Here is a 72,089-nt window from a genome sequence, read left to right as displayed (position 1 = left end):
GAAGTTTTTGTTTTAAGTGGACACATCCACACTCTCAATATTGAGAAACAAATGTTAGTATGTATCTTATCATTATTATACTTTTAAATTTATAATAAGAGTAAATTACACTTTTGGCCCGATGACTATTAGGGTGTTGTTAATTTCAGTCCATGAGTTTCAAAAGTGTCAATTTGGTACCGTAATTATTCAATTTTTCTCAATTTTAGTCCCTCCGGCCAAATTGCCTGCAAAAAATTGGTCGGAAAATGTTAATGGGTTAAATAATGAGGCCAATTTTGTCTTTTCACCCCTTCTTCTCCTCCTTCCCCGCCGAAACGTTCTCTGGACGCTGATGCAAACCACCGCCTCCTCCACCATCCAGAAGTTTTCAGATTCCGACGAGTCAACAACAGTATGCGCATTATGGCTGAGAGGAAGTTATAGAAGCTTGGCCCTTTTTTCGCAATACAGAACCGCCTCGTTTACTCTGAAGCTCCATCCTACCAACGAAAACGGCATTGGATCCACCGCATCCCGCTCGTCTAGCTCTGTTTTCTCAGTAATTAGATCGTTTCTTCCTGCCCGTCGTCGACTCTGCCTCGATCTAGTAAAAAACCTCTATTTTCCCTGTGGGTAATCTCTATCGATCTCTCCATTTTATTTTTATTTATTGATTTTCTTTTAATAGTTGAGTTATATTTTAATCATTTTTTTCTTAAATTGGAAAGCATTTAGGTTTTTAATATGATGATAATTATTGGCTGCTTATATGGTATATGAAGTTCTCGACAGTGGAGGAGGCGGTGGTCTGCATCAGCGTCTGGAGAACGTTTCCGCGGGGAAGAAGGAGAAGAGAATATGAAAAGACAAAATTGCCCTCATTATTTAACCCATTAATATTTTTCGGTCATTTTTTTTTCAGTAATTTGGCCGGAGGGACTAAAGTTGAGAAAAATTGAATAGTTATGGTACCAAATTGACATTTTTGAAACTCATGAACTGAAATTAACAACACCCTAATAGTCATTGGACCAAAAGTGTAATTTTCTCTTATAATAATTATAAAATGAATTTCATTATTAAAAGTTTTCAATAAGTATAAATTTAGCTTCGTGTTTTCCCCCTTGTTTTTCAGGCAAAGACTAAATATGTGGAAAAACCATAAATATGGAGAATCTTCCGTTTACCTAACTTTAAGTAGGTTTGGAGGAAGTCAATAATATAGGTTTATTTTTTTCCATTGTAAAATGACAATTTTAATTTATCAAAAAGTTCATAGTCACTATTTAAAAGTATACTTAATTATTAAGTAAAATTTGTCTTGTAATTCTAATTGATAAAAAAATACAATAAAATAATTAACTTAAATTGTTAATACTTGTCTGTCTCAAACCAAGAATATTAATAAGCATCTTGGTAATCAATTATCAAGACTATTAATAATCCACTAAGTCGATTGTAAAATGATAACTTGGTAAGTGTGCTCAATGGAGAGCAAAATTGTCACGTGCTTAAATTTTATTAGAGGACAAAAAACAAAGAAATAAACAAAAAAACAATGATTCTTTTTTCGTTTTCAATGAATTAGGGTCAGTAACGTTAACAAAAGTTTAAAAATGAGGTAAAAATAGGAGTATATATAATACTATTTCTTTTCCTATTTTTATAGAAGTCACGTTAAGAGATGAATATTGAAAATAAAATTAAGAAAATAAATTAAAATTGTTAATTTTCTTTTCAAGTAGAATAGTTGAAAAAATCGCTAGGTTTTAATTTCTTCGGGCGTTGGGGGGCGCCTAGCACCTAGGCGCCCGTGAATTATTTTTATTTTAAAAATTTGTTTAAAATTTTTAAAATTTTCAAGACTTGATAATTATAAACTATTTAATACTATACTAAAATATTAAATATTAACTTTAAAAAATCTAGAGTTTGAACAATTTAGAGTTACTTCGCTCAAAACGTTGTCGTTTTGAGTGAAATAACCCATTTAAAAAAGAAAAAAAATAGCTAATCGGACGACTAGGTGACCTAGTCGGTGCCTAGAAGGCCTAGGCTGATAGTGTCTAAGCGGCCTAGACGGTGCTTAGACAGCCTAGTCGGCTGTCTAGACTACCGATTATAGTGATATGCTAGGCGGTTGTCTAATACTTAAGTGGGATTTTTACAACACTGAGTAAGATATGATGAAGTAGTTAATTGAGGGTTCTTTTTATATTTGAATTCATTTTGGCTTTGAGTACGTTACTATCTCTTATTTGGACTTTGGAGAGAGTTCATCCGATACCCTATGACTTCATTAATAATTAAGCTTTGAATCAATCCAAAATCTTAAGGTAGGTCAAACTCATTATATTTATTGGGCACAAGTCTTTTTTTTTTTTTTTTTTAATAACTTAGGTTTCTCAACTTTGCTAGGGTATATTTTAGACACCCGTGAATCTACTCCAAGACTCATGAAGGAAGTAAATTATCTTGAGTTACCCAAATGATTTCAAGTTCCCCTCATCACCTGTACACTTACGTGTGCAAAAGATTTTCACCACCATTGATGGGTAGAAGTCCCCAATGACTTATTAGGTTCCCAAATGCGGTTTGAATCCCCACGATCCACATTGCCGCAATAAGCAAGACTAAATATTGTTGGGCACAAGTCATTGATATATAGAGAAGTACATTTCAAAATAATAATAATAATAATAATAAAAGAATTAAAGTGATATCAAATAAAGTAATATATAAAAATGCATGTGGATATATATATATATATATATATATATATATATAAATCCATTTGAGTCATGTACATGACAAAGGAAGACTCCAAACGACACATGAAAATGTGTCTGGTGGAACAACAACAATAAAAGAAACAGAAACCAGCTGAGCCCAAAATTATGCTACCTATGAAAAAAAGAGAAGAGACTGTTTTAAGGTCAAAATTAAAATTTGAGGAGAGTCCGGGGACCTCTGTGCAAATCTAGCATCCCTCAGGCACATCTCTCCTATGTACATTGTCACACTGAATCACAACCTAATTTATTACCACCCTATGCTCCCATACTCGAACCCGACAAAATAACCCTGACTTAAATTACAATGTCTCAACTGTCTGTTAAGTGGATGAAGCCCACTACGATACACCTCGACCTAACAAGATAGTGAAAAATTAAATCACAGTATCTCAACTATGTCTGTTAAGCGGGTGGAGCCCACAATACACCTCGACCTAACAAGATAGTGGAGAGTTAAATCACGGTATCTCAACTGTTAGGCGGGTAGACAGTAGAGCCTATTGATAATTTTCATTGGGACTGTTAGGGCTTGATCTTGTGTTCCGAGGACTATGCTTGACGTTCTAAGTCCTTTGAGCTGATAAAAGTTCCATGGAAGCCATAGGGAACTCTTGACGGGAGCTTGACGGTGGCTTCGAGTTTCAAATTCCCGGCGTTCACTATCCGGAGCTCCGACTTGCATGTCTTCTCGTCGTGGACGAATGTAAGAATGTAGCCGTCGTCTTCTTTCTCCGAGGAGCCGGGCACAAAGAACGGCTCCCCGCCGTATTTCTCGTCGCCATAAATGTATTTCTCGAGTTTCCCGGTGAAGAGGTCGACTTTGGCGAAGCCGGAGACTTTGGGCCACGGCTCGGCGATGGCGAGATACGCGTACCGTGTTTTCCGGCCGAGAAGGTTCCGGTTGACCATTCCGGCTTCTAAGTTGAGGTGTTCCGTGGATTGGATGATCGGCGTTTTGGTTGATTCGCCGGTTTTTAGATTCAGCCGGATTTCGCATAGGACGCTCTTGAGATTCTCGTCGCATTCGTTGAAAATTGAGTCCGGCGGGGTCATGCATGAGCCGATCACGACGACCTCGTCGGTTTCCGCCTCTTCCCAGGCGTTCCAGAGATGGAAACAGAAAGTTTCCGGCGACTCGACCCAGATAATATCCTTAGAATCTCCGGCATTTTTCTTGAGAATCCCGAACCGGGATTTCTTCTCCTTGTCATATATCACCGGGGAGCCGCCTTTAATCATTTCTTGAAGCTTAAAAACCACTTGCTGGTCGGGAATCACGACGTAGTTCTCGGTGATCGCGAAGTCGTGCATCAAGGTCGGAACGTCGAGGTTGATTTCCACGTCCGGGGACTTCTCCCCGGCGGTGGAAACGTTGAAGTATTTTAAATAAGGCTTCTGAACGACGTCGTAGCTCAGGGCGAAAAGCTCGCCGGAAACCGGGTCGATTTTCGGGTGGGCGATCATTGTGGTCCGGAGCTCCGAGTTGAAATCGAATCTCCCGACGGTTTCCAGGTCGCCGGAGCGTTTTATGCGGACGTGGTAAGGGAGGTCGTCTTCCGACATGGCGAGTAATCGGCCGTTGAAGTAGACGAGGCCGGCGTTAGCGACGCCGGTGCCGCGGCTGTGATCGACGAGGCCGAAGAGGCCGCGGGCGTAGAAGAGGAGGAGGCGAGCTATCCCGGAGTGGCCGTGGAGCTCGCCGATGGCTTTGGGGAAAACCGGCCGGTTCAGTTCCTTTTCCTGAACCAGCCGCTCAGTCTCCGTGAACCGGCAGGCGTAGCTGACGGAGTTGCCGTTAATTGTGACGGCGTGAACCATGCCGTCCCCGTCGAAGAAGTGGTGACCGGCAACCGGCTCGAAGAGCGGGTTAGCGCCGTTTCTTACGTAAATGCCGTTAATGCATTCCGGCACGGCGCCGACCACCGGGAGGTTATGCCGCACCGCCTGCTCCGGCACGGGGGCGAAGTTCCCAGATATTTGGACGCCCGGATCAGCCGTCTTGGGGAGCGGGTGTTTCCTCTCCACCGCCACCAACGCGCTCTCCACCGCGTTCAGCGCCGCCGAGGCCGCCCTCTGAAACACGTTCCAGTGCGGCGGCGGCGCCGCCGCCTGAGAAGTATCCGGCGGCGCCGGTGCCGGCGCCGGAGATTCCTTCTGGAAAGGATTCTTAGGGAAAGTGAGGACTGATGGGGAGTGGATTACTGCGCCACACCGAATTTGAGCTCTCCTATTAGCCATGGAAACGGACTTTGAAGTGAAACCCAAATCCACTTTTAAAGAAGGAGAAGAAGAAGAAAATGGCGAAGAGATTTGGATTCTACTAGCAGCCATTATATTCTTTGTTGTTTTAAGGAGAAAAAGTTGGCAATTTTATTGTGAATTTGAGTAAACCTCGTAGTGAAGGGAGAGAAGAGAAGAGAAGAGAAGAGGAAGGGAAGGGTTGTTTGGAGGGAGAGGGAAATAGCCAAATAGGTGGGGGTTTAAATAGAATTTGGTATATCATATTCCTAACTTATTATTCCAGATATACCATTTCTCCAATTCTGCAAATAGTATATCAGATATTTAATCCTCATATTGATATGAGAAATATCCTAATCAATTTCTTTTTTTTAGTTACTTTGTAATTTTTCATTTACTGGACGTTTTGTTGGGAGGAGAAAATTAGAAGAGAAAAGAGTTATAATTTGGTGGGAAAATAATAAAGTATGAATAGAATAGAATTCAAATTACACTATTTAGTATGAAGAAATTGAATTATTAAAAATGTGAAGGAAAGAAGTAATATAAAAACTAAAAGTCATTTTCAACAACAACTAAGGGTAAAAAGGTAATTTTTTATATCTTTTTCCTTTCCATACTATGTTGAATTGAAATTCATAGGGGTAGGGGTGGTGAGGCATGAATTTTAAATCAACAAATGGAGTGAATTGTAATTCTGTGAAATTACAATTTTCTCTAGCCAAACACCGTAATTTGGGGCTCAAAAAATTGTGTTGTAATTACATTTCAATTACACCCAACCTAACACTTCATTACTTTCTATGATTTCAATACTATCATATATAATTAAATATAGAATGTTTTTAGGTAACCCATCCAAATTAGTCAGATTGACTTAATAGCCACAAAATTACAAGTTCGACTTTTAACAAGAACAACCTATTGGCTTCCTTCGTTTGAGCCGATCAACTATGAACAATTTAAACTGATTTATCTACTTATGGTCCATTACCAGTTAGAGCTACATGACATGATTTACTCAGTGTACACATTCGAGCAGTGACTACATTTACATAAAAGTTCACAATTATTACCAAGATGTACTCTTTAAATGGAGCATGTCTTGCGACTTGCCAATAGACAGAGCTCCTACGAAGAATCAAATTTAGAATTTTATAGTTACCTATAATATACTTAGTTATAAGTATTAGGTACTATTATCACTGATGTTAATAGTACATGTAATCAGTTAGATATTATCAATATTGATGTCGATTGAATTGCTATAATATAATATTATGAGAAATTATTATTTTTTTTTAATAAAAAGGGAAAAGAATTTGGTGTTGGAAGAAATAGAAATGAGGAGGGAGGTCCACATTCATAGACATGAATAGGAAGACCACGTGGTGGATTGGTGGAAAGGGCACTTGGGACTAACATTAACACAACAGTGAGACATTTGTGGGGGAGGATAATTAAAAATATATATACATTAAAAAAATAATTTGTTATTTCCTACTTTGGCTTGCTTGTTTCCATGACATATGACTATGACCTAAGTTGCTTAATTAATTTAACATTGACCAAATTTAAATGCTACATGCTCACAGGAACAGAGACACAGAAAACAAGCAATTTCTAATGTCGGATTGCTATTTTGTTGGTCTTATGTTTTGACTGAGAGTATATTCGGGAGAGCAATTAGAATAGTTAAAATGGGTGTTTGGTAAATAAATGTTAGCTGTTAACTGATTGAGTTAATTTGTTTGAGTAATTGATAACATTAGCCGATTGTAGAAAGATGTCTGGTAAATTGGTTGTTAACTGATGTTAGCGGTTAGCTGATAGCTGATTACATGCAAAATGACTTTCCAAAAAAAATTGATTCGGGCAGATTTTTGAATTTTAGCATTTTGAAGCAATAAGATGTTACAAAAAACTAATTAATCAAACACTTATATTGAATGTTTAACCAAGTCATAGTTAATAGTGGCCAAATAAGTTTTTGGCTGATAAGTTAACTATGTTACCAAACAAGGCTAACGTATTAGTAATTTAAATAAATTATTTATTCCAATCACAAAATTAATGACTAGTTAAGGGTCTAGTGAGATTTTTCATCACTTTACCATTTTAATCTCATAGTTCTTTGAAATGTATCATTCTTTCAAAGGCTGAACCTCAACCCTAAGGGCTCTTTAAAATGTATCATGAATTGGTATTTTGTTGTACTTTCTTGAATTCCTGTATTACAATTATTGCGCTAATTTTCATATGAAATTGGTAATTTATTATTATTTTTTAAATTTTGAAATATGCTATGTGAAATTTTTTCTTATGCAGTGTCAAATTACATACGAATGATAATCATAAAGAGTTTGCTCTGACATGAATGGACAAACCATTCAAGGGGAGTGAGACAATATATATGTGTGTAATAAGTTGTATTCGATAATGTACGTCTTGTACCAGTGCTATACTGCTACATATATATATATATATATATATATATATATATATATATATATATATATATATATATATAAACAAAATAGTTAATTCTAATTTTAGTTCACATTTAGTCCACATATTTTAAAGCTGTCATACATTTAATCTTATATATGTTTTCTATTTTAAGCCCTCCATTTGCATCTAGTAAAATTATCGTCAACTATTAAGACAAATTTGTAATTTCTCTCTCTTTCCTATAACATATGTTAGAAACATAACGTTTTGAGTATGAGTTAAATGGCTTGAGAGTGAGATAGATATTGCAACTTAGCTTTGTCTTTATAGTTGACAATAAGTTCACTGAAGACAAATAGAGAACTAACAAATGATAAACACAAGACTAAAATGTGAAAATTTTAAAAGATTAGGGGGATGGGGGTGGGGGGGGGGGGGTGAACCAGGACCGTTGTTCTCCAGTCACTGTTGGAAATTATGGAATTTTCGACCACATGAAAGTGATCTTGGTTCTGTTTGGTAAAATAGTTGTTAGCTGATTGTGTTAATTAGAGGGTATAAATAGTTGATAGCATTAGCTGATTGTAGAAGAGTGTTTGGTAAATTAGCTGTTAGCTGATAGCTGTTTGGTATAATTTCTTTTCTCAAAAGCTAATTGAAAAAGTTGTTTGGAGTAACTTTTTGAATTTTAGCCTTTTGGAGTTGCAAAAAGCTAATTAACCAAACATTTATATTGATATTTTAACTAAATCAAGCAATTAATAGTGGTCAAATAAGCCAAAATTGGCCTATAGGCCAATTTTTTACCAAACAGTGCCCTTAAATCAAATCGAAACCAAAAAATAGTTGGAAATTACAACAAAGGTTTTTCCGGATACCAAAAGTGGTCGGAACAAGGCTTTCGACTTGATTTAAGATCACTTTCAGGTGGTCGGAAATTTCATAATTTTTAGTAGTGAGTGGTTGCTTGCCCCATGTTAGCTAGGTAGTCGGCACATCGATTACCCTCACGAAGAACATGGACAACCTCACACTCACAAAATTTGTTCATGATAAACTTATAGTCAGCAATCAAAATTTCATATTCTGGTCTGGACTCAATTTCTTTATTCACAACTTATAGCGTTGTACCATAGTTTCTGAGTCTGTTTCCTTATTCCTTGTTATTATTACAAGGTATTTTAGTCTTTATATCAGTTCTTCCATTTCAATTACAATTCTTTCCCTCTTAATTCCATCCTTCCAACTTCCAACCAAACTGCTAACGGTTAATAGTTCTTTAACATATCGATATGTAGTAAATGCCAGTAATTTCACCAAAACACCATTTAATACTTTTAGGGGGCGTTTGGTTCGGGTTATATAGGATAACCAAGGGAATGTGACATTCCAAATCTCACATTCCGGTGTTTGGTTCATATTATCTTAGAGAATCTAACATTCCCAAGGAATGTCACATTCCCTCCACATAGGATTTTGAAGGGAATGTGATTCCCTTCAAAATCTTAGGTAATGTAAGATAACCTTGGTTATGTTAGTTTATTATATATATATATATATATATATATATATATATATATATATATATATATATATATATATATATATATAAAATTATTTTTGTAATTATATATATTTTTTATTTTTATTATGTTATGTTAGCATATAAAATAATTTTGTTTCTCAAGTTCAAGATTTTAGTTAATATTTTAAAATCATGTAATTATAATATTATATATGATACCGTTATCTTATTTTTTTATTTTAATTTTTAAATTTATTAAAATATATGAAAATATGTTAAGGATATTATAGTGTGTATAAAAAATAACCCTAAACCAAACATGATTATATTACATACCCCAATTTTAACCAAACACAGGAATCTAACATTCTCAGTAATCTAACATTCCAAGCAATCTAACATTCTCTAAGGTAATATGACATTCCGTGAACCAAACGACCCCTTAATGTATTGCACTATCCATTTCACCCCTAGCTAACACATGATTTTATCTTCACATGCTGCATGGCATGACAAACCAATTCATCCAAGTTAGCTAGCTTTTAGTTGTTGTTATTTCAATTCATTTGGTGTCAAATCACAGAAATAAACATATTAATGATAAAAAAAATGAAATGGCTCCGACAGGATTGGACCGCCATAGAAGGGAGAGGGGGCATGGATTAGGGACCAGTGAGAGACTCATCCCCACATGTATGTATAATGTATGTATGTATATATGTATGTGGAGCTGCGAGAGAAACAGTGTTGTAGCTAGAAGAGATGATTGATATGTGACTGCGTATTTGCCTCTATCATAAACCCCCACCACCATGTGGCTCTTTCCCATTCTTCTTCAATTCTACCATAATTCTTCGATATACAAACCCTGCCCCCACCCCCCTAAAGGCACCCATAAATTTTGAGAAAGTTAAATCTTATCACATTATTCATCAAACTTTTATATATCTTATATATATCGCTCCAATCTGTTCGAATTTGTTGAGACATGTCCTGCTGTTTAGTGGGTGGTCGGTTACTAGGCCCAGTAGGTCACTAGCTATGAAGAGAACTATGTAAATCATCCTGCCATTTGGTAAAACTTATTAAATTACAGTCCGCATGGGTAGCTCAGTTGATCACAAGGGTGATGTTTGAGAAGACTGATCGAATCTCACCAGCCACAGTGTGGGAGCAAACTCTCAAAGTGAGGGGGCTCCTTGTGCGCAATAAGCAAATGTCTAGCCTCTGTGTTTAAGTGAGTTACCATGATTTACATCATCTCAGATGTTCTGTCGGCCGCGATGTGAGGTTGGGGATTCAACTTTTTAGGAAGAAATTATTAAATTACAATTGAAATTATTCATACCCCTCCTGGTCGCCGGTCATCACAGACGGAAGACTCATGATCAGCAAGTACAAAGATAGACGACCGGGCAAAGGCTGGAGCGAGCCGTTCACCGGGCTAGATGACCCGTAGGCGTATAGTAGGGTATATTCCCTATCAATATATGTTAGAAATTTTCTGTTGGGCAAATGCTTGGAAAGCTGAGTCTCTTATCATCCAAATGTGACACTGATTATTATGCAAGTATAAGAATATAAAGTTACACATTTAGTACTAGTTGTAACTCTCAGTATAATAAGAATTGTTTGATTCTATATAATATATTTCCTCATTTCAAATACTGGCCTATAAGTTTATTAGAAGAAAAAAATCAGCTTATTAAAGACAATGTTCAACTCTGATAACTTACCTGACACACGACATTCAATTACCCAATGGCTATTTGTTGTGTACTCTTTATTTTGGATGTGTCATACATATGCATATAGTTCAAAAAGTCTTACTCAAACCAATCTATACATTAATTACAAGTTGTATGTATACTATGAAGCATATATAGCTAATTAAATTTTATATTTTATGTTGCATTAGGCATTAGCAATTCCTATATGTGTATATAATGTAACAATAATGGTGCTCCAAATAAACCACATAGTATATAAAACTTTAAATAAATTATTTTTAGCTTTAGTTCTATCACAAGTAAACCACTTTCATAGAATAAGTTAATGGGGGCTTAGCCCCCTCCAATGTACCCCAAAAAAAAAAAAAAAATCTGGTTTGTAACTTGTAAGTATTATCTTTGTCGTATTTGATACATGACTTTCATTTTTTCTCTGCCCTATTTAATTCTCATGACCAAATCATTCGTAGAAAACAGTGGAATGCATCAGAATTTCAGTCCAGATCGAGCCATACCAATTCGAACACGTCCACTCTTTGAGGATGAAAATATATAGTTTTGAATTAGAAATATATTATACATTATATTTTTATTATTTTTAATCTAAATTTTGTCAGAATGACTAAATGTGACCCAAAAAAAGTTATGCATCAAATATAACAAAAACAGTACTTTAGAACGAATTTTGAAAGTGACAAGGACTAAAAGTAGAATAAATTTATTTTGATTTTGATTTTTCTAAGTTTGAATATCTAAAAGTGAAATATGTAGTTTTAAAATTCTCATCATTATTTCTAATTATTCAAAGTGTTTAATATTTTTTTTTGGTTAATAGAAAAATATAAGAATTTTTATTTTTCATATATAAAGCTAAATCCATGGCACAACGGCACATGCCACATTCAATAGAAAAAAAAAAAAAAGAATAATCCTTACATAAAAATATTTGAGGTGAGACATGTAATACTTTTAAAATTATAAGTTTATAAAAAAAGTATTATATATAGGAGAGAGAGGGTGCATTAACATTTCTTATTTCTCTTCTTGTAATAACACTTTAATTTTATATTCTTTCATAACTATTTTTGAATTTGTCGACTTGATAACAAATTATTATATTTTCATTTTCTTTATAAATTGAAAATAAGAACAAAATATCAGTATTTATAAATATAAAGGATAACTAGCAAAATGATAGATATCATTTTTCCCCGCTCACTATACCAATAGTTGTCAATGCACCGCCGCCCAACAATAAATGCATGTCACATAAGACAACAACATGTTACATTAAATAATTCTTATTGGCACACAAAGAATGTTTGCATCAATGTTAGGTGTTGCTAGATAGCCAGAGGTCCCCTACCCTTTAGGTATATATCCATTGGAAAATCCCAAACTATTGAATTAGGAAAGGTTGAGACAACATTGGACGAGCACATCCATCAAACGTTATCGATTATCCATTGTTGGCTGCCTATGGCTATGATGCAATTGAAGAAAGATGGTTTCTTGATTCTTCCCTGTTTTTTGCTTTCTAGCTGGTGTTTGTTTGCTACCAATCACATCAAATGTTTTCAAGTGACCTAAAAAGAGTGATGAAAGTTATGTATGTGATAAGTATAGGTGTATAGCTAGCTTCCCTTTGATTAACTTCTCACATGCACCGGACGAAAGTCCACTTAGAGCAAGCTGTATGAGTTAATAATATTTGATACATTAATAATAATGTTTTAAATATTTAATGGAGATATTAGAAACGATTAAAGAATGAGGACTCAGGGTCCAAAATAAGCAACCCAGTCTAAAATGGATGGTCAAGATCAATATGGGCAATCCAGACCAAGATAGGTGATTCCGGTCTAGATAGGTGATCCGAACTAAGATGCGCGATTCGGGCCAAGATAGGTGATCTGGGACCGGCCTATACAGCTAGCCATTCCCGTTCCACAATCCATCTTCTGGGCTGGAATGATGGCCTTTGACTAAATCGTACGGTCTGACCCGTGGGCCTTGACACACTGGCCCGTCGAGTATTTAGGGAGTTTGTTGGAATAATTCCTTCTATAAATGGCCATTATATTGTCCAATCGTTATGCATTGGACCCGTGTCCAGCATGCTTGCTGGACACGGGTAACAGTGCAGTTAGGCACTGTTATCTCCTTTTTTTTTTTTTTTTTTTTTTTTTTTTTTTTTTTTTTTTTTAAATTTCAGACCGCTTCATTGTAAGAGTATATGTTCATAATTTTATTACTATATGTTAATAACTATACATTCATAACTCCATAACTGTACGTTCATAACTCTATAACTGTACATTCATAACTCTATAACTGTACATTCATAACTCTATAACTGTACATTCATAACTCTATAACTGTACATTCATAACTCCATAACTGTACATTCATAACTCCATAATTGTACATTCATAATTTTCGAAGTTCTATGTTCACAATTTTAGAGCTCTATGTTCATAATTTTATCACTATATGTTCATAATTGTAAGTTCATAATGTTAGAGCTCTTTGTTCATAATTTGATCAATAACTGTACATTCATAATTCCATACTGTAGATTCATAATCTCATAACTGTAGATTCATAACTCCATAACTGTAGATTCATAACTCTATAACTGTACATTCATAACTCCATAACTGTACATTCATAATCTTCGAAGCTCTATATTCACAATTTTAAAGCTCCATGGTCATAATTTTATCACTATATATGTTCATAATTGTAAGTTCATAATGTTAGAGCTCTGTGTTCATAATTTCATAATTGCATAACTGTATATTCATAACGGCATAACTGTACATTCATAACGGCATAACTGTACATTCATAATCCAAAAAAAAAAAATAATAACGCCGTTAACGCCGTTAACGGCAAAACGCGCGCGATTTTTTTTTTTTTTTTTTTTTTTTTTTAACTAAACAACGCGTTTTTTTTTTTAAAAAAACGACGTCGTTTTGGGCCCGTGTCCACAATTCAATGTAGACACGGGTCCAGGGCATAATTTGCCTATATTGTCTTCGCGTATACAAATGATGCCTAATTATTCCCCTACAAATATTACTTGTAATATTCTAGCATTAATCTACAAAACATTATCACAATATTTTTTCCTTACTATTTTACCCTTTATCCTATTGCGAACTTATTGATTCATGCGTATCTTGGATCAATTTGTTCTATCAATATTATTGACCAAATGAGATTCTTTCAAAAGTTTGTGGTCAAATGCCACTGAATATTAAATACTCTAAATTAGGATGTCATAAATTTGATTCTCAACCCCACAATATTAATTGTAATTATTGTTGTATGATTGTTGTCATATGATTGTTGTAATTATTTCAAATATCGAGAATTATATGAAAAATATGCTATGCATTTGTCACCTAATAATGTGAAATGCAAGATATGAAACACGAGAAAAATGTACAAATGTGTATTTAATTTGTAAATATTTTTTTTTAAATTTACATAAATATTAATTGTTTGCTAGTTAATTTCTTCATAGAGAACACATCTTTATTTATTTATTTTTTAAAACTTGAGAAAAGACCTTGAAACGTACTACCTAATGTACATAAATTTGTGAAAAAAAATGTTTCTGAAACGTATAAATACTAATAACTGTACTCTTGAAAGTTTTCTTGCATCATAGTTTGTCACCAAATTGAAACTAGTAAAATCTTTGAAATCCCAATAATGATGACGAACCTAATTTAAGTCGAAGAAAACGTATCCCAAAAAAAAAAAAAAAACGATAATCCTTAAAGAGCTTTCATGCATCATAATTTGTCACCAAATTGAAACATGTATAGAATCTTTAAAATCCCAATGATGATGATGATGTTGAACCTAATTTGTGGAAGGAAACATATCAACTGTTGAAAAAATTAGCTTAAAATGACATATTAAGTGGCTATGTAGAGTAGCTGTGGAGAAGTTGAGACGAGGAATGGGTCTAAAGCCCTTGGTATAAAGTTGTATAGTGGACACCCAACCTAGCTGGCACCTAGGTTCAATGGGACAACTAAATTATGGAACGGAGCGTGTCACTGTGGGGGTCTCGGATTCCCTACCACTCCTCATTAGAAACAGTGGCTCCCGCACAAGGTTAGCATGTTAAATGCTTTAGTGATTCGAATGTCGGTTGACATATGTGAGTATGCGGGATACTCGGGAAAGGATCACCTATGTGAGAGAGAAGTGAGGGTCGCTTCAAAGGAGAATTGACGGGCACAATTCTTCACAAACTCTTGCAGAACCAGGAATGGTGACCCACGACCAAAATGGGCACAATCATGAGAACAAAGCATGGTTGGGAGGTTCCAGTGTGAGATATGTCACCGTCTACACAAACGGCAGTCGGTTCAAAGACATCACGTTCTACCGTACAGTCAGTAGAGTAAATGTATCTTCACAAGGGAAGGTTCAAAGGGTGTGACCCTACCTATCCTAAGCAGGGGTCGACCGTTGAACACAGTTGTTTCCGTTTTAAAAAATCTACCCCGAAGATCAATTTTCATTCATGTGGGGGATTGTTGGAAAAATTAGCTTAAAATGGCATAAAATGTCATATTAAGTGGCTATTTTGTAGTACAATTATCAGTGGGGTCCACTTCCGATTTGGGTCGGGTCAAAGTGGATTCGGGTTCTTCATAGTGAGACGAAGAGATTGATATATTGTACGCTCAAAACAGATAATGGGTGAATGAGATATTGATTCTCAAAGTAGACCCATTTGAGTTGGGAAATGAAGGAAAATAGAGGACTTTGTCCCACATTGGTTTGGAAACAAGATTTGCCGCTCTTATATACATGAGCTCTTTTGAAGCTTGTAGAATTGTATAGCATAGAAGCTTTCTCTATCGCGGGGGGGGGGGGGGGGGGGGGGGTGTGCAAATCAAAATCCAACTAGAAGAGATAAAAAAGGCTTGATTCAAGCCCGAGCTCGCGTGCGCCGTATCATTTTCCAACTGATATAGTCACTTGGTTCGGTCGAAGTTCTACCGAAACCGAGAGCACCTACTCTCGTGCTACAGAGAGCACGAGAAGTTGTGGTGCACGACTCTCGTGCATCAGTGGTCACGAGAGGTGCACTCTCGGGTTGCACCACAGCGCGCACGAGAGATGTACTCTCGTGTTGCCTGGTCCGTGTGCACCTGCACCCCAACGGTCTGAAACTCGAAAGTTCAGCCTGTTGTACAGATTAAACTCATCTGTTACGGAATTAATACTGTTTTAATTCCAATTTTAAATCTGAGTTTAATCCTACTTAGTGGGATGCTATCCCTCCAACATCCCTATATAAAGAGAGGTAGGACAAAAGCTTTCTACACGGTGAGAAACAAAGGAATTCCAGTATAGTTTTTGCTTCAAAACTTCTGCTTATACTCTTTTCTTTACCCAGCAGTGTTCTTGCTATTGCTTTGTTTGCCGGGTTCTTTGTTTAGGTGCTTAAACAAAGAATCGTAGCACGTTTTATCCTGGGAAACCTAGGCTACAGCGCTCCTAGCACTCGTGGGAGGTAGCAAATAAGGTTTTAAGGAAAAGAACTTTGTGTTCGAACTCGTGCTAAACCTATACCCAAACACTCCACATTTTCCTTCCCAGATTTTCTGTTTTCCTATATAATATTAATCTTTTCGTAGGATTATTATTTTTGGAATTTTTCAACCATATTACCCAACATCAACAACATAAAACTGCTAATCCTTAAGAGTTTTTGTGCATCATAATATGTCACCAAATTGAAACGGATAAAATCTTTGAAATCTCAATAATAATGATGAGTAAAAGAAAAATATGTAAAAATAACCTTTAAAAATTTCCGTCCATCATAATTTCTCATCAAATTGAAACTAGTAAACTTTTTGAAATCCCAATGAGGATGGTGAACCTAATACGTGGAACACCTGATGATCATTGTTATTGGTATCTTAAAGTAACCAAAAGTTCATCCGATGATCTGTCCTAATTTAACTAAGAGCCAAACAGCTGTTAACTGATTTAGGATATCTTCTTACATATACCTTATTGTATATCTGTTGTTATTGTCATTGTTTATTACCAAAATATCTAACATTGATATTTCATTTCCCTGCATCAATGAAAAAGAAATAATAAAAATTCTTCCTACAAAAAAAAAAAAAAAAAACAAAAAAACAAAAAAAAAAAAACAAAAAAACAAAAAAAAAAAAAACAAACAAAAACAAAAACAAAAGAAAAAGGCCCTTAAAGAGGGAATACTTTTAGATAATGCTATATTTTTGTAAATTTCATATTACTTTAAAAAAATAAAAATAAGAAACAAAAAGAAAAGAAAAAGGCCCTTAAGAGGGAATACTTTTAGATAATGCTATATTTTTGTAAATTTCATATTACTTCAAAACTTTTGAGGAATGAGATTATTAGGAAAATGTAAAAAAATTGAAGTAGAAACTATTCTTGAGAATCTTACATGATCTAAGGAGCCAAGGAGGTTTCATGTTCTTGAGAACCAAAAAATGAAGCATTAAATTTTAATACGTGTATCATTCTTCTCCCAAAAGGTTAAATTTTCAACCCCAAGCCGACAGAGTATTTTGGGAGGATATAAATCACAGTGATTCAATGGCTTAGCAGACAAGGCCAAATGCCAATGCGCACAAAGGATCTGTCCACTTTAGACATAATCCCCATACTACCGTCGTCGATGTTCGAATCTTGGTCTCTTTTTCCAAATACTGGCTACTAGTATTGTTGGGATTATGTGGCGTAATCTAAACCAAATGTCTCCTATGTATGGGAAATATTTTCATGTCTCTCTCAATTTTTGTTTTTGTTTTTGTTTTTGTTTGTTTGTTTTTTTTTTTTTGTTTTTTGTTTTTTGTTTTTTTTTTTTGTTTTTTTGTTTTTTTGTTTTTTTTTTTTTTTGTTTTTTGATTATAAATTTCTTCAACTAGTTAATTAGGATGACATATTGAGACTAATCTTATTCATGACGATAGGACGTTGAACTCAATATCTTTGATTAAATTTCTTGTTTGTCGAAGTTGATGCAAAAGAACTTGTAATTATATATATTATTGTATTTAAAAAAAATTAATTATAAGAAACATATAGTATTATTAGTTGACTCTAGGTGGAAACTTCTTATAATATTATATACATAGTAATAGTAATTAGGAATTAGAACATAGCTATGTGCGTAAGGGATGACATGAAGGCATGCAGATCCAAGTAAGGATTGAATTTAGAAAGTATTGTTTATGAAGTGGATTATTTAGAAAATGGAAATGGTGTCGTACGTTTTCAATGCCTATGATCCAATATCCATATTGAAATGGAGATAAACCCCACTTCATTAGTTAATTACCGGAAAGTGCTTAATTAATTAATTAATTAATTAATCTTGTGTGCAGATTGTGTAAGCAATGAAGTCCGACATAGTGCACTTGTTTTACCAGAAAAAAGAATGCAACAATAAAAGAAGTAGAGGTCAGGACAATCAGCGATTATATATATATTTTAGATATATACAAAGAAAAAAAAAAAAACAGGTTAACAATTATATTGGGCAATTTATATCATGGACCAGGGTCCACATAATATTATGACCCCTTGATTGAAATGACGAGGTACAAAATTCATATTTGTAAGGTACATAATTTCAAAATACCAGACGCATAATCACACACACATATTATATACTACGTATTTACTTATTTTTCAAATCTGATTTAGGTATATAATTTATGTTCATAGGCGCAGAATTTCACAACACAAAGACACAAAAATTCATAACATAAGACACAATTACTAATTTGTTTTAGGTACAAAATTTCAAAATGTAAGACACAAAAAGTCGCAACACAAAACACATACACGTGAACCGGGGTCCATAGTGCAGTGTGAACCCTGGTCCACGATATAAGGATTGATTATATTGTGATGACGACATGGAACTCCGAGGGGCCTATTTTGTTGGGAAAGTCTTGGCCCAATCGGGGTGTCCATTTTTATGGCAAATTATTATGTGGACTCGGGTCCAAAGATACACAATTTACATACTAAATTTTCATAATTTACCTTTTAAAAATTCACAATTTGTGATGACCCTGTATTGTATTCACAAATTTCCAAAACTTAGAAACACAATTTATATTCTATAAGTTCACAATTCCAATACAAAAAATACAAAATTTAGGACCAGGGTCCACCTTGCATGGTATAACAACTGCATTTTTATTGATGAGGTGTTGGTCCAACAAGAATAATGAAAATCTATTGGGCTAAGGAAAGAAGGTTGCTTGGAGCAAAATAATATAAGAGATGCTGCCAAGGGGATCAAACCCGTGACCTCCATAAAGCAACATAAACACTAACCACCCAAGCTACTCAAATTTCATATACTAAAAGGCAGGATACTTTACTTATCCATGTGAAGATCGTTGGAATTCTGGTAGTGGGGATTCAACATTTTGAAAAGAATACATCAATAAATCATGATAATTTAGTAAGAATCAACCTGTAAATTTAGTCAAAGGATCAAGTAATATTTAAAGAATGGACAATCCCCAGCCAACTTAGTCAGACAATTGACTTGGTAACCATAAAATTCTAAGTTTAACTCCTCATGTGAGCTATCTATTGACCATCTTAATTTGAGTTGATCATCTATAAATAATCTAGGTTGATCATAAGACGAACTTTACCCATAAAGCAATTTCAAGTAGGGGTGGTAAGTTTTGGCGTAAATCAAAGTAATATTTAAAGATATGGGATGGGGCATGGCAGTATTAGAATTGTTTCGAAAGTGGTTGTCTAATGTGATCTACTAATTTCCATTGACATTATGTAGTTGATAAAAAGAAATAAAACATTACTAAATGACATTGATTAAGGTGAACCAAATTTACTTTAATTGGACCGATTATGTTAATAGAGTGGAAAGAACATCAATGGCTGGGGATAAGGTTGTAATAACTAGAATAAGGGTTGACTTTGTGGCAATTTGTTATGTGTGGTGAAATTAGTGGCTTAAACTTTTCCTAACATGCCTTGTATTATTCCAAGTGGATTTTGATGAAAACAACCACTGTCAATTCTTATACTAAAAAGGGTGTACCAAAAAGTCACGGGTGGTTGGAGCATGGTTTTCGTATCAGAAACTCACAAACACGATTTTTGTTAATACCATTTCTCAGTCGAGTCCGATGCATAAGGTTTTCCTAGTATACAAGCATTTGGGAGCATGTAGGCCGTTGAGGCATACTCTACAATTTATCTCTTCCACTAATCTTTAGGACAAAAACAGTAAGGGACCCTTAAGATTGATGTTCAAACTTATATATGTATTGTAAAGAAAAATTAAGAAATATCATTATCGCCAAGGACTTTGTGGTAATGGCACCAAGTTGTTCTCACATATAGGAGGTTGTGGGTTTGAGCATCAATGGAGGTAATATTGACTCTTTGTGCTTCAGTAGGTTGAGAAAGTAGTTATGAACAAATCGATACTGCATTGTAACAAAGTCAATAGTACTCCAAAAAAAAAAATCAATTTCAAACGATTTTTTTCCGCCATTAAACTAATTATTGTATTATTGGTAATATACTATCTCTAATAGTACCTCAGATAATTACATGAAAAAATTATAATATCGATTGATATTGATTCCATCCGATACGATTGTGTGTGTGTATATATAGTTAAATCATAAGTGATTTTAACTATTAAAATCAAAAGTGATCGATATATATAAAAGAAAATTTTATAATTTCTATTGACAGTGATACTATTCATATGATTTAACAATTAAATAGTGAACAAAAATGGGATAATGAGAATATGGTTTAATTTTCATATCTCACTTGTCACTCTAGACTATACAAGAATTTTTATTGAAGAGAACATGGCTTTCCTCACTAGTGAGACAAAACCCCATCTTCCATTATCAAGACCACTATCTTCTTTCAATATCAATTCAGCTCCTTGATGGTAGAAAAGACTGTGATAACGAAAGCTTTCATTATATTGTCTTGTGCTCTATTATTATTGTATATATATATGTTTGCTTTTCTTGAAGACAATAGTGAGTCAAAGCTTTTGGTTTTAATCAATGACAAAATTATTAGTAAAAATTAAAGCATTTATTATAAGAACTCATCAACTTGCAATGAACTTTTTCATGAAGAAACTGATGAGTCATTATATTCCATGCCAAACTATGAATAGACAGGGATCTTCTCTTAGTCTATCTAGTGGCCAAGAGGGAGGGAGTCGGGAGAGACTTTCAACTTTAAAGTTACGAGTTGCAGTCTTATCAAGAACAACTTTATTAGTATAAGATGTATTATTATTTGAGAATAGTTACTACATCAAAAGTTTTATTACTATCCAATGTGTACCTTTATTTTCTTATACTACAATTACTATATAACAGGCAGCGTTACATGTGTTTCAAATCCACATCAAATGGTAAGATGCTAGATTTATCCTCCAGCCATCGTCCAACACACCCTTCGGTGTGAAAGTTACATCCATCACTTGAATTTACTGCGAGTATAGTATATTTTATAGATGCTTAAGAGAAATGTATGAGACTAGAATTACAAAAGGATAAACTAAAGTGTAATGATAACTGTCAAGCACTTTGTGCTCAGATGACACATATGGAGCTCTCCTTGAGGGACGATCACAGGATCGAACCCCGGTGGGGTCTTGACTCTTTGGAATGTAATAGATTGAGAAAGTATATAACATATACTACATTGTAATAAAGTCAATAGTATTTAAAAAAAGTGTAATGATAACTAATTCAACGAGTATAAATTGCCTAATATTATATTAGACAACATAACTAGGCTCCACATATATAATAGTTATTGGCGTATTATTTGGTGGCAACGTTCAATCGAGTTATTGGTCAGCTAGTTGGTTTATTAACCACAAGATTCTAAGTACAACTCTCTGTGGAAATTACCTATTAACCTTCTAGGTTTGAGTCAGTCGGTTATAGACAATGGGAAACCTAGAATGATTTACCTCTTTATTGTCCTTTGCAGACTAGGGTCAAAATGCGGTCTTCAACTAGAGTACAACTTTGGCTAGCGGGTGCAGATTTTTTCGTAAATCAAAATTATTAGTATATTATAAATTATAATTATATTGGTGTATTATAGTCGAATTGTACTCGTCATATTGAATAAAAAAAAAAATTGATTGAAGACTGTAAGGATGGATGGGGATGGATGGTTTGCATTGTTCCACACCATAGGAAGAGCTGAAGAAGAATTATTATTTATGACATTGAAATAAATTTGAAAAGTGTAACGATCACCCACTTGTTAATAAAATTGACAATTCCATAGAGCAGAAGCCAAAGGGCAACCTTGAAATCATGTGATTGGTCTGACAACATATCACCCATGCTACTACAACATTTGGTGTACCATTTCTCATTCATCGTGCCCATTTTCACCTTTTTTTTTTTTTTTTTAATGAATCATACCTTTTATTCGTTTTAGTATCTATGGTTTTCTATTCCTATCTTTACTTCACCTAGATACATTCACATGTATGTATACAATACAATGTAAACTGTATTTGTTGGGATTAGGCGGAAGCTTGAGAGTTCAGTCTAACATATTGTTATCGAAATGTGGCGATGACTGTTAGTTACACTACTATATATATGAAAATAAAGTAATGCATTCATTACTAGCAGCTATAACTTTTAATGTAGTAGTAAGCGTTTGATTATATATATTATTTTTAAAATATAATGTTATCCATAATAATTAGACCTAAGTTATTTATGTGAATAACCCTTGGGGCACGGGCTAAGAGCTACTTGATAGGGAATATCCTCTAGGCATACGCCCATTTATGTGCTCGGTATATATGCTTAGGACCGAGAGGTCCATTTCTCGAGCACAACCGACCGTATTGAGTCTATTCCGATCCGGGTACGTATAGCCAAAAAGACAATCCTTACGGAGTTATTCGTCATTATGCCTTCTGTCCCGCGCGCACTCGGGATTAATTTCTCGACCTTACATGCTCGGATCAGGTATCCCGAACATAGAGTTCACAACATTAGAAGACAAACACAACTACATTGTTCCGCTCGATCACATCGTAATAATACAAATGTCAGGAACCACGTTGTACGTGGACGTATCGAAGAGCCGAAATGTGCATTTAATAACTAGAAAGAGACTTTTGACTTCCATTCATATTACACTTAAACTCGGAAACGTTTGACCAGATACCAAGTCTCCGGAGACTATACACCGATAATAATAATGTGGTAGGATGTGTAACATGGCAATGCCAGTATTTAAAATAGTAAATCACAAGATTAAAAATTACGGAGTATAAGAAAACTTTTAATTACCCAAAGAACCCTAAATAAGGCATGAAACTCATTTTGAAACTTTCTCCATTTGCTAAAAAGTGAAAACATTTAGACTATCTCACACTGACATTTTTCCTAACTTCAATGTGGGACAATATAAACTTTCAAGCCTTTCCAAGTCTTTTTTTCTTTCTCAGCTCAACTTCGTAAATCAATTTCAGATTTACTTATTATCACGATTAAGCGTTTACTAGTACATCAAAAGTTATACTAATAGCAAATATACAACTTTATTTCCTTATACTTGCATAGTAGTCAGTGTCACGTTTCGATAACAAAAAATTAAACTCGACTCTCCAAGTTGTCGCCAAACTCCTATTTACCATTTTGAGTATATATAAATATGCGAATTCATCTTCTCACTTAAGAGAATCAATACGACTCTAACCTGATCTAAATTGTTAATTAATTGACTATACTTAAAATACTATCTCAAAAATAACTACATACGTACCAACTTTTAAACATAAAACACCCCTATCAAAATAATCGCAACAAATAATTTGATGATCAGAAAATGACAAATTTTTACCACCTTATGCCTCTAAAATAATTGGTGAACATTCAAATTATTTGTTGCAAATTAAACTTATTCATATGTTTGTGAATAGAAGTACTTTTGGTCGATCGTACTACAATAATTTGTGGGAATCATATCGCCATGGCAAGTGGGTTTCTTTCTACGACCGTTGCATCTATTTCAGTGACAGTTAGTTGACTACTTTCTACAACGTTGAATTGATCGATAGCCAATGTCTTTGTTAGGGCTTGCACCAAGTGGATTCTGAAAAGTAAAAATTGTGCTTTTTGTTAAGTGTAATTTTTTTTTTTAGTACTACTGACTCTGTTACAATGTAGTATCTGTAATAACTACTTTTTTAATCTACTGAAGTATAAAGAGACAATACTGTTCCACTGGCCGGGGTTCAAACCCATGACCTCCCATTTGCTTTTAAGTGTAAATTTAATCTTAAATTAATCACCATTTTAGTCCGTCAATTGCTTTCCAACTGTCAATGTAGTTCATAGTTTTCAATTTCAACCAATTTGATTATCGAATTATTTAAAATTTCGTCAATTAAATCTTTTAGTGACTAAAATGGTGATTTTCACATTTTAAAAATTTCATCAATTTGGTCTCTGAAAGGGTTTAATTGGCAAAATTTTAAACAATTCGATGATTAAATTGGTTGAAATTGAAAATTATGGATTACATTGACAGTTAAGAAACAGTTGATGGACCAAAATGTTGATTTCCCTTTTAATCTTTAAATAATTTGAGATGCATATTTTGTCCCTCTATATATATATATATATATATATATAGTGGCGCTTTTTAATTTGTTAGTTTTGGACATAAAAAATTGAAAATCTTTGCGTTGTAAGGTTAATTTGGTGTTTTAAGCATTAATGTTCTTTTTACATATTCCTTATTTTTTTTTTAATGCTACTAGCTCTATTACATATTCCTTATTTGATTCATGTCATTTTCAATTTAAGGGACCGCAAGTCTTGGATAAGCAACTTGTTATATTTTACCATATCACACACATCAAATTACTAATTAACGAATTGAATCTACAGTGCACTAAAGATATATATAACGACTCAGAGGCAAAAAAAAAAAAATGTTAATTTTGCTTTTAAAATTTGTTGCACTCATATATGTATAACAAGAATTGAAGTTACACCTATCCAAAAAAAATAGAAGTTACAAGTTGGATTTTTATTTAAAGAACCAATGAGAAATTTAATTTTATAAGTTTGAACACCAAACTTGTATAAGAACCCTTAGCTTATTGCTCATGTCTTAGAGACAAATAGATGAGATAAACTGTGAGGTGTCTTAACTGGTCTCTAAATAATTATACACTAATACTCACAACAATGTCAAATTTATACCTTTTTTTTTTTTAAATCATTGGTACGGTTCGGACCTTTCATATAAAAGTTTCATGAAGAACTATTGTAAATATATTTCCATTTGTTACATAATTATTAGTTGAAATATATAGTTGTACTTTAATTATACTTATCTATATATTGTACTAAAAAATACTTATCTATATATTAAAAAAAAAAAATTGTTTCACCTAATCTCAATTTGGCACTTTAGACCGGATGAGTACGTGCCCCTCTAAATGGCAAATACCGTTTTTCCACTTTGCTATACATTGAATATATGTTTTAAGGATAATATAATGTTACTTTCCCAAATATATAATCTTTTTGCACCAAATTTGGGTTGAAACGATATGACTTAATAATATTAGCTCAGGTTGGACTTGCTAATTTTATACCATTCATAAACAACTAATGAATGTACAACTTACCCCACATCACATTCTTCGAAACAACTTTAAAAACAAAAAATTAAGAATCAAACTAGGTATACAAAAGTTTGATTTGTGAAAAAGTCCACAATCACTATTTGAATCTGTTCTTTGGTAAAGCTCTCATTGTGACCCTAACCAGCAAAGAGCCACAATAAGGTAAACTAGCCTAGTATCAGCTGACAAGCTCAAAAAAAAAAAAAAAAAAAAAAAAAAAAACATATGAGTTACTAAATGGATATATTGGGAACGGATCTGGAACAAACTGACCCAAGCCAATAGAGAAAGTCAACCCAGGCCAGCCGCGGATATCAAAGTCAACATCGGTGCCTCGAGGCCGACCTCAGCGGTCGCGTCCTTGGGCACCCAAGGCCCCGTGCCGAGCGCTCGGCCTCGGAGTTGGGGGGGTTACGGGGGCGACTTTAGTATGAAAGAGGTCATTCCTTGTCTAAGCAAATCATCCTCATCTTGTCTTCATATTACAGAACTTGTAATTTTCTTGCAAATCACCTAAATACAAGACTTATTATCCTCCGAGGTGAAAACATTGTCTTACGTATTTACCTTGTTTTATCCCTTTATTTATTAGTATTAGTTAATTCAGATCCCTGATTAATTAATTTCATCAATCACGAAATAAACAAAATTTTAGTACAAATAATATTTTGTATGCCTTAGTTACTAGGAATAAACAAGATTATTGATCCGGTGATATGAGTTTCACAAAACCACTACTAGCCAACATATGCATGGATGACTATGCAAGAAAAAAGGAGTTAATTAAGGCTTAATTTAATGGAATAATTAATTTAGTGGATAATCCAACATTCCAACAACAGCTGAAAAGCTATGGCAAAATGATATAAAAACAAGACATTTCCAATAATGGAGCAAATTAAATTAAAGGAATTGAAGTCCTTTTTATCTTTGATCATTTGTTAATTAATTATGCCTGCATTTTGAAGTTGGTTATTGACGTTGTTGGCAGTTGGCACATGGAATCCACGATTCGTTAGTTAAATGGCAACATCCTTAATAATAAATTAGGAACGAGAAAATACCAATTTTGGTCCTATGAGTATTAGCAAAATGATAGTTTTAGTCTACATGTTTAATTTCCACCAATTTTCATCCACGACTATTGTTTTAGTGTCAAAATTTATCACGCCGGTCACTCATTCATTTAAGAAATGTTAAAATTTAAAATTTTGAAGGATATTTTCGTCCTTTTCAACTTAAGATCTCAATTTGAGCATGAATAATGAAATTTAAGCCCTAAGATCGATCCTAATTCACAGTTCTCATCCTCATCTTACCTTAATTTAAGGAGGAAAATTGTGAATTGGGATCCATCTTAGGGCTTGAAATCCTTTATTAATGCTCAAATTGAGATCTTAATTTGAAAAAGATGAAAATACCCTTAATAATTTCATATTTCGGTATATCTAAAACGGAGGGGTGACCGGTGTGATGAATTTTGACACTAAAACAATAGTCATGGATGAAAATTGGTACTAAAACAATAATTGTGGATAAAAATTGGTAGGAATTAAACATGTGGACCAAAACTGTCATTTTACTAATACTCGTGGGACTAAAATTGGTATTTGCTCATTAGGAATTAACTCATCAACTCGTCTGAACTAATATAAGGTGATTCACTATCAAGATCAATCAACGAAGATGCAACTTAATTTATTTCTCTAAATTTATTTCTCTAGCACTGGAGAAATAAAGTTAAACTTTCGTTGCTTGATTCAATAGCAACTTTATTGCTAGCAATCTCTTTCTAAATCAATACATGAGAGTTTTATGTTTTCACTTTTTAATTTGAATCAAATGTTTATTACTATGTCAAAAGTTATATCTAATAACAAAGATACAACTTTATTTTATCATACTTTTGTAACAGTCAACACCATGTTTCGATGACATGATATTGTACTCAGCTTTTCAAATCGATACCCAAAGTCAATGTCAAATATGATCTACATTTACTTCACAAGAGTGGCATAGAAATTGAACACACATGCAAATATGGCCATTTAATGTAGTATGATCTATCACTTGAGAATTGAGATGCCCCAAATTGAGATTTTGGTGTATAATTGACACTAAAATTGGCTTGCCCCTATAATTAAAGGACATATAATTTGGTTGTGGGTCAAAAGTGTAACTAATCCTAATTAAATAAGGATTACAATATGTTAGGATCATATATGTTTTGTGAAGTTGTATTATTATTTGTTTTAGAAAAAAAAATATAAGGTGAAGAGAGTATGAATGCACCAAACAGTACGTACGACATCACTCATGGCATCATTACGTGACTATAGTCAAATGTGGCTTTTTTTTTTCTTGAATTATGTTACTTTTATGTCACATTATATATTTACCAATTGGTATACCAATTGTAAAATGAATTATTGACAAACATATTTATTTTTAATATATCAAAATTTGATTTTTGAGCAAATATCAATTTTGGTCCTAAGGGTATTAACAAAATGACAGTTTTGGTCTACATGTTTAGTACCAAAATTCATCACGCCGATTACCCATTCGTTTAAGACATGCTCAAATATGAAATTATTAAGGGAATTTTTATCATTTTCAAATTAAGAAAATTGTCCGATCCTTTGTGCTCCTAAATGAATGGGTGACCGGCGTGATGAATTTTGGTACTAAAATAATAGTTGTAAAATTGGTAGGAATTAAACATGTGAACTAAAACTGTCATTTTGTTAATACTCGTCGGACTAAAATTGGTATTTTCTCTTTGATTTTTAGTATACTATATGTTCAATTTTTGAATGTTCATTTTTATTGTATTAATAAGCCTATAATATATACTAATAAATTTAATAAGAGCCAATAAAGTTATGTCTATACAGAAATTAAAATTGTTGGTCCAATTGTTTGTTAGAATAAATGGTTTATATTATTTTGATTTAAGTATTTTTTTATTTTTATTTTTCCTACTTTAGCCTCTATTATATCATTTACTTTTCCTAAACCTCCATTCCGTCAGTGTAAACTTTAGTAATGAAATATTCCGTTAACTATTTATTATTCTTAACTTACTCATTTATTTTCATAAGGAATGTCTTAAGTTCAAATCCCGTCCCAATCAGAGTTGGCATAATTGTTGAACATATATTATGAATATTTTTTTTTTGAAAATATATATTATGAATATGAATGTATTAAAGAAATACATTATAAAATTTAACATAACTTTGGTCAATTAATTAGCCAGACTATATACATAGCATTCAAAGTTTAGATCAAAGATTACAAATAAGGAATCTTGAAAAAAAATATTCCCCCCCCCCCCCCCCCCCCCCAATCTCTTTCGTTTAATTAATCTTCTTTTGATTATTTAGAGCAAAATTCAATATTTTAATAATGCTTTTAAATTATTGTGAATAATTTAGGTCATTATGGTATTAATATTTTTTGTCTGTATTTCTATATTAGCACAATTGTAAATTGTTCTTACATCATTACAGCAACCCAATTAGGGGTTTTTTTTTCCATAGATTTTGCATACCTAAAATCCTTTTTTTTTTTTTTTTTGTGGTTTATTTTTCTCTAATGCAAATAAGGTTTTTAGTGGGGTCTATAAAAATTGATGAATAAATGAAAAGAGACTTCCAGGTGCACGTTGGGCGCACTTGTCAAGCTCTATTAGCACGCGCCAGCGCGTAAATATGTTTAATTATAATTTTTTTTATATAATTTGTTAGCTTTTTCTTTTTTTTTTTTCCTTTTTTTTTCTTCTATTTTTTCTCTTTCCTCTTTTTTTTTTTTTTTTTTTTTTTTTTGAAAATTCCTCATTCTCTTTTCTATTTGGCATGGTAAAAACCCACAAAAAAAACTACACTAATGAGCTTGCTCTTAAAGTTTCATACCTAATCTGACTCTTGATATACACTTTTTATTTAATGATTTAGTCTTTGATAATAAGTTAGTGGGATCACAATTAATGACTTTCAATTGTTATAAGCAACGTTAGAATGGATATCAATTGGGGGGGGGGGGGGGGGAGATATTTAGGGGAACAAAGCATGCATATCTATATATATATATATATATATATATATATATATATATATATATATATATATATATGTGTGTGTGTGTGTGTGTGTGTGTGTGTGTGTGTGTGTGTGTGTGTGTGTGTGTGTGTGTGTGTGTGTGTGTGTGTGTGTGTGTGTGTGTGTGTGTGTGTGTAGTAAGGTTCAAGTGCGGCGTGCGGCGTCATCAATAGTTCAATAAATATACATCATCAACGTTCAGAAAATGCACCACAAAACACACACAAATTAGGTACGCATTACCAAAAACACACCATTAGGTGTGAGTAAAAACACCATACAGTGTTCGGAAATGCATCATTGAGGTGTGTGAGTTATATGGTGTTTTTTTTGGGTCTGTTGTGTATATTTTGGTATTTTTTTGCATTTCATTGTGGTTTGTTTCCCTTACACTGTTGGTGCATGTTGTTAACACTGTTTGTGTATTCTGAAATCCCGCCACACCGCCACACCTAAGGACATCGTCGCATTTGAACTTTTTCCTCTATATAGAGACAAAAGTTCAAATGCAACCGCGTCTTCCCGTGCGGTCGTGCGACCGCTTGACAAAATACACCAATAGTGTTAACAAAAGGCACCAACAGTGTTAGGAAATGCACAAATACACCAAAAAATGAACAACACACCCAAAAAAATGCACCATAACATCCCACACCCTAATTGTGCATTTCCAAACATTATGTGGTGCTTTTATTCAGACCTAAGGGTGCGTTTTGGTGATGCGTACCTAATTTGTGTATGTTTTTTGTTGTGCATTTCCTAACATTGTTCGTACATATTTGTATAACTATTGGTGCGGTCGCACGGGAAGGCACCTAAGCTTATATATATAGAGTCGAGTTCATGAACTCGACTCTATATATATAAGCTTAGGATACCAGGAGAACACACCCTCATGAGAAAATTAAATTATGAACTAATCTCAACCTTACATTTGTAAAAATCAAACGGATCGGATCAGATCATATTTAGAAAAGAAAACAGTGGTATTTTTGTAATTATTGTCGACTTCACTTAGCAAACTTGAACACTTAAATATGCAATATGTAACAACTAAATATGTAAACATGGATAAATTTTAAAATATCAATGAAAAATCTAAATTTTAAATCTAAACCGTAATTATTAGACCCTAAATAGTAAAAAGTGAACCACTAAACAAAATAAAACCAAAAACTCAGTCATAAACTCTAAAATCGAAACTATAAGTGCAATGCACTTTCGCATTTTTGCAGGTGCAATCTCTTAATACTAAATGTGTAATATGTTAATACTAAATGTGTGAACCTGGAATATTCCGTTAACTATTTATTATTAATAATAACTTATTGATTTTTATAAGGAAGGTCTTAGGTTTGAACCCAATCCTAATCAAAATGGACATAATTGTTAAACATATAATATGAATATGTTAGAGTGTATTAAAAAATACAAAATAAAATTTAACATGAACTTTAGTCAATTAATTAGAATCACGTATTTGGCATTGATGAAGCGATACACCTAATTTACAGTATATATTCAACACAAATGAGAAACTATGTCTATTATCAATGTCTTTTTGGGGAAGGAGAACATGATTTTGTTTTTTAATGTGCACTGCGCCAATGCACTAAAATTGCAGTGAAGCTAGCACACCATGGACTAGATCAAATCAATAATTCATTTTTGGCGGAAGTGGCAACAAGAGGAAGCATGGATCGATCACGCCAATTAATAGGGTTTTGTGTTGCAAAAACAATGTTTGGCTACTATCCAGTGAGGGTGCTTTCCTCTAAAACTGTTGTTGTACCAATTAATTCAACATTTCCTCCACAGGTCATAATTATGCATTCTTGAAATATTTATATTTATGAAAAATTTGATAATCCTACATTGATATACGTCAAGATATCAAATGATACTTTGATAAATTCTGAAACACCAATTTAAAAATACATATTAGACATTAGACTATTTACGCAATGCACGTGTCGTAACTAATTTAACCTTAGCTTCTTGTGCCCTTGAAGGCTGCATAAGTCCATCTCATAATTTTTTTTTTAAATTGAGTGAATTTTCAATTAAAAACTAGCACATATACTACACAATACCAATTGTAAATTGTAAAAATCCCTATAATGTGTGTGTGTGTGTTTTTTTTTTTAAATTCTGAAAGCAAGATTAGGAATTAACCAAATCCCAATGCAAACACAAATAACAATGAATATGATATGTCTTTGGTCAAGAATAATAAAACTTCTACCCTTTAGGACATATCCCTAAAACAATGGAAATCAACATAACTAGAAAGAGCATTACAGCCTATCTTCAGCACCCACCTACTCCTTGTTAAGACATGAAATAATATATATATATATATATATATATATATATATATATATATATATATATATATATATATATATATATATATATATATATATATATCCCACAAAGTAGCTAAGGCAGAATCTATAACACATGGTTAGCATAAAATCATGTTTACTTATGATTGCCTCGTACCATGTGATCACCAATCATTGAAGAACTAATTAAGAAGAATAGGTTAAGGTTAAAATCTAGGTCCATATCTTTGCTCATCACGAGGCCTCCTCATTGTTGGCTTTTGTTGCACTAAAAACCAACCATATATCAGTATCAAACAAATTACCACAACACTTTTCATAGTAGTTAGCTTATTATAATCTCAAAACAATTGAACAAAATCACTCCTAGAATATAATGTTTCCAAAAACTAAACATATCTAATTTCATAATACCCATTTGCATGTCTCAACTAATCCCACAAATGCTTTCCTCTAACAAATTAAATCTTATACTCGAGTCCTATTGAATAACTTTATTTTTAAATAAATTAATAAAATTTTGATATATGAGTAATATTTTTAATAGCTACATCTAGTACTTTCTACAAAAATGAAAAGGACCAATCAATTTTGGTCACATAAAATGGTTGATTTTTTTTTAGTTAATTACTGAAATAGTCCCTGACTATACTAAAATTACTAATTTGGTCCTTGACTATTTCTTTTGACAAATTAAATCCCTCAACTTTAAAAATCTTAATCAATTTGGTCTTCCGTTTGTTTTGTCATTAAACATCCATTAACTTGAGACCAAATTGATAATTTTTCTATAGTCAAGGGACCATTTCAGTCATCACATGCACCATTTCCTCCGAAAAATTATTTACCGAAATGGTACCTTGACTATAGCAAAATTACCAATTTGGTCCCAAGTTAACGGATGTCTAACGACAAAACAAACGAAGGACTAAATTAGTTAAACTATTTAAAGTTGAAGGACTTAATTGGTCAAAAAAATAGTCAAGGACCAAATTGATAATTTCGCTATAGTCAAGTGACTATTTCGGTAATTAACTCTTTTTTTCTTTCTACAAAAAAAAAAAAAAAAAAAAAAAAAAACAGTTTCTTCTATAAACTTTTCCCTCGCCCTATATCCTTTTTTTGGTATGGCATTACCGGGATAAGAAATACAAAAATCAATCTTTGGTAAGAATAGTTTTAGGTGAAGTTATTACGCAGATCAAGAGACTGATAGTGTCAAGTTTAGCATCCTACCATTCGAAATATGAGATTGACTACTATGCAAGTATATGGAAAAATGGTTGTGTTTTTGCCACTAGTTATAGTTTTTTACGTAGTGATAAGTTCGTAAGGATTTTATCTTGACAAAAGTATAATTTTCTCCTCATCATAGTGAACATTCAATCTGATCTCCATTTATTTAGGATGATGAGATCAATATTTAGTATTTTTTAAAAAAATGTATTTCTCAAGTAATTGTGTAATTTAGTGTATGTACACTATTGTATCAAATAAATAAATAAAATTCTCGAAGGGGGTGACATAGTGGGTGTAGCATGACTCTTGTACCAAAAGGTCACGAGTGTCAACCACTACTGGAAATTATGGAATTTCCGACCACCTGAAAGTGATTTTAAATCAAGTTGAAAGTCTTGTTCCGACCACTTTTGGTATCCGGAAAAACCTTTGTTGCTATTTCCGACCACTTTTTGAACTTTTTGGTATCAACTTAATTTAAGATCATTTTTAGGTGGTCGAAAATTTCATAATTTCCAGTAGTGAACACTCTTTAGGTTGAATCCATCTTACAGAGTCTTTCTAGTACAATTTACCTTTCCAGTGTGGTTAACAAGTTATTAAATAGGAGTGTAACAGAGTTTACCCAATGCACACCCAGTTTGCAGACTATTACATAAAAGTAAAATTTACCCCATGCACACCCTTAGATAGTCAGATATATAGTAATTGCGAATTTTCTCGTCACCTACAAAAAATTAAAATCACCAAACTCTTACCCAAAAAGAGTTCAATATTCTAGTTCAAACCCATTATATATTTTTTGAATAAATAAATTTTAATAAAATAAACTATCTATATCGAATAAAAACATTCAAAGTGCCAATCATACCACACTTCAATTATGTTGACTTTTGACCAGGCACAGATAATTCTTGTATTCACATGTACACACGTATTCACATGTGCAACTTTAATACAATCATCCTCAGACAAAATCTTTGTTGATATTCCATTGGATTTTTTTTTTTTTTTTCATTTTCACATTCGAAAAACAATCATCGTTCATCATGTTATTACATTCTCTCAGCGGTACTTTTTCTATCTTTCCTTTTTCTAAATAAAAAATAAAAAAAAATCTAAGTTTAAAATATTTCACAATTTTTTTTTCCTTGTTGTTGAGAAAGTTAATATCAAAATTAAATAGAAAGAAATTGGTTTATAATGTCATGAGTTAAACTAATTAATTAATTAGATTCAATTAGTATTAATTTAACACATATACATTATGACTTGATTTATTCATGGATTGAACTCCGATCTATATATACATTCTTCACTGTCCAGTTGTCTTGCCCAATGATGAATACAACTCTAACGAATATATTCAATCACAAAATTTTATAATAAAGCATTCCCACTCTAAGAAAAATCAAATTTAAATCACTAAAACGTGTAGATATTAATTAATTTACCAACGAATTTGTATAGGTAAATTATTAAAATCTATATATGTGTATTTAAGCTGTAGGTATTGAATTAACATAACTACACATATAGATATTTTGTTGTTCAATCTCTTGTAGTGATGTGCATACATCATTACATAATCGTTCTCTCATAATCTTTACTAACTCAAAAAGATTTTGAGATATGAACTGAATTAGCACATACATCAGATCAATTTACTTTAATTTTCTACATGTATTTATCAAGAATAAAGTTTAGTGAATGGAATATGACTTGAATTAGCAGAAGCAACACTAGGGATTGGAATTGAACCACATATTTTACTTATTAGTTAATTAGTGGTTTGATAATTGATTAGGCAAAATTATAAATAATTGGGTAGGTAAGATTATACAAATCTCTCTTAATATAGGGCAAGGTGGAAAGTATGATCTTTTTGAAAATTAATAACTTACACTCAATGTATTGTAGACATTCAATTCAAAAGTATGCATACTTTTTAACTTGTAAGGAACATATGATTCATAAGCATGCAACACATATAGCAATGAAAGAGTCAAAAAAGAAAACCATTCTCCAGCCGGCCTACTTTGCATAGACTTCTCCAATGGTGTGTGGAGAAACTATGGGTGTTAATTGGGTCAACCTTTTAATTTCGGGTTATGTTAATTTTATTAGATCCTTAGGTCTAATAATTCGGATTAATCGATATTTTTGGTTAGGTTCAAAATTCTTGACCTAGCCCTTATTCTAAAATCTCGTATTGTTAGGCTTATCGAATTAGCTTAATTAAAAATTTTGACGTTTTCAAATTAACATTTTAAACTTTCAATTTAAATATACTAGCGCATTTACACTAATAAATCTAAACTTTTATTTCCAAATTCGAACTAAAAATAGTTAATATATACTCACACTATAATTTAATATTTATAGCAAGTTTTTTTTTTTCATTATTTATTTTCATAAGTTCACACATAAACTCCACGTATATTTTATTTTACATCTCTTATGTAACAAAAAATTATAGTATGCAACAACAATATTCGCAATACAAAGCAGTAAAAATACATGTTTAAAATAAAATGTTGAGAGAGATAAGTTTATTCGATAAATAGTATTGTTATCCTTCGTAATGGTGGGAGTACGTAACAAATTTCTTATATTTTTAAAACACTTTTAACCTGACGTCAAATATTATAATTACGTAATTAAATAAATTTAGTTGATTTTCAGACACCTGGAAAAAAGAATCTTACCCCATAAGTGGGATTTACTTGCCCTAATACTATGAAATTGGATTCTATTGACATGAACTTGCCTAAGTCCAAAGGCGGAGTCAGAAATTAAAATTCATGTAATGGGGGCCAGGATCATAGAAAAAATTTACAATACCAATTAACAACAGTACCGGTCATACATGATATCATTATATATACCATGCATAATTATACTATATATTATTGATAATAATTTATAATAATACTTAATGTAATGATTGACATATATTGATGTTAATTGATACTTTATAATTTTCCACATAACACAAAATATGTACAATAACAATGTTGCTAGTCACTCTTTTATCAAACAAAAGTTTTCAATTATTTTGTTGGCAGCATTTTTTTTTTTTTACATAATTAATTGATATTCATTTTACTAATTACCAAAATTTAAGAATGGGGACAAAACTCAAAATCACGAATTAAAAAACCAATATTAACATTAGTTTTTCCAATTTCAAAACTAATCTTGAATTAGCAAATATACATCTTAATTAAAAGTGTAAATAAATAATAAAAATACATAATAACTAACTAATTAAGTAATTGTTTGATTTATTTCTTTTTATTTGGTGAATATGAACCAATGTATGTTTTAGGCTTATATTTAATAATAAATACATAGTAAAATTTTGTAAAAGAAAATTTGAAGGGGTTCAAAAGAGACTTTTTATTCCTAATATAATAATATATATTTAAATATTTATTAAAATTTTTAAGTTAGGGTGGGGGTGGAGTGGGCAAGGCCCCCCACAGCCCCATGTACCTCCGCCCTTACCTAAGTCAGAGATTGCACCAAACATGTGTTCCGCGCGCCCCTGCCTAAGTTAAAGATTACACCGAACATGTGGGAATAATTTTCCACTGCACCCTTTAAATTCATAGGAAAGTTTGAATTTTCTTGACTATCAAATGCCAGGTTAGGTATAATGTGATTGCAGGAAGGGTGACCAATCAAGTGTGATTAGACAACTTGATCTAATATAATAATAAGATAATATAAGTAGGGAAATATGTGATCGATGTTGGATGATCCATAGTGTAGAGTTTGAAGATTTATTTATATTGAACCCAATTTACCTATATTATGATATATAACCCCTTAAAAGTGAGCTAACATGGTGCCCTCTGATTGGCAAGTGTAGCTAGTTGTCTTCTTGGCCAACCGAACTCAAGTCAGTTCTCTACAAGGTCAAGAAAAAGTCACTAGCGTGGATGCTCTTATATAATTTTATTTATGCGTGTGTATATATAATTAATGCGTTATAGATGATGCCTAAAAGTCTAGGTCAAGCAAGAAACCATCAAATCATTAGGTAAAAAGAGTTTGTTAGTTCTTGAGCAATGAATAATCAAATTAAATTATAATAATATGAAAAGAATCTAAAGCTTTAGAATTTAATTTAATTGTGGTCAAAAACAAGAAAGAGATCGAAAGTGAGTGATGATGAGTAATGAGTTAGGCTTGCCAGACAGCAGATAGAGTTTGCACATGGACTGGTACACATTTCAGGGCTGAGGATTATTGGAGATGGAGAAATATAATGTAAGGTGGTTGGGCACTTGATATGATCACTAGTAGGACAGACATATTCATCAACTCAATATATGCTAACCATTGCATGATAAGATATGATCCATTTGATCCTAGCTTGATGGATAGCTATGTGTCTGGCTTAATTTATTAATTAGCCAACAAAACAAAACAATCTTCATTGATTGATTTAGTGTTGTGTCTTATTCATTTTAATGTTTTAGGTTTTAAGTTTTCCTCCTATGACCAATCATTCCTTAATGAATGTTGTCCTTTTCATCTAATCTAGTAATATTCTAGCTTGGAGGGGACCAACATTTCATGTGATCATGGGTTTAATCTCTCTATTAATCCAATTAATTAAGACCCCATTTCCTTTTGTTGTCCTAATGCATGCACGCACCTGTCAATCGTTATACCATGCACCAGGGCGCACATAGAAATGTGCGCCTAGCGCCTCCCAAAACGACGTCGTTTTGTCAATTTCAGGTATAAAATTATGTGCATACTATTATATAATTCTATACATTCAAAACATGGGAATTTTCAGTTATAAAACTGTGTTTTCAGGTATAAAATTCTATGTTTTCAAGTATAAAATTCTGTACATTCTATTATATAATTCTGTACATTCCGAACATGATTTTTTTTAAAGAGTTAAGTTTATGTGTATTATGTTAAGAGTTTATGTATATTATATATTATGTTAGATTATGTGTATTATCCTTTTAAAAAAGATTATGTGTATTCAGTTATAAAATTCTGTGTTTTCAGGTATAAAATTATGTGTATTCTATTATACAATTCTGTACATTCGAAACATGATTTTTTTTGTAAAGAGTTAACAGCAGACACGCGAAAAGGTACAAAACAACGTCGTTTTGGGCCAGGACGCACAATATAATTTGCCTGCACTTGTTGCACTTGTGACCAGGGTCGAATTTTGGGCTGTGCAACAACACAGCGCCTCAAATTTTAGAGGGCCCAATATTTAAATTTTACATAGCTAGTTAAGACATTAAAACAAAATAAAATTACAATTAATCTTAAATGATTCTATGGAGAAAGTATTTCATCTTTAAGGTCATAGGTTTGAATCCTATTTGATACTCTAGCTTTGTGCACACCTTCTATTTTTTTTTTTAAATCCTTTTGCCTTTTTTTTTTTAAAAAAAAAAATTAAAAAAAATTCTTCCACATTATTATTATTATTAGAAAAAATTACGCTATTTGTTTTAAAGATTGTGCTTTTGGTATGGCCTGATTTATTTACAAGAACGGGATCACAAAAATCTAAAAATGGGTCCTCCAATGACCAAATCACAAATCTTAAAAAAGGACTTCTGAAATTCAGTAGTGTTTATCTTTCACATTAGGCCAATGGTTAGACCAACTAGTACACTTTTACATATTTAACATTAAATATTACATATAATTGCATTTTTTCAATAATAAGGATTGAATTACTAGAAAATAAGGAGAATAAGCTAAGAAGATACGCGCACACACATACATACATACATATATATATATATATATATATATATATATATATATATATATATATATATATAGAAGAGCGCTCATATGCGGCGGGGTCTTACGGTGCGGCGGTGCGGTCAAATTCCAGAATACACTAACAGTGTTAACAATATGCACCAACAGTGTAATAAAAACACACCCCAATGAAATGTAATAAAACATCACAAAATACACCACAGACTCAAAAAAACACAACATATAACTCACCACCCCCAATGGTGTATTTCCGAACAGTGTATGGTGTTTTTACTCACACCTAATGGTGTGTGTTTGGTGATGCAGGGCTCTGTTTACTCTGTTTTGTGTGGTGTATTTCCTAACGTTGATGGTGCATATTTGATGAACTATTGGTGTTGCCGCACCGTAAAAAATAACCGCACCGTAAGACACTGTCGCACCTGAACCCGCCTCTCTCTCTCTCTCTCTCTCTCTATATATATATATATATATATATATATATATATATATATATATATATATATATATATATATATATATATATATATATAAGGTCAAATCTAATCTCTTATCATCGAAATATGAGAATGACAAATTAAAACAATAAGCCAACACATTTGCTAATAGATATAACTTTTAGCATAATAATAAGCGTTTAATTCTTACCGTCATGACCAAATCAAAAAAAAAAAAAAAAAAAAAAAAAATAGTCAACGGATCAAAACTATCATTGGTTACTTGTAAGCATGGCTTGTTCTACAATATTGTTTGACACTAGCTAGGATTGATGTTTTTGCTAATGTTTGATGGATTATCTGCAATTTCATAATATCATGGAACGGTCAACAGATCCTCATTCATCACTTTTGAAAAGCTAAGGTTGATCAAAAGATAAAAGCCCCTCAAAAAGTTGAGGTTGATTGCCCGTCGGATCTGGATCATATACATGCATGTACCCCTTTCTTCTAGATCCGATCCATATAATATTTATTATCAACCATAATTCATTATTATTACCAAACAAACATTATATATATATATATATATATATATATATATATATATATATATATATATATATATATATATATATATATATATATATATATATATATATATATATATATATATAGGGAAGGGATCGGGTGCATTTGTGGCTTCCCGTGCGGTTGATTAATGTGCGTGAGTTTTATACTTAATGTGCGTGAGTCTTGTGCTTAATGTGACTGAGATTTGTACTTAATGTGCGTGAGTATGTAATGTTAATGTGCGTGAGTTTTGTACTTAATGTGCCTGAGTATTGTGTTTAATGTGCCTGAGGTTTGTGCTTAATGTGTGTGAATTGAGTTCAGAATTACGAGCTCAGAAAGAAGCAGAACTGAAAGAAAAGGTGGGTGAAGCTTTTCTGATTGTGTGTGAATGGATGGATATATGTAAACGCACATATGGCTGTTCTGATTTTATGTTTTATCTGTACAGGAGAGAGAGAGAAAAGATTGAGAAAGAATGAAAGAAAGACTCCTGTACAGATGTTTTAATCTGTGAGAGCATAAAAGACATTGTGAATGAGGCTGAAACAAAGGAGACTGAGGAGGGTGGTAAGAAAACTCAAAAGGACCCTCAGTATGCAAAGCAAAACAAGAAAAAATTCATTCCTCCACCACTTCGAAACAAAAACAAGAAGAAAATGCAGCCGTGGATGCGCATAATTTTCACAGTAGTGGATGAAGAACACACACATGCACATTAAGCACACAACTCACGCACCTTAGGCACAAGACTCACACATCTTAAGTACAAAATTCACGCACATTAAGTACAAATCTCAGGCACATTAAGCACAAGACTCACGCACATTAAGTACAAATGTCACACACATTAATCAACCGCACTGGAAGCATTCAACCGCTCTGAAACCTGTCACTATATATATATATACTTGAGTTCAAATGAGTACTGGTATATTATAAAGGACTGTGAGGACTAATATGACGTGTGTCATTACTCTATATGTCGTGTGCATGGCCTGATGTAGTCGTTGCCACAGTTTGTATGTCGCGTGCATAGATTTGCTAATTAATAGAGTTTGGGTTTGAAACCTGATGTTTACATGTATTCTTGTGTGTCATTGTGTATTAATTAAGTTTTGTGCCTAATACTAATTTGTTGTGTGCCCCAATATTGGTCCGCACAGTCTCTATGTATTTCATTCCTCATGTGAACTCAATCCTCTCTCTCTCTCTCTCTCTCTCTCTCTCTCTCTCTCTCTCTCTCTCTCTCTCTCTCTCTCTCTCTCTCTCTCTATATATATATATATATATATATATATATATATATATATATATATATATATATATATATATATATATATATATATGCGGTGCAGATAGTTGGACAAATCTGGTTCGTTCAGCTAAGGATGATTAAATGTTGAAAATCAATGAAAACGGGGAAAAATAGGATAATTTGTATTTTTCTATAAGTATGATTGTGCATTATTTGAAAATGTTTGTCAGTGCATTCACGAATAATCGAAAGTGCATTTTGAAACTCTTGTTGTGACACGAAGGTGGAAGGTGATGGAGAATCAAGTAGTGCCTTCTGTGCACTCAAAATATTTCCAAATGCATTGTCAAGCTAGATCTCTAAATGCACAATCGTGATTACAAAAAATTACATAACAATTGTGCATTTAGAAATGCTTGATAGTGCATTTAGAAACTGTTGTGGTGACACTATTGAGGAAGGTGATGAGAATCAGGTAATGTCTTTCGTGCACTCTAAACATTTCTAAATACACTGTCAAGCATTTTAAATGTTCAATCATAATTACATAAAGTGAGGGAGCAACCTCTCAAAGTGAGGGGGGCTCCTTGTGCGCAGTGAGCATCGATCTAGCCTCTGTGGTTCATGTTCAGTTGAGTCACCATGATTTACATCCCCCCAAATGCTCTGTCGTGCCGGGGTGTGGGGGACCCTTAGGGTTGCGGTTCAGCCTTTGACAGAATAATTACATAAAAAATTATAAAAATATCACCGCATTTATTTCTTGTCATTGATTAATTTTCAGCATTTGATCATCCTTTAATAGACAGATCAAACTTATCATATGCGCACCTAAAGTAGACCCTATATACACACTGCCTAACTGATTGATGATCTTTATGAGTCAACCCCTTGGTGGGAATTTTAGGTTTCTTAAGCGTATAAAAAAATGCTTCTTCATCTATTAAAGTATATATTATTGATGTTAATTAATGCGTGTGTTCTTTGCATGCCTTTTTTTTTTTTTTGTTATTCACGTTATTGAACAAAATATGTGTAATTATTCTTTAGAGAAAAGATTATTAAAAAAAAAATAAAATCTTTAGAGAAAAGTGAAGGTCAATGCTATGGCAAATGAGAAATTTGTGGTATGACAACCATCGCTCCTAAAATCAAGGAAATTGAGTTTGAATTTTTAACCCAGAAAAGAATTAATTACAATTGGACCGACGACCCTAGATGACTTCCACATATATTCCAAAGAAAAATTAGTGAAAGCATTGACGAGAACATATTATCTTTCACGAAAATAGTAATCTTTCATTTATTTCAAAGATAATTAATTTGTGGATATGAAGGTTCCTATAACACATACAGGGCAATTTTGATTTACAGGAAAGTCCAAACTTATCATGTACCATAAGGTAAACCAATCTAGATTGGTCATAATGACAATTTGTATCATGGATTAAGGTTCACATAGTATTATGAATACTGAATCGAAACGACGAGGTACATAATTTATACTCGTAACGTACAGAATTTCATAACACAAGACACAAAAATCACAACACAAGACACATACACATGTTATATACATACTTATTTTTTAAATCTGATTTAGATACATAATTTGTGTTCATAGGTACAGAATTTCACAACAAAGATACATAAATTCATAACATAAGACACAATTACTAATTTGTTTCAGATACAAAATTCATACTCTTAAGGTACACAATTTTATAACACAATGCACAAAAACTCACAGCATAAGATACATACACATGCACTAGGGTCCACAATGCACTGTGACTCTAGTCCATAGTATAAGGATTAGGTCATAACTGACCGATTCAAATCACAAAGTTAACTATTCAGCAAACTTTGCTGAACTGTCCTACCAAACCTGATCGAGTAACTGACCTAGGTTTGTTATAACTGATCGATTCAAATCAAGAAATTAACTGCTAGATCAACTCGGCTAGGTTGTCCTCCCGAAACGGAGTAATAATTAGACTATACATACAGCAGAACAAGTTGGTTGGAGTACGTGATGGTGAAGGAACTAGGTGGGGGGTGGGGGATGGTTTAGTACAAGCAGAATAATTGTTTTCCTACAAAATTAGAGCTAAGACAAAAACCCTTTACTGCAAGTTGCTAACAATAATGAATTCTTTCCATATTTCTGGAACTCATCTCCCCCAACTTGCATGCTCTTTACATCATGCGTCATGTCTCACATACACATACTATTTGATGTTGATTTATCTAATTAACTCACATATATATAGTATATATTTGTATATATATAATCAACGAATATAAGAAGTTTTGGTACGTAGTTATCATAATTTACACGGTAATACCCATGGAGATGTGGATGAGATAACGCCAGTCTCTTTCAGTTTAACCAGAGTCTCTCAAGTGGTTCTACTTGGCACGATCAGGATCAATCTCGATGTCTGGTTGTTAGTCAATTGGTTAAGGACGCATACATATGATCATACCAAAATAATTTTACAGAATTATTGAAGAGATCAAAGACTATCGAAGCGATATACATATATGTTACTCCCTCCGTCCCATTTTATGTGTCTAGTTCGGTTAACGAGGCTTGACTGAAGTTATTTTTAATCTAATTTTTTTATAATATTAAGTTTAGTATCATTATACAAAATTTATATATTTAGAAACTACACTAAAAGTGCTATTAAACACGAAAAATTAAATTTAAAAATAGTAAAAAAATACTAAAGAAAATAAACAAAGAAGAAAGAGTTAGTTTGACCAATGAATGATAAGTATGACAGATAAAATGGGAGAGAAGCAGTACATGAGAGGAACCAATGTGCTAACCACTTGACCATCTTGAGAAGATTCAATAATTGGGGAATGGCCATCCTTCAATTGATAATCCACTTGAAAGTGTCTTCAACTTGCTACTGGTGTTATCATGATAGTGTTTACATATTAAAGTTTAACATTTGAAATGAAACTATTAGCATAATCATGATTTAGTATTTTGAAATTTAACACAGTAAGCTTTAAATACTCAAGCATGATATATATATATATATATATATATATATATATATATATATATAATTCAAATTTATAAAAAAATGAATAGAAAAAGAAAACCATACCAGAGATCCGAAGACTTGTTTGAATGAAGATGAAGTAGTTGCTAGGCAGTGAAGAGTGAATAAAAATATAGGAGAAGAGAAAATGTCAAAAAGTTTTTAATTGAGAGGGGTAAAAGATGTCATTTATTTTTTTAAAAAATAATAAAAAGAAGAAGATAGGAAGGTACTAACTTATTTTTGAAATGCTACCTAGAGTAGCGTTTTAAAATAAGCTCTTATTTTAAGTTACTAACTTATTTTGAAACAATTATTAAATAGAATTTGTAACTTTATCGGTAGTTTAAAATAAATTATAAACTCCTAAATAAGCATGATTATATATTGCAATCGCTTATCATTCTGAAAAAAAAAATATAAAGAAAATATTATTTGAATCGAATTATTTATAAATGATGTAGCATTTGACAAGTTTCACATACACTTTTTATACTTTTTGACAAAGAGGAGGGAGATCCTATCATCACATACTCTTCTGGGAAGGGAAATCCCATAGCATCCCTTCACGGACCTCATTTATTAATAAGGTTTATAATCTTGTGCATAGTGTTGGCTTTGATACCAAATTAAAACATATATTTCATCTTAATTAAAAATTTAAATTAATAATTAAACAATTGGACTGCATATTTATTGTTCAACAGTCATGCTATGGACCCAGTTCCACCTTGTAATGTGAACCCAGGTCAAAATACACAATTGATATACTAAATGTTCACAATTTACATATTGAATGTCTACAATTTGAATTGTGATCATTCAGTATGTAAATTGTGAATATTTAGTATATAAAATTATGAACATTCAGAATATAAAATTGTGAATATTCAATATATAAATTATTTATTTTAAAACTCGGGTCACAGAATAATTTGCCTTTATTGCCTGTATTGCAACGCAAGCCTCTCTCATGTCCGATATATGGACTTAGAAGCAAGGACCCCAGCGACTCTCATTATAATAATTACCTAATAATTGCTGAATTACCACGAATTAATCTCACAAATGACAAAACCATATCAAATAAGTAAGTTTTTTTTTTTTTTTTTTTTTTTTTTTTTTTTTTTTTTTTTTATGTAGCTTTTTTTTAATCCAAAATATAAATATGGTAAGCAAAACCATTGGAAATAAAAGAACTGAAAATGGGCTCGTCACATGCAAGTGATTTATATCCTTCACTACAGCGCGCGTTGCACTATGCGCCCAGATGCAAAACGACGTCGTTTTAAATTTTTTTTTTTTTGAAATTTCCCGCCCCAGTGAATGGCAGTAGTTTTTTCTTTAAAAAAAAAAACCGCTGTTCAAGAATGTACATAATGTTATACTAGAATACACATAATTGTATACATTGTACATAATTATATAACAAAATATACATACTCTTTTTAAAAGATAATACACATAATCTAACATAATACATAATAAACATAAATTTTTAACATAATACACATCAACTATTAACATAATACACACAAATTTTCTGATTCGGATGTACATAATTGTATAAAAAGAATGTACATAATTGTATAAAAAATGTACATAATTGTATGAACCAATACACATAACTGTATGAACAAATACACATAACTGTGTGAACAAATACACATAATCCCAGCAACTTCCTACCGCACCTCCCAAAATGACATCGTTTTGGGAGGTGCGCGGCGCACAATGCTATGTGCGCCGTGGTGTAGGGTATAACGATTGTGCAACTACTATAATTAATTTAATTGGGCTGCTTTCCACTTGTTATTGCAACGGGCCACCCATTGGACCATGAATGGGGAAAAAGCAAATTATGATCCACACAATATGTAACGTAACAAAAATACATTTTTAATATATTAAAGGTACATTATTTTTATACTGTATGTACATTATATAATATAATGTACACTCAGTACAAAAATAATATACGTTTCTTAAATATAGTATACATTATTTTTGTACTAAATATATATTATTTTACAGTATACAAAATATGGTCCATACAACTTGTATGGACCATGGTCCACACAATAATAATTGGAAAAAACAGTGAACTGTGTATATTTTCAATGCTTATTAAGCAATCACTATACCCATGGACCATAATCCACCTGATCAATTGTTATACCATGAACCATGGTTAGGGATGGATATTCTACCTTCACCTTATGGGTTTTTCGCATCTTTGTCCTTACGAGTTTTAAAATACTCGCACAATTTAGATAATGGGTGCGGGTATGGGGGGATTTTGTATACCCGCACGAGTATGAGGCGGGTGCGGTGGGGAGGCATTCTTGTCCCGCACGTGCACCCGCACTTAGGGATTCAATTGAATTATCATCTCATTGTTTTAGCTTTTTGTTTATGAAAATTGAATAGGAACAACATAAATAACATAATGCATAAATACTTAATACAATTTATACTACCAACACAATTTTAGTTTCAATTATGGACTAACTTCATTGGCTCTTATTAAATTTTAGAGTTATATTCAAACTTATAATAAAATCCATGTGATAATTAGAATTGTAGTATAAAATTTTTATTAGATTTAAGTGTAATATTAATAATTAGAGTTGCGGGTTGGGTATTACCTGCACCTGCAAAATTCTCGCGGAGGCAGGTATGGGGTAGGGATTTTATTACCCATGTGGGTACGGGTGCGGGTACGGGGAATGGGTTGGGAATGGCAAATTATTGCGTGGACCATGGTCCACACATTGTTATGTGGACCATAACAAAATGTATATTTATAATATACTAAATATACATTATTTTTGTACTGAATGTACATTATACAATATAATGTACACTCAGTACAAAAATAATGTACATCCCCTGAATACAATGTACATTATTTTTGTATTGAATGTACATTATTTTTGTACTGAATGTACATTATTTTACAATATACAAAATATGGTTCACACAACTTGTGTGGACCATGGTCCACAGAATAATGATTGGTTGGGAATGCGAGTGCGGGGATGGGGGATATATCCCCCGCACCCAGCCCGCGCCATTGCCATCCCTAACAATGGTTTATTTTATATAAACTCTGATCTAAAAATTATGTGTCAACAGTTGACATATTGTGTACTTGCAGTTAATTGTGCATGTTAATAAGTTGAAGGCGTATAACATGTTAACTATAGACATATAATATGTTAATTTTGAACATATTATGTCACTAATTTCCATGTTATGTGTCTGTAGTTAACATGATATGTGTTTTTAATTCATTGGCTCAAGTGCCAAATAGCACCATGAACCAACAACGAAATGTCATCCCGCACCCTAATCTTATATAAGTGATTATTCGATTCACAAACCAAAAAAAATTATTCACCTAGCATTTTTTACAGGTTACCCTCAAGCTAAAGGTTATAAGTTGGTGATGTGGCGGTGACTTGGCTGCGACGTGTGGTATTTTGTAGATGTGGCGGAGACGTGTATAGATGTGGCATCCATTCATCTCTTTAATGTAATAATTTAGGCGAAATTAACCACAAATCCATAATCGCAATCCCTTTAATGTCTGAAAATCTCATTCTCAAATCCCAAATCGCGACTTGAACAATCTGATTCCCAAATCCTTAATCCGAAACCCAAATCCGTAATCGCCTAGCTTAAGCCCTAAGCCCTAATCTGTATTTGTAATTCGAAACCCTAAATCCCTAAATCGAGAAGACGGGAACCGAGAACACTAGAACCGAGAAGACTGGAAAGAATTTTGGAAATAAGTGTCAAACCTCAAACCGAGTCAGGTATGTAGAACACTCTTTGAATATTGTTGTGAATATATGCTTTTAATATGTAATATTGTATTGATTGTGATGTAGCGGGGTCCTATATGCTTTGAATATATGTTTGTATGTACTGTGCTCCTATATACTTTGAATATGATGCTGGGTGGACCTACTGTTTTAGCTTTTCGTTTAATTTTGTATTGATTGTGATGCAGTGGGGTCCTGCTATAGTATGTTTAAGTTGTTTTTGTCTGTATATACTGTTATACTGATGTAGTGGGGTCCTATGATATTGCTTTTATATGCTGCTCTAGTTTGTTTAGTGTAAAGTGTAAATTGATAAAGTGTAAAGTGTATATTGTATTGTTGCTCTAGTTTGTATAGTGTAAAGTGTTTAAAGTGTGCTTTGCATTTCTTTTTTGTCAGGATGACTGATACTGTGGATTTAATAATTGATCATCAACACATCGTTTTCTTTTTTCATACCACAATACTCATTTACAATTAATTCTTTAACAATTTCGATTTCACTCCTCAAAGACACCACCATCTTCTTTAGGTCTTCATGCTCACCTTCACTCCTCCTTGCACTGTGATCCTTTCAAAGGAAGAAGCCACAACCATTGCCATCCTATACAACTCAATTAAAAAAATTGCCCATAAAAAAAATAAAAAATTACCAAAATCAAAAATCAAATAAATTACCCAAAAAACGACGAACCCTAGCTTTAATAAACTCAAAATTCATACAAAATTTCAATAAATACAAACCTTCCATCTTTGACACCCAAAGAATTGTTTTCCTGATTCTCTACTTGTACAAATTGGAGCTTTCAACCCACAATTACAATAAACACTAGGATCGTACTCCATGTTTACTCTAACCCGTGAAGAAGTTGAAGAAGATGACATAATGGAGAGCTTTGGCTTAGACGGAGGAACTGGAAACTGTTATCGTCGGAAAACCTAGGGTTGTGGCAGTCATCTACAAGGGCTGCGATAGGGAAAAGATGAATACATTATAAATAAGCCAAATTCAAAAGAAATGTTTTAATTAGCTGCCACGTCAATTTTAACCGGAGCCATGTCATCTAGGCAACAGGGTAACCTGTAAAAAATGCTGGGTGAATAATTTTTTTTGGTTTGTGAATCGAATAATCACTTATATAAGATTAGAGTGCGGGATGACATTTCGTTGTTGGTTCATGGTGCTATTTGGCACTTCACCCTAATTTATTTGCAGACACATACATTGTTAACGGCATATACAAAATATTGTTGGATCCGTTGGTAGAAAAACAAATAATAACCCAATAAAATAAGATTATTATTTTGCTGGAAAAGAAGGGAAGGAAAGATGGAGAATTTGGCTAGTGTTTGGTGTTGGGTTTTTGCAAGAGTCAAGCAATCACTCTTTCCTTAAAACCTTCTTTGCCACCTCCCAAAAGTGCTAGGAGCGGTGTGGCCTACGCTTCCCAGGATAAAACTTGCTATGATTCAATGTTTGAGCACCCAAACAAGGAATCCGGCGAACAAAGCAAGGTTATGAACACAGTATGGCTAAGAAAGAGTAGAAGCAGAGAGTTTTGAGGTTAAAAAAATGAACTTTCTTGTTCTGTGTAAATCTCTACTACCCAACTCCTACTTATATAGGGGTGGAGGATTTAAATAGCTTTTAATAGGCACTTAAGGGCACCCATCCACCTTCTTGTAATAGCAACCATTAACATGGGTTTCAATTCAAAAACTAAAATTGGAATTAATTTCAGAGAATTAATTTCGTAACAGCAGAATTGAACACCCAACGGTCACAACAGGACAGGTTCATGCAGGCCGAAACTGAAAGTTTCGGCCCTTATCCACTTAGTTTCGGCCACTAGGCCGAAACATGGTGAAGTTTCGGCCACAAGGCTGAAACATGGTGCCTATTTGGCCGAAACATACATCATGTTTCGGCTATGTTCAACTCAAATGGGTCTACTTTGAGAATCAATATCTCATTCACCCATTATCCGTTTTGAGCGTACAATATATCAATTTCTTCATCTCACTACGAAGAATCTGAATCCACTTTGACCCGACCCAAATTGAAAGTGTACCCCACTAATTGTACCACAAAATAGCCACTTAACATGTCATTTTATGCTATTTTAAGCTATATTTTTCCAACAATCCCCCACATGAATGAAAAATTGATTTTCAGGGTATTTTGAAATCGGAAACAATTGTGCTCAAACGGTCGATCCCTACATAGGATAGGTAGGGAGTCACTATACCCTTTGAACCTTCCCTTGTGAAGACATGTTTACTCTACTGGCTGTACGGTAGAACGCGATGTCTTTGAACCGTCTGCCGTTTGTGTAGACGATGACATATCTCACACAGGAACTTCCCAATGCAACCATGCTCTTGTTCTCACGAGTGTGCTCGTTTTGGTCGTGGGTCACCGTTTCTGGTTCTGCGAGAGTTTCTAAAGAATTGTGCCCAACAATTCTCCTTTGAAGCGACCCTCACTTCTATCTTACATAGGTGATTCTTTCTCGAGTATCCCGCATACTCAAGAATCATTAAAGCATCAACATGCTAGCCTCGTGCGGGAGTCACTGCTTTAACGAGGAGTGGTAGGGAGTCCGAGACCCCCACAGTGACACGCTGTGTTCCATAATTTAGTTGTCCCATTGAACCTAGGTGCTAGCTAGGTTGGGTATCCACTATAGAACTTTTTAGTCCAAGGGCTTTAGACCCATTCCTCGTGTCAACTTCTCCACAACTCTTTGCTTGATCCTTTGGTAAGCGGATCCACTATATTGTCTTTTGACTTTACGTAGTCAATCGAGACAACACCAGTTGTGAGCAGTCGTCTAATGGTATTATGTCTCCGATGCATATGTCTAGACTTACCATTATACATATAACTCTGTACTCTCCCAATTGTGGCTTGACTATCGCAGTGCACACATATTGGAGGTACTGGTCTTTCCCAATTAGGAATATCCTCTAGAAAATGGCGTAGCCATTCAGCTTTTTCACAACCTTTGTCCAAGGCTATCAACTCAGATTCCATCGTGGATCTAGCTATCACAGTTTGCTTAGAGGATTTCCACGCAACGGCTGCATCAGCTAGTGTAAACACGTAGTCACTCGTGGACTTAGAGTCCTTAATATCAGATATCCAGTTCGCGTCGCTATACCCTTCAAGTACAACGGGATATCTCATGTAGTGCAGTCCAAGGTCACGAGTATGCCTCAAGTATCTCATAACCTTTACTATTGCCTTCCAGTGTATAGCACTGGGGTTACTCGTATATCTACTGAATTTACTAACCGCAAAGGCAATATCTGGCCTAGTACAGCTCATAAGATACATCAAACTACCAATAACCCGAGCATATTCCACTTGTGAAATACCTTCTTCGTGGTTCTTGGTTAGATGAACGTTTGTATCAGACGGTGTTCTAGCCATTTGACCATCATCCTTGTTAAACTTTTCAAGGATTTTGTCAATATAATGTGATTGGCTCAACACAAGACCATCAGGTCTTCTAATGATTCTAATCCCGAGGATTAAATCAGCCAAACCTATATCCTTCATGTCAAATCTCGCATTTAACATGTTTTTGGTAGACTTGATCATCCGATCATTACTACCAACGATGAGAATATCATCGACATATAAATAAAGAATGACGTAGCTGTCTATCGTTTCCTTAACGTAGACACATTTTTCACTTTCGTTTATTTTAAACTCGTTAGTTAACATCGCATGGTCAAACTTTTCGTGCCACTGCTAAGGCGCTTGTTTTAAACCATAGAGCGATTTAACCAACTTACACACTTTCCTTTCTTAGCCTGGAACCACAAACCCTTCGGGTTGTTCCATATAGATTTTCTCATCTAACTCGCCATTTAGGAAAGCGGTTTTCACATCCATTTGATGAATTTCCAAGTTTCGCAACGCGGCTATGTCAAGTATCATCCTAATGGAGTTTATTCTCGTCACGGGAGAATACGTGTCGAAGTAATCGAGGCCCTCGTGTTGCCTGTAACCCTTGATTACAAGCCTAGCCTTATACTTCTCGAGGGAACCATCAGGTTTCATCTTCCTTTTAAAGACCCACTTGGATCCTAAGGGTTTACTACCCGGAGGAAGATTAACAAGTTCCCAAGTGTGATTCTGAAGGATAGAATCCACTTCACTTTTTATAGCCTCTTTCCACATTGGTCCTTCCGTAGAAGTCACGGCTTCTACATACGTTCGAGGTTCGTTCTCTATCCAAAAAAGATAGAAAATCGGGTTCGTTTTCTAATAGACAAGTTAGAGTACCCGAATCGTACTCTAACAAGTAAGTTAGAAAATCAGGACCGAATAATTTTTCAACTCTCGCCCGCTTACTACGTCACGGCTCGAGCTCGGGTTCTTTCTCAGATTTCCCACTATCATTATCCATAGTTTCGTCAAACGTTCGTTTTGACGTACTTGGTCCCTCGCTGGACCTACAAGGAAATATATTTTCAAAAAAATATGCATTCCTTGATTCTATTATCGTGTTCTCATGTACGTCCGGATTATGGGACTCGTGTACTAAGAACCGATAATCACTACTATTATGTGCATAGCCAATAAAGATACAGTCCATCGTCTTAGGACCTATCTTTACTTTCTTGGGTGTTGGCACCAAAACTTTGGCTAGACACCCCCACACTTTCAGGTATTGGTAGGAAGGTTTCCTACCGTTCCACAGCTCATAAGGAGTCTTATCGAGCTTCTTGCGGGGTAACTTATTCAAAAGGTAATTACTTGTCAAAATCGCCTCACATAACGCATCTTGAGGTAGGCCCGAACTTATAAGCATCACATTCATCATATCTTTCAATGTACGATTCTTTCGTTCGGCAACACCGTTCGATTGAGGTGCGTAAGGTGCCGTACGCTCGTGTATTATACCTACACTTGCACAGAAGTCACCGATTGGTGCTTCGTACTCACCACCTCTATCGCTTCTAACCTTCTTAATTCTCCGATTAAGTTGGTTTTTTCACTTCATTCTTATAGAGAATGAATTTATCAACAGCTTCATCTTTGGTCTTAAGCAAATACACATAGTAGTATCGTGTGCTATCGTCGATAAACGTGATAAAATACTTATTACCACCTCTCGTTTGTATCAATCTAAAATCGCACAAATCACTATGGATTAATTCTAGTGATTCAGTTTCCATTTCAACCGATTTGAAAGGTACTTTCGTTAGTTTTGCCTCAACACAAATTTCACACTTGTTATTTGTGTTAATTTGAAAGTTAGGAATATGGTCCATGCTAATTAATCTACGCATAGAATTAAAATTAACATGACCTAGTCTACCATGCCACAAATTGGAAGACTTAAGCAAGTAAACAGAATTAACTTTGTTTTTATTGATAACAGAAATTACATTGAGCTTAAAAAGCCCATCAGTTACATATCATTTACCAACAAACATTCCTAACTTAGACAAAACAACCTTGTCTGACTCGAACACCATGCGAAAGCCATGCTTGTTCAACAGGGAGCCAGACACAAGATTCTTCCTCAGCTCAGGAACATACAGCACGTTGTTCAACGTCAGTTCCTTCCCAGAAGTCATCTTCAGAACCACTTTGCCCATGCCTTCCACAGCAGACTGAGCAAAGCTTCCCATCCACACCTTTTCACCCTCAACGGTCTCAAAGGTGTTGAACATCTCTCGGTTGCAACATAAATGCCTGGTTGCACCCGTGACGATGAACCATTCACGAGGGTTAGAGCCCACGAGGTTCACCTCGGTCACCATAACCGAAAGGCTAATCTCGACCTCCTTCTGACTGCTATCTCCAACAACATTGGCTTCAGAACTCTTGTTCTTCTTCCTTGGAGCCTTGCATTCAGACGCTCTGTGGCCAAGCTTGCCACAATTGTAGCATTCACCAAGAAACTTGTTCTTGGTAACACCACCTTTCGGACCTAGCTTTCGCTTGTCCTTCTTGTTCCTCTTGGACCTTTTACCGTGCTCCACAATGTTGGCCTTAGCACCAACAACGATAGGAACTTTCCTATCATTCGTCATGTTCCCCTCCTCAATCCTGAGTCGCTGGATCAGGTCCATTTCCTTTTGCTTATACTTAAGGTAATTCTTGAAGTCCTTCTAACCTGGAGGCAACAAGTGGATCACAGATCCCACTTGGAAGGCTTTACTTAGCACCATGCCCTCGTCACGGATCTCATCGAAGATTAATTGTAACACCCCCCAAACAAGACCTATATAAAAGCCTTAACACATGCAGATTAAGCAACAAAACTAGCACAGCGGAAGATAAAAACGAAACTGGATAAAAAGAAATCCAACGGGGTGTCACGCCACGTCTACCAAACACGGTAAACGCTACGGCAAACAATCTGTAAATGTGTACATCTATCCCAAAACATCAGTCTAACTACATCGGCGCACAGGCCACAAAAGCAAGGATAAAGGTGCTAAGCTACCAGGCTCTAGACATCGCGCTCGTCTAAACATCACCTGAAAGATACAAAGATAAACATTGGGATGACACCTGGTCAGCGAATAATGCTGGTAACCCACCAATACCGTTAAGTATCATAAATAGATAGATATAAGTCATAAAAATCATTTTCGAAACGGAATACATATATATAAGTCAAAACCAAGATCAACTGTCAACACAAGACTCATCACTCTCAAGGATAACACGGGAACACATCCCAAACCACAAAGGTTAACCACACGCAAGTATAAAGACTCACCCAACGGCAACACATGCCACAACAACACAAGCCTCCGTGACTACACACGTCACGAGAGAAGATCACACAACGCCGGCTTTACAAGCCCTCGCAACATCACCCATCACGAGTTGGTATGCCTTCCTTATGCCATGTTCCAACCTTATGGCTACCCCCAACCTTGTACCTTCTTTCCAACCATTACCTCCAAGAACCCCTGTACTTCTTAGTCCAACCTTATTCCCCCGGGACCGTCGTCCCCCCACCAACGAACACCACCAATCACGGTAACACATGCCCGGATAACACATGTTATCCCCCAAAAACGTGGACCCATCACTTAGGCCACAACTCCATAATCACGTCACGGCCACCACGAGGACCGCTGCAATACCTTGGTGACTAGTGTCCCATGCCACTAATCGTGCAATCCAGGTAGAGCCACACACGCACCACAACTCAACAAGAGTCAAACAACGGATCACAACGATGAACGTAATTGATTCAGGATCGATTGAATTCAGAAAACAGTTACAACCAATAAGAGTCCTATAAGAGAGACTCACATAATAGTCTCCTATAGAATAGCTAAGCTAAGTCAACTAGACTCTAGTCACTAATTTATTGACTATACAATATAACATATATTACTAACACACCCCCTCAAGCACAAGGTTGGAGAGGGACAACATTGAGCTTGTCACGTAGAGCCTGAAAACGCGGAGCAGGTAGCGGCTTTGTGAATATGTCTGCAAGCTGGTCCTTCGTTGAGACGAAATTGACAACAAAGTCCCCAGACGCCACCTTGTCCCGGACAAAGTGATAGTCAATTTCCACGTGTTTCGTCCTAGCATGGAACACCGGATTTGCCGCTAAGTATGTGGCGCCTAAGTTGCCACACCACAGAGTGGCTGGCCCACCAGAGTACAACCCCAGCTCTCGGAGTAAAGAAATTACCCATGTTACCTCAGCAGATACATCTGCCAGGCCCTTGTACTCAGCTTCGGTCGAAGACCTGGCCACCGTGCGCTGTTTGTGAGCGATCCACGAGACAAGATTAGTCCCGATGTAAACAGCATAACCACTGGTTGACTTCCTGTCGATCGGACACCCAGCCCAGTCTGAGTCCGAGTATGCATGTAAGTCGAAGGCAGGAGACGAGGTCAACCGCAGCCCATAGTCCTGAGTGCCTTTGACATAGCGTAGGACTCGCTTCAACAGACCCCAGTGCTCATCGGTGGGTGTATGCATGAACTGGCACAAACGGTTCACAGCATAGGAGAGATCCGGTCGTGTGATGGTAGGGATGTCAACGGGGCGGGGGAAATACCCCCCATCCCCGCCCCCGACTTTTTTCCCATTCCCCGTCCCCGTCCCCATCCCCGCCGGGGAATGGAAAACTCCTTCCATCCCCATCCCCACGGGGATTATTCGGGGACGGGGAATCCCCACCCCATTAATAAGTTATAAAAAAAAATTAAAAATTAAACATTCATAAACATTTAAATAGATAATGTATATATATTCATCCCCAATTTAAAATAGTATTCAATATTTTACAATTAAACATGTTATTTAAATATGCATTTCATAAGCATGACAAACAATGACAAGAATGCTTCTAAAATTATATATATTGTATACAAAGTAATACATATGTGTGTGTACTCCCCATACATACATACATACATCGGGGACGGGGCGGGGCGGGGCGGGGAGAGTACTCCCCATCCCCGTCCCTGTCCCCGGCGGGGAATTAAAAATTGCCCCCATCCCCATCCCCGATCCCCTATTTCTAACCCCATCCCCGTCCCCATAGGGGCGGGCAATCGGGTTCTTCGTCGGGTGCGGGTACAATTGACATCCCTATGTGATGGTAAGATACTGAAAGGCCCCCACTATTCTACGGTACTGAGTGGGATTATCAAAGGGTTGCGTTGACGGAACGACTGACTGTGTGACTACAGCCGGAGTTGCAAGCGGCTTGCAGTCAGTCATACTTGCACGTGACAAAATGTCGCCCATATAGCGACGCTGAGATAAGAGAATGCCAGCCCCAACCTTCAGAGTCTCAATCCCGAGAAAGAAACTCGGAGTCCCCAGGTCCCGTATTTTGAAGGTGGTGGACAAACGGCGTAACAAAGTATCTATAAGAGCTGAGTCGTTGCCCATCATGATGAGGTCATCAACGTAGACCAGCAAAAACACCCGTGATTCACCAGAGGTGTAATGAAAGAGAGAAACATCCGTCTTGGATGCCACGAAGCCTGCCGTAAGAAGATACTCATGGAACCGCTTAAACCATGCTCGAGGTGCTTGTTTGAGCCCATAAAGGGACCGTTGCAAATGACACACATGATCTGGGTGAGTGGGATCTTCGTAGCCAGGTGGCTGTTTCATGTAGACCATCTCAGAGAGATGTCCATTTAAGAAGGCGTTGTGGACATCCAGTTGGCGTAATGCCCAGTTATTCGAAACTGCAAAAGAGAACAAAATACGTACCGTAGTCGGTTTGACTACGGGACTGAAGGTGTCAAAGAAATCTTCTCCGGCTACCTGGTTAAACCCTTTGGCCACCAAACGCGCTTTGTAGCGCTCGACAGACCCGTCGGCCTTGCGTTTGGTGCGGTGGACCCACTTACACCCTATAATGTTCATGTGAGGCTCAGGAGGAATGAGCCGCCAGGTGTTGTTGTGCAGCAGGGCATTAAACTCCTGATCCATGGCATCACGCCATTGTGGATTCCCAACCGCCTGGGAGTAGTAGGTAGGATCAATAGTTGTATGCAGGGCATAAAACTCCTCACCCGTACCCTGAGTTTTGCGCCGAGTGCGTATGTCATGCCCCTGTAGTATAGGGCAAGCCTGGACCCCTCTGGTGCGGCGGGTAGTAGCACGCCGCATGGGTGCAACACTCTGTATGGCTAAAGGCAGTGGCTCCTGAGCTAGAGGTAGATCCGGGGCCACAGGTACAGTTGGGGTTTGAACCACAATGGGCCCGGACCCCCACGGTGCGGTAGATTCCACTTGTTTGGTGTTAATCTGCAAAGGCAACTGTGTAGAGAAGGGGAAGACTGCATCATCAAACCGAACATGGCGGCAGATAAAGATCTTCCCCGTTGTTAGGTCCATGCAACGATAACCCCTAAAAGAAACCGGGTAACCTAAGAACACACACGGTGCTGACCGGAATTCTACCTTATGCCGATTGTAGGGCCTAAGATAGGGATAGCACCGACATCCAAAGACTCGGAGAAATGTGTATGTGGGTAGTGTTTGGTGTATACGGAAATGTGGACTTTCGAAGTTTATTGCAGACGACGGGAGATAGTTGATGAGGTGAGTAGCAGTTTCGAAAGCATAGTCCCAATATTTGAACGGGACCGAACTTTCAGCTAGTAGAGCTAAACCGGTTTCGACAATATGTCTATTCCGGCGCTCAACTCGGCCGTTCTGTTCGTGCGTATAGGCACATGATTGCCTGTGCACAATGCCCAAGGAATTAAAAATTTTATGAAGACGCCTATACTCACCCCCTAGGTCGGACTGGATGGCTTTAATAGAACGCGAAAACCGATGTTCTACCATCACCCGAAACAAGTCAAACACTTTATATATGTCTGATTTTAACCGTAAGGGGTAAAACCAGCAGAAACGCGAAAAGTCGTCTACAAACAATACAAAGTAACGAAAACCTGAAGCAGAAATAATTGGAGATGGTCCCCAAATATCTGTGTACAATAAATCTAACACATGTCTACTTGAATTCGGAACCCTATCTAATGGGAAACGCGCCGACTTGCCAAGTTGACATGCGGAACACAGCTTCGACGAACTTGAATTATTTGACGTGACCGGACAGTTTTTGAGGATGCGGTGTAAGACTTGACTATGCGGATGACCCAGTCGCTGATGCCACACCTGGGACGTTGCCCGGGCACTTATGAACGCAAAATGAGCCCGCGGGACAATTATTTTGTATAAGCCACACGAGGTCGGCCCTTTAAGCAGAACTGCCTTGGTGGTGCAATCCTTCACAAAAAAGAAATCCTTGTGAAACTCAAAATAGACATCATTATCGTTAGCGAAACGCTGAACAGACAAAAGGGGTAACGACAAATTCGGTACATGTAAGACTTGAGACAAGTTTAAAGATTTTGACACGGAAGGTATCGTTGCATGTCCTACACGATTAACACCCAAACCTGCGCCATTTCCCACTTTGAGCACGTCATTGCCGGTATAGACATCGGACTGAGACATCATCTGTTCATCAGGCGTGGCATGTGACGTTGCACCAGTGTCAGCATATCACGCATCCACCGACGCTCCCGATGGTGACTCACCACAAACAGCAACGTGAACTTGGGGCTGCGGATGATCACTGTAGCGTTTGTAACAATTCAACGCAGTGTGACCTTGGACTCTGCAGATCTGGCAACGTGGAGTACCACGCCCACGACCGGGATGGCCTCTGCCACGGCCCTGCCATCCACGGCCCTGTCCTCCACCACCAGAATGACGGCCGCCGTTGGACTGCCGGCCTCGGCCAGCATACAGCGCCGTGGGGTAGGAAGCCGCAGCCAGTCCATCACCTGCCGGAAAATCGTCGGAGTGAATGAACTCTTGCGCCTGCAACAGATCAGCGAGCTGTGGAAGGGTGATCGGTGCGCCAGACGCGGTGAAAGCCGCCGCGAGAGGGCGGTACTCCGGCCGGAGCCCCCGCAATACGTACAGTACCTGTTCGTCAAGGGAAAGCGGCCTGCCAGCGAGTGCCAAATCCTCTACTATCAACTGGGCACGGCCCAAGTATTCTGCCGGAGTGTTGTTCCCCTGCCGGAGGTTTTGGAATTGCCCGAGCAGATTAAGGCACCGCGCATGTGTAGCAGCGCCGTGGTAATGGACAGCCACACTTCACGCGCAGTTTGCCGGCCGACCGCGAGGTACATCACCTCGTCGGAAAGAGACGAGATGAGAAGGGAAAGGATCGATTGATCCTGTTGTACCCACGCGGCGTAGGCGGGATTCGGGGTTGCGGTGCTGGTTGTCGCGCCGGAGGCAGCATCGCCGGAGGGAGTCGACGTCTGAACTGTGGCCGGTGGGCATGTGGATTCGCCATCAATGAAGCCCAACAAACCATGCCCTCGGAGAAAGGGCACTAACTGTGTCCGCCAAAACAAAAAATTCCTCGTCGTTAACTTGATGGAGACGAAGTGGTGGGCGGCAGTCAGCGTATTCGTGGTGGCCGAAGCTGGCGTTGCGGCGACACTCACGGTTCTTTCAGAGGAGTTCGTAGACATCGTTTGGGAAGGGGGGAGGATATTTTGGATGAGAGAGAAAAGAAAGGCTTAACTGATACCAGATGAACGTAATTGATTCAGGATCGATTGAATTCAGAAAACAGTTACAACCAATAAGGACTTCCTATAAGAGAGACTCACATAATAGTCTCCTATAGAATAGCTAAGCTAAGTCAACTAAACTCTAGCCACTAATTTATTGACTATACAATATAACATATATTACTAACAACAACGAAGGTATGAAACATACTCAATCAAGGAACGGGTCACAGCCCAACAACAACAAAGATGAATAACACAAGTTATCATCAACCAAACGGAAGGTACAAACAACACACACGCTAGCATTAAGACAACAAACTAGCATGCTTATCAACGAGGAAACTTAAGATAGTTCCGAGGAACACACAAGACACCTCTTGGTACAACGAAACACAATGTTGAACACTTAGCACGATTCAAGACACCAAAGTCCTACATGGGTACCTACCATATAGTTCTAGACGTACGAAACATCAAGGAGACACTCAAATAGTTCCACAAAAGAACAACGGGAAGCCAAAAGACCAAATATCGAGCCAAAGAAATCACGGGGAACAAATCCCGAACGAACATCACCGTGTTCCCCGCGGGTGGACCCACGGGTAGTGCCCCACCTGTGGTCCCGCCCGCGGGAACACATCCCCACAGGCCTATGTACCTGCGGGTAAGCCGGCGGGTGGTGCCCCGCCCGCCGTTTCGCCCGCGGGAACATCCCTGTTCCACAACAAATCCCTTCGGGGATTTTCTTCTCCAAACACAAATTCAAGTCCAAAACATGCCAAATCTCACCAAACACAACAAAATGACTTGAACCATGGAAAATGCCAAGCAATGGCACAAAGGAACCCTAAACACAAGCTCTAGATATGCAATATCACAAGACAAATGCATAAACCCTCACATTTCATAGCAAAGCACATGTAGAATCTAAGAAATCACATATAGGTAAGTAAAATAGGTTTTGTAGAGCATGGGTTACCTCTTGAAGACCAAAAGACTTCACTTTACACCACAACAAGCTCTCCACAAGGCTTACTTTCCAAACCCACTTCAAGATTAAACCAAAAGATCATAAAGATCCTACCTTTAAGAAAAAGACAACTAAGATGGAACCAAAAACACAAGATGAACTTAGATCTTACCCTCCTAGATGACCAAATAGGTGAAAGGTTGAATCTTGGAAGCAAATCTTGGAATCTTGACAAGGGTCTCAACTTGTCTTGGAGAATAAGCTACACTTCTTTTCTAGAGAGAAGGTAGAACTATTTTCTAAGAATTGTAGGGAATGAAATGAAGAAGTCTTCTAGGTTAGGTTACAATACTAACTCTTGGTGAAAAGACAAGAATACCCTTACTATCCCTTAGAAAGTGTAAGGAATAAGGGAACTCCTCTCAAAGCACAAGGTACAACACAACTTAAAGGTTGACTAGTCAAATTCTAGTCCTTGAGTATTAAAAAATCAGGATTTTAGGAATTAATTCCTCAAATAAAAATAGGATTAATTACTCAATTAATCCATGGATTGAATGTGGATTTTTGGGGTGTCACATTAATTGCAAATCTTCTACCTGACTTAGCACGGTCTTTGAATAAACCATTTTTAAGTCGAGGAATCGGCCAACCACAAATTTCTTTGAGCCGGCATCCTCAGTTCGGTATTTATGATCCAAAGCTTCCCACAACGCTTTTGATGTGCTAATCTTTCGATACACATCATATAACGTGTCACACAATCCGTTCAGAATGTAGTTTCGGCAAAGGAAGTCCGAATCCTTCCAATAGCCAACCGCCATCACGGATTGAGCATCTTGTTCCTTCATCTCAGGAACACTCTCGGACAAGAACCTTGCCAAGCCGAGAGTTACTAGGTAGAACAACATCTTTTGTTGCCACCTCTTGAAGTTCGAACCAACATCGGTGAACTTCTCCGGCTTCTCAGCCGAACCGCTCGGTACCGAAGGTACCCGAGTCATGGGAATATATCCCTCAGTGTTCCCATCATCTTGTGAACCAATGTTCACTGGTGTAGCTTGGGAATTAGCAACATTGTTGCCGTTTCTTCCATTGTTGTCCGCAACAACATTATCCTCCCCATCAATTAGCAGTACGGGATGCTCCATTTTCTTCAAGGAAATTCAGAGAAGACCACCAACGGGAAAACAAGGTATAAGGTTTTAAGACTGTTGGCTCCGTTGGTAGAAAAACAAATAATAATCCAATAAAATAAGATTATTATTTTCCTAGAAAAAAAGGGAAGGAAAGATGGAGAATTTGGCTAGTGTTTGGTGTTGAGTTTTTGCAAGAGTCAAGCGATCACTCTTTCCTTAATGGCAAGTTTGGTTCATGGAATAGGTCAGGAATGGAATAACATTCTTTGGAATAGACCTATTCCATCGTTTGGTTTAATCATTTTGTCATGGGAATAACATGCCTAGGAATGAGCTATTACCTTCGCAAGGGGAATAGCCATTCCTAGGGGGCCTTGGTATTAGCTATTCCCATGCCCTTAGGAATAGCTTTTATATCACAAATACCAAAAATACTCTTTGCACATTATATAATATTTATATTTATTTAATAACTATAATGTATTATATAAATGTATATATTTAATTAATTATTATTTTTATCTATCAATAAATATATATATTTAAATAAATTATATATATATATATATATATATATATATATATATATATATATATATATATATATATATATATATATATATATATATATAATGTCAAGGGTGTTTTGAGAAAATACTTTTCTTTTCCCAATATATATATATATATATATATATATATATATATATATATATATATATATGTGTGTGTGTGTGTGTGTGTGTGTGTGTGTGTGTGTGTGTGTGTGTGTGTGTGTGTGTAAATAAAAAAAATTTAACTGTATAAGACTCCTCATATATGGAGCCTTCTCTCCAAAATTAAGTAGCCTGCCCATATGCATGCCTAGCTGATGGGCATTACAAGCTTGCCTAACGGATGAGCATTGCAATTGAAATTATAGGAGCATCAAGGCTCCATTCCTTACTTCTCCAACCGATGTGCGATAAGTGGAAAATTAAAAATATAAATATAAATATAAATATTTATTTGTATAATAATAATAATAATAATAATAATAATAATAATAATAATAATAATAATAATAATAATAATAATAATAATTATTATTATTATTATTATTATTATTATTATTATTATTATTATTATTATTATTATTATTATTATTATTATTATTATTGTTATTGTTATTGTTATTCTCTCTCTCACACACACATGCATATACATGTATATAAATATAAATATAAATATAAATATAAATATAAATAAATAATTAAATAAATAAATAAATAAATATATATATATATATATATATATATATATATATATATATATATATATATATATATATAACATTCAGTATATCATAATCATATTCATTATTATTATTATTATTATTATTATTATTATTTTGTATAAGGGTATTTATTTCTTTAAAACCTATTCCATTTCTATTCCTTTAACCAACCAAACACTGGAATACAATTACTAAAGTCTATTCCTTCAGCCAACTAAACAACAGAATACAATTCCGATTCTATTCTTTACCTATTCCATTCTCTGCGGAATAGCATTCCTATTCCCTTCAAATTCATTCCGTGAACCAAACGTGCTGTAAATCTCTACTGTCCAACTCCTTCTTATATAGGGGTGGAGGATTTAAATAGCTTTTAATAGGCACTTAAGGGCACCCCTCCACCTTCATGTAACAACAACCATTAACATGGGCTTCAATTCAAAAATTAAAATTGGAATTAATTTCATAGAATTAATTCCGTAACAGCAGAATTGAACACCCAACGGTCACAACAAGACATGTTCGTGCAGGCTGAAACTTCCAATTTCGACCACTAGGCCGAAACTTCAGTTTCGACTACCAGGCCGAAATTGAAAGTTTCGGCCCTTATCCACTTAGTTTCGTCCACTAGGATGAAACATGGTGAAGTTTCAGCCACAAGGCTGAATCATGGTGCCCATTTGGCCGAAACATACATCATGTTTTGGCCATGTTCAGTTTCGGCTCTCAAGCCGAAACAAGCTCTAGTGGCATGTTGGAAAAATGATACCGAAGTTTGGCATAACTTAGCCCGCAAGGCTAGTCAATTTCTGGACGACATTCGTGCCCGAAGGTGCCGGTGCACACGAGCTCGGGCTTGAATCAAGCCATATCGTTTGTAGTTGGAATTTGATTTGCACCACCCCCCCCCCCCCCCCTCCCTGCGAGAGAGCCTCTATGCTATACAATTCATTGGTCAAACTAACTCTTCCTTCTTTGTTTATTTTCTTTAGGGCATCCTCAATAATGGTATTTTTGGTTTGGTTTTTGAGGTGCCAAGTAGGAGAGAGGAGAGTGAAAAGAAAAGGAAAAAAGAAGAAGAAAAAGAAAAAGGAAAAAGGTCTGATCTGACGCGAAACTTTAAAAAAAAAATAGCAATATTGTCAAGACGCGCCAGTCGGCGCGTGAACAGCACGCCATAGGCTGGCACTGTGTTGCCAACCACGCGTGTGCTGCTTGAATCTCATTTAATTTAGGTGGGTCCCACGTTCTGATAAAAACCAATGTGCTTGCGGGGTGATTTTTACATTTCTCTCTCCTCACCTTCTCTCCTCATAGGGCATCCCCAATAAGGGTATTGTGCACAAATTTTAAGAAAAAGTTGCCAAGGTGGAGGAGAGAGGAGAGAGAGGGGGGAGTACTTCCTGCACAAATGAGGATTTTGCATAAATGTGGGTCCCATCTCTTTCTTTAGATGACAAGTGTCTAAAAAGACTACTTTTTACTTTTTTTTAATTTCCTTTTTCTATTTTTTTCTATTTTTATTTTTTATTTTTTTATTTCTTCCCATTTTCTCTTTCCTCACATATACAAAAACTTCTCAAAAACCACACCAAAATCCGCACTATTGAGAATGCCCTACCTAAGCAAAATGTGCCTCAAAAATCACGAAAATCCCACAAATGGGGTTACCCTTAATATTTTTTTAAATAAATTTGACTTTTTATGTTTAATAGTACTTTATGTATAATTTGTAAATATATAAATGGTATATATTAATACTAAACTTAATATTATGAAAAAAAAAAGTGAATTAAAAATAACTTTATTCAGTTCAAAATGTGTTGCAATCGCCAATCAAGGTGCAAGCGAATCATTGGGAATGGTCTGGATACAACAATTGGAAGACACGCATGGTTACCGAATGAAAAGTGCTTTATTTGATGTTAATGTGATGTTACGAAACTTGTGCAGGAATGTACAACCAGTTATATTGTTGCTACTGGTGCTATATATCCATTGGACGAGGTCACGAAGAGGGTATTTGAAACTAAACACGGACGCCTCATTAAATCTGGAAAACAATGCTATGGGTTTCGAATGGGTGTTGTGAGATGATGACGGTGTGTTTTTGGCTGCAAAAAACAAATACATGTCTAGAACTCTTTGTGTTAAAGAGGCCGAAGCAATGAGTTTAAGGGAGGCTTTGAGTTGGTTGAAAGACACATGAATAGGTAATGTAGAAGTGGAGATGGATTCTCAAGTTGTTTTTCATGCACTCCATTCTTTTTCTTTTTATTCTACTTTTGGTTTTTTAATTGACGATATCAAAGAATTGACATCCATGATTGGTGATGTCAAATTCAATTTTGTTAAGCGATCTGCGAATTGTGCTGCTCACACGGTTGCTAGGAAAGTCATTTCTGAGTCAGGTTGCAGGGAATGGTTTGATACCCCTCCTCCGTTTCTTGTAAGCTGTCTTGCTCATAATTTAATAAATTAAGTTTTTATCCTTAAAAAAATAAAATAAATAAATTTTAGTCATATACTCGTTAACTAACTGAATTAAGCACATAAAATAGAACAAAAGGAGTAGATAATACTCAGTAGTTAATTAAAACACTACTGGAAATTATGGAATTTCCGACCACCTGAAAGTGATCTTAAATCAAGTCGAATGCCTTGTTCCGACCACTTTTGGTATCCGGAAAAACCTTTGTTGCTATTTTCGACCACTTTTTAGTATCAACTTGATTTAAGATCACTTTCAGGTGGTCGGAAATTCCATAATTTTCAATAGTGAAAAGTGAATATCGTGACTGATGGACCCATGAATTATACAGTCATTATATCATGCAACGCGGTGCATAATCGATTATGCACCGCGCGTCAAAACGGCGTCGTTTCTGCAGTTATAACGGATTGACACTACAGTGTGTCTAAACCGACACTATCTCACGTATTATTTTTATATTATCAAATGAAACTGCAGTTATATCAAAATGATATTGTAGTTATGGTGAAATGAAACTACAGTATATATAAAATGAAACTGAATAACATTTCACATATTTGAGTGTATATTGTACAATGAAGCTGTAATTATGTTAAAATGATCATGTAGTTGTGTTTTAATGAAACTATAGTGTATATAAAATAAAATTAAATAACATTTTCACATATTTGAGTATATAAAATATTGAATGAAACTGTAGTTATATCAAAATGAAACTGTAGTTGTGTTGAACTGAAACTGCCGTGTATACAAAATGAAACTAAAGAACAGAGTTATTTTTTGCGAAGATTCTGTTTCTTTTCATTAAACAAAACGACGTCGTTTTGATGCGCGGTGCACAATATAATTTGCGTGAATTATAGGCTTGGATTGGGTCAAAAATCCAATCGTTATGCGTTGGACCCGTGTCCAGCATGCTTGCTGGACACGGGTAACAGTGCCGTTAGGCACCGTTATTTCCTCTTTTTTTTTTTCTTTTTTTTTTTAAAAAAAAATTCAGACCGCTTCAATGTAAGAGTATATGTTCATAATTTTATTATTATATGTTAATAACTGTACATTCATAACTCCATAACTGTACGTTCATAACTCTATAACTGTACATTCATAACTCCATAATTGTACATTCATAATTTTCGAAACTCTATGTTCACAATTTTAGAGCTCTATGTTCATAATTTTATCACTATATGTTCATAATTGTAAGTTCATAATGTTAGAGCTCTTTGTTCATAATTCGATCAATAACTGTACATTCATAATTCCATACTGTAGATTCATAATTTCATAACTGTAGATTCATAACTCCATAACTGTAGATTCATAACTCTATAACTGTACATTCATAACTCCATAACTGTACATTCATAATCTTCGAAGCTCTATATTCACAATTTTAAAGCTCCATGGTCATAATTTTATCACTATATATGTTCATAATTGTAAGTTCATAATGTTAGAGTTCTGTGTTCATAATTTCATAATTGCATAACTGTATATTCATAACGGCATAACTGTACATTCATAATGGCATAACTGTACATTCATAATCAAAAAAAAAAAAAAATAACGCCGTTAACGGCAAAACACGCGCGATTTTTTTTTTTTTAACTAAATGACGCGTTTTTTTTGAAAAACGACGTTGTTTTGGGCCCGTGTCCACAATTCAATGTGGACACGGGTCCAGGACATAATTTGCCCAAAAATCAAATTAGGCCTCTAACAATAGCATTGGGCCAAAAATGGGCCATGACTGATGATCCATGAATAACACCTAATCATCGCACAAAAAAGGATTAGACTAGTAGTGTAGGTCCGGTAGGATTACTGGATTAGGATTCATGGTCCAAAAAGAGGCTTTTTTTGGGTGCAAAAGACGAAATTGTTTGCTCTAGTGACTCTCGTATTCCGACTCTATAGGAATTCTGAATGAGTTAAATCATACTGGTAACTCAGCGACCCTTTAAATTGGAAGACTAATGTTTAGTGTTTACAAAAAGTCATTCTTGCAAGAGGGTAAAACTTCCATATTACTACAACTGTTAAGATTTGATCTAGTAATAACGATTTAACTGGTTTGCTCCATAGTTGAGAAACCGAACTCCATCAATTATGTAATTTTAACAGAAAAATTATTAAACTACACTAAGGACATTCGTGTGACAAACTCAACCAAGACAATTTTTGTAATATTTGTATCTAGTTTAATATATTAATCATTCTTTAAATTTTACAGTTAAATTTTACATATTTTGAATAGGGTTCAAATAAACCATGTATTCAAAAAGTTTATATATATATATATATATATATATATATATATATATATATAATTGTTTTACACATGTTGGAGGTAATGGAATTATGGGGTCCAACACAAATAAGTGATAATTAATTTGTGGAAAATTTAAACAAGTTATATTATGAAGATCTTGAATGTGTCATTATTATATTATAAATGGGAGAATGTTTGACTTTTGAGTATAAGAATAAATAAATTTTTTATTTTCAAAAGTGCACGTACTATTCGCTATTACCTAGAAATCTCCGTCAAAAGTTTTCATCATTACCAACTAGCAACCTCTCACTTAAAGTTTGTCACTTAGCTCAACGTAATGATGTTGGATTCTTCCACAATATTACTAGATCACGCTACCATTTAATTAATTGTTCTACAATATAGATCATATTCGTTGAATTGAATTATGTCGTATCGAGTTGAATTACACGAATTACGGGTCAAATTGGAACTAGTATTCCCAACACCCCATATTGTTTAGCATCTAATTAATTAACATTCTAACAACAATAATCATTATATGCATGACTTATTAATTTGCTTGATAAAACGGGGGAAAGAAGGAAGAATAACCGTACCCTTAGATTGTATATACTAATAATCATGATCTATGGTGATGGGTGAGTGGTGTATCCTCCCATACCTTATCTTGTATGGCGTGCTCGGAAGGATTGCGGAAAGTAGAGCAAAAACAGTAACGAAAGTATGTACACATGGGCCCTTAGTCCAACAGGTGTGAATGCCATGGACCCCATCCATTTTCATGTGATTCAGCAGTGATATAATTGAGAATATTATATTCAAATAGGTGTGAAATATTATACTTCACATATCATATAAGAGAAGTGAAAACTATTGAAAAGACCTTGTGTGATGGACTCAATTTAAAAAGTATTAACAAGAATAAAAATCAGTGTTATAAAAATCGCCAGCTCCTAGGCTGGCTAGGCGGTTTGGCCCTCTAATTTTTAAATCGCGTACTTTTTCGAGATCTATACACCGCAAATTATCAAAGGCGGTTTGACCATCTAATTTCTCAAAAAAAAAAAAATTCTTCTTTAGCTCTTAATTTTAAATTTTTTTTTATGTATTTAGACGGTTTAAACAATCTTTTGAACAATTTTACAACCATTCACGCAAATAATTTGTAAGAAATAACTATGGGAACCTTATGTTTTATAAGTGAATTTTGATAATTTTTAATTTTTAATTTTTTTATTAAAAAAAGTAAAAAAAAAAAATTAGGCACCTAGGAAGTGCCTAACATATTTTGCAACATTAATAAAAATCATGACATTTTAATATGAAAATCATGTTCCACTCTCTTAGTCACCCATTCTAAATTTTGACTGGCATATTATTGATGAGACATGAAGAGGGTTACATTCATTGGTTTTGACAGATGCTATAAATAGGACCATTTGACCTAGATTTATGTATTTCCAAGTACATATATATATATATATATATATATATATATATATATATAATCTAACTATTTGTTTAGTCTTTTACTAAACCTAGACCCACACAACTCAATGTGTCCACAACGATGTGTATATATATATAAAAGACAAATTAGATGAGAGCGCATGCCCAGATGTGAATGTGCAAAATACAAAATTACAAAGTGAAATTTATAATGTGAAAAGTATAATTCAATAATAGATGTACTTTGCAGTTTTTGCATGGTGCATTTTTAGAGTTTGTAATTTTGAGGTGTACTTTTACAGATCGATCATAACTTTAGCTTCATGACTACTATACGAAAGCACTGCACCTATTACATGAATGCACCTAAATTACTACACGAATACCGCACACATCCTCGCGTCCTTCATGTATGCTTGGAAGTATTTATTGTGCATTCATGTAGTACTTATGGTGCATGTCTTTAGAAGTTCGCAGGTTCGCAGGTTCGCATGAGAATGCTAGTTCTCACTTCAATGCAATTCTCTTTCTCACACACACACACACTCTTCCAACTAAGACTTTTCGTTAACACAAAGCACATTTTTTCGATCATTTATGAGAAAACATGTATTAGTCACTATCCGAAAGTGCATTCTAAATGAAGTCCACCTTATAATCCTAGCCGACAAAAGATAACAAAGAGTCGAAAGAGATAAAGCAACTCAGATTGATCGTAACTAAACGAGCTCAAACCAAGAAGGCCTATTAGCCTATAGACAACTCCTACAAGGAGTTGAACATGGAACTAACCATTATATTGTATGTGGTTATTAAGGCAACTATCCCACCAATTATTAAAAAAAAAAAAAATCAAAATATAAAGCCTAACAAAAATACTGCGTATATATTATTTATAATTGTACTACAATGTCATGATTCTTGGTATTATCTTAATTGGATTTATATTTTGCACAATTACACATACATGCATACACGTCCGAATGACTGATGAATATATGCACATTGGAATTATATAATAGAAGGAATCGTTTAGTGGATCGCACACCATTGAAGCCAACCATGAATAGCATGCCAATCATATAATTTTTTAGCTTACAAGTGATGTTTTCTAATTTTTAAGTTAAAAATTAAAAATTATCTAAGTTTTCATCGAGAAGTTATGAAGACAGTCTACCTATCGAATTAAAAAAAAAAAACTTCAAAAATGAAAAAAGAAAAACAAAAATTATAAAAATAAGGAAAAAACTATGATTGTTCATAGGTTATGATACTCCATAGGAATAGGAATGGGTAATTATGGCCCGCATGGACAGCTCAACTAGTTGTAGAGGTTTCATAGGTTGCTTTTTGCTTTTGTTTTTTCACGAGATCAAGTTCTCACAAAAGAAGACGCAAAATCCGCTTGTAGATCTTGATTCTCCTTAGACCTTGCATATTCTCCATCTGCAAAGCACTCAATCTTCATATGTCCATCGTTTTGATATACAATTCCACGCCTTGGGGCCCCTTTCAAGTAGTTCAAGATTTGTTCAACAACTCTCCTATGGCCAACAGTTGGAGATGCCATAAACTTACTTACAATACTAACTGAGTAAGTGATATCAGGGTGGGTTACAGTCAAGTAGTTTAGCTTACCAACCAATCTTCTATATCTTTCTGGATCATCAAATGACTCCCCCTTTGATGTCAACTATGAATTAGGGATCATTGGAGTATTGAATGGCTTAGCTCCTAGTTTTCCTGCTTCTGTCAATAGATCAAGTACATATTTTCTTTGCGAGAGAAATATACCTTTCTTACTTCGTATTACCTTAACACCTAGAAAATATTTTAATGTACCAAGATCTTTAATATGAAATTGACTATGAAGAAAGGTCTTAAGAGATACAATATTAGAGGTGTCACTTCCAGTGGACAATGTCATCCACATAGACCACTAATAGGATAATACCTGCTTTAGAGCGTTTATAAAAAAATAGAATGATCAGACTTTCCCTTTTACATGCCAAACCTCTCAATTGCTTGACTAAATTTTCCAAACCATGCATGGAGGCTTTGCTTAAGGCCATACAGAGATTTGCGAAGTCGACAAACCTTACCATACTCCCCTTGACCAACAAACCCAAGTGGTTGCTCCATGTAGACTTCTTCTTGAAGATCACCATGTAGAAAAGCATTTTTAATGTCTAGTTGATGTGAGGGCCAATCAAACGCAACAGCCATAGAAATGAGCAATCTGACAGAGGTCAATTTCGCAACAGGAAAAAACGTGTCAGAGTAATCAATACCAT

The 72,089-nt window shown here is 34.9% G+C and overlaps 1 protein-coding gene and 1 long non-coding RNA gene across 2 annotated transcripts; both read right to left on the bottom strand.

Moving 5' to 3' along the window:
* Nucleotides 1–2,889: 2,889 nt before the first annotated feature.
* Nucleotides 2,890–5,223, bottom strand: LOC109153797 (9-cis-epoxycarotenoid dioxygenase NCED1, chloroplastic-like). The gene has a single exon (XM_019301659.1). It carries the CDS (start codon nucleotides 5,106–5,108, stop codon nucleotides 3,327–3,329), a length of 1,782 nt encoding a protein of 593 aa, XP_019157204.1. The 5' UTR covers nucleotides 5,109–5,223; the 3' UTR covers nucleotides 2,890–3,326.
* Nucleotides 5,224–24,185: 18,962 nt separating this feature from the next.
* On the bottom strand, nucleotides 24,186–38,719 carry LOC109153806. Its single transcript, XR_002049602.1, has 3 exons — nucleotides 38,709–38,719; nucleotides 29,351–29,367; nucleotides 24,186–24,407 (listed from the first exon to the last, which is right to left on the bottom strand). It is a non-coding gene; the product is annotated as an uncharacterized LOC109153806 (long non-coding RNA).
* Nucleotides 38,720–72,089: the final 33,370 nt, after the last annotated feature.

The sequence above is a fragment of the Ipomoea nil genome, unplaced genomic scaffold, assembly GCF_001879475.1.
Source record: "Ipomoea nil cultivar Tokyo-kokei standard unplaced genomic scaffold, Asagao_1.1 scaffold2541, whole genome shotgun sequence".
NCBI classification, from domain to species: Eukaryota; Viridiplantae; Streptophyta; class Magnoliopsida; order Solanales; family Convolvulaceae; genus Ipomoea; species Ipomoea nil.
Note: the sequence above shows the minus strand (reverse complement) of the source record. Positions and strands in the feature narration are given on the sequence as shown.

Coding starts and splice junctions, on each gene's coding strand:
- LOC109153797 (XM_019301659.1), bottom strand. CDS start 5,108: ATGGCTGCTAGTAGAATCCAAATCTCTTCGCCATTTTCTTCTTCTTCT.